This window comes from Salmo salar, chromosome 07 (genome assembly GCF_965601325.2).
Source record: "Salmo salar chromosome 07, fSalSal1, whole genome shotgun sequence".
Taxonomy (NCBI): domain Eukaryota; kingdom Metazoa; phylum Chordata; class Actinopteri; order Salmoniformes; family Salmonidae; genus Salmo; species Salmo salar.
This window is the reverse complement of record NC_138297.1, coordinates 29,913,278-29,974,225: the sequence shown is the minus strand read 5'-3', so window position 1 is coordinate 29,974,225 and position 60,948 is coordinate 29,913,278. Positions and strand designations below refer to the sequence as shown.

The following is a 60,948-nucleotide window of genomic DNA, read 5'->3' as shown; positions in this document are numbered from 1 at the left end:
ATGACCAGTGAGATATACCTGCTGGAGCGCGTGCTACGGGTGGGTGTTGTTATCGTGAACAGTGAGCGGAGATAAGACGGAGCTTTACCTAGCAAAGCCTTTTGTAGATGACCTGGAGCCAGTGGGCCTGGCGACGAGAGCATACAGGTCGCAGTGGTGGGTGGTATATGGGGCTTTGGTGACAAAACGGATGGCACTGTGATAGACTGCATCCAGTTTGCTGAGTAGAGTGTTGGAGGCTATTTTGTAAATGACATCGTCGAGGATCGGTAGGATAGTCAGTTTTACGAGGGTATGTTTGGCGGCGTGAGTGAAGGAGGCTTTGTTGCGGAATAGGAAGCCGATTCTAGATGTAATTTTGGATTGGAGATGTTTAATATGACTCTGGAAGGAGAGTTTACAGTCTAGCCAGACACCTAGGTATTTGTAGTTGTCCACATATTCTAAGTCAGAACCGTCCAGAGTAGTGATGCTTAATGCTTTTCGACCTGTCCCCAAATTAATATAATTGGTTCTGAGTTTGTTTTGATATTTCAACCTGCGTGTCGTGATCGCGTTTGGTGTGGGGGGACAAAATCAATTTGCCGATCCCTGTCCTATTAACGACAGCTTATCCAAAAGTATTGCATGGTCTACAGTGTCAAAAGCTTTAGACAAATCTATGAACAAGGCGGCACAGTATTTTCTATTATCTAGGGCATTAGTAATACAATGCTGCAACCTGCGCTGGCGCCAGTTCTACATTGTGACTTTTTCTCAGCAACAACCTCCAGGGCTTTTTTTTTGCCAATCGACTCATTCACAGGACGCCCGCTATATTCCGTGCTCCTGCCTTTCTGGTGGCCGTTTTCCTCACAGCCCTCCCGACCGGCGACACTAAAGCTGCCAGTCGAAAGCAAGACGCTTTTTCGTAGCTGTTAAGTAATAGATTCCCAAATGCCTAATAAAAACAAGTCATTTCGAAATTGTGTAGTAATGCAAATAGGAAATGTCTATTCACCAGAAGACATGTCCCAAAACTCTGCTCATCCAGTGGCGGTTCTAGCTTGAATGGCTCCCTGGGCGAACCCCCCCTTCAGCTCCCCCCACCACCACATTTTTTTTATTTAAAAAGCACCATTCTGCACTAACTAATTTTTATTCAGACAATTGGAACACAAATAAAAAATAACATTTAAAACTATATAAATTTTAAAACATACAAAAACTAATGTGTTGATTTAGCACTCGAGCTTCAATACATTACCCATCCCCCAACACTGTCAACCAAGAGTCAAGACTAAACCAATTCACCTTGGTGGTGTGCAGACTGGTTTAATATTATTCTTAACGATTTCGCACAAACCAGAAAAAAAATGCAACAATCTGTCTGAACTATATATCCACAGTATTATGAATGAATTGTGGTTTATTTGGTAGTGTGGCTGATTTTACTAATTGCATTAGTACTGTACAAAGTTAGATGTGCGCTGTTTGATAGATTCCCCCGCTCCCCCTACATCGGGCTTCCATTGGAGAGACCTGAGGTCAACCTACCACCACCCCATCTCGTACTTTTGAGTGGGAGACCTTCCCAGTCTTCCCAGCTCAAACTAGAATCAGGGCGCCCACTCCGACAAGGTTAATTGACCCACAGTCCCACACAGTGACATATCTTTGACGTGATGTGCAAATGAGTGATAGAAAACCGATTGCGCAAATGTCACCATTCCACATTTTTTTGTGCGGGCGCCCCATGCGACTGACTGTCCATGTCGCCTATACCTAAATCCGCCACTACTCAAATTACAAAATCATCAGTACTGACTTACCACTCATGTAAATTAGTGAAACAATGTATTGAGTAGAACATGTAAGGTAGTGATGAATAAGCATTTCACTACACCCGCAATAACATCTGCTAAAGTTTGTGACCAATAAAATGAGATTTTAATAGTATTTATTTCATGAGGTTGTGGCGATATACTGCCATCTGGTGGCGACTAGAAACAATTCCATAATATTAATTATTACATCGTTTTTTTAAAATGTAACCTTTATTTAACTAGGCAAGTCGGTTAAAAACAAATTCTTATTTACAATGACGGCCTAGGAACAGTGGGTTAACTGCCTTGTTAAGGGGCAGAACAACCTTGTCAGCTCGGGGATTTGATCTAGAATCCTTTTTGTTACTGGCCCAACGCTCTAACTACTAGACTTTCTGCCGCCCCATGATGGTCTGAAAATAAATATTAGTGCTTGAAAAAGTACTTAAGTACTGCCACTCTCTGTATGCACGTTTAAATCAAACAATTACTATGAACTTAAAGTACAGACTGTCGGCTTTAATTTTAGGGTATTTTCATCCATATTGGGTGAATTGTTTAGAAATTACAGCATTTCTTTGTACATAGTGCCCCATTTTAGGGGAGCAAAAGTATTGGGACAAATTCACAAGGTAAGTATTTGGTCCAACATTCATAGCACACAATGAGTACATCAAGCTGGTGACTCTACAAATTTGTTGGATGCATTTGCTGTCTGTTTTGGTTGTTTCTTAGATTATTTTGTGCCCAGTACAAATGAATGGTAAATAATGTAGTGTCATTTAAGTCACTTTTATTGTAAATAAGAATAGAATGTTTCTAAACACTTCTAGATTAATGTGGATGCTCCATGATTGCGGATAAATTTGAATAATAATGAGTGAGAAAGTTACGACACACAAATATCGTACCCCCAAGACAAGGCTAACCTCTCACCATTACAACAACAGGGGAGGTTAGCATTTTTGGGAGGGTATGATATTTGTGCGTTTTGACTTCCTCACACATTAATGATTCATTCAGGATTATTATTAGAAGTGTTTAAATACAACTAGAATGTATCTACAATAACAGTAACCCCAAAAGGGTAATATTACATTGTGTAGAAATGCAGGAAATGAGCTTTAGATGCCCCAAAAAATTCTGAGGGAGGACACCCCCCCCAGGTTATGTACCCCCCCCACTTCTAAAACCAAAGTTGTGCCCCTGTATATTTACAGTTGAAGTCAGAAGTTTACATACACCTTAGCCAAATACAATTCCTGACATTTAATCCGAGTAAAAATTCCCTGTTTTAGGTCAATTAGGATCACCACTTTATTGTCAGAATAGTAGAGTGATTTATTTCAGCTTTTATTTATTTCATCACATTCCCAGTGGGTCAAAAGTTTACATACACTCAATTAGTATTTGGTAGCATTGCCTTTAAATTGTTTAACTTGGGTCAAACGTTTCGGGTAGCCTTCCACAAGCTTCCCACAATAAGTTGGGTGAATTTTGGTCCATTCCTCCTGACAGAGCTGCTGTAACTGAGTCATGTTTGTTGGCCTCCTTGCTCGCACACGCTTTTTCAGGTCTGCCCACAAATGTTCAATAGGATTGAGGTCAGGGTGTTGTGATGGCCACTCCAATACCTTGACTTTGCCACAACTTTGGAAGTATGCTTGAGGTCATTGTCCATTTGCGACCAAGCTTTAACTTCTTGACTGATGTCTTGAGATGTTTCTTCAATATATCCACATCATTTTTCTGCCTCATGATGGCATCTATTTTGTGAAGTGCACCAGTCCCTCCTGCAGCAAAGCACCCCCACAACATGATGCTGCCACCCCTGTGCTTCACGGTTGGGATGGTGTTCTTCGGCTTGCAAGCCTCCCCGTTTTTCCTCCAAACTTAACAATGGTCATTATGGCCAAACAGTTCTATTTTTGTTTCATCAGACCAGAGGACATTTCTCCAAAAAGTACAATCTTTGTTCTTATGTGCAGTTGCAAACCGTAGTCTGGCTTTTTTATGGCAGTTTTGGAGCAGTGGCTTCTTCCTTGCTGAGCGGCCTTTCAGGTTGTGATATAGGACTTGTTTTACTGTGGATATAGATACTTTCGTACCGGTTTCCTCCAGCATCTATACAAGGTCCTTTGCTGTTGTTCTGGGATTGATTTGCACTTTTCGCACCAAAGTACGTTAATTTCAAGGAGACAGAACGCATCTCCTTCCTGAGCAGTATGACGGCTGCGTGGTCCCATGGTGTTTATACTTGCATACTATTTTTTGTACAGATGAACGTGGTACCTTCAGGCGCTTGGAAATATATCCCAAGGACGAACCAGACTTGTGGTCTACAATTTTTTTTTTCTGAAGTCTTGGCTGATTTCTTTTGATTTTCCAATGATGTCAAGCAAAGAGGCACTGAGTTTGAAGGTAGGCCTTGAAATACATCCACATGTACACCTCAATTGACTCAAATGATGTCAATTAGCCTATCAGAAGCTTCGAAAGCCATGACATCATTTTCTGGAATTTTCCAAGCTGTTTAAAGGCACAGTCAACTTAGTGTATGTAAACTTCTGACCCACTGGAATTGTGATACAGTGAATTATAAGTGAAATAATCTGTCTGTAAACAATTATTGGAAAAATGACTTGTGTCATGCACAAAGTAGATGTTCTAACCGACTTTCCAAAACTATAGTTTGTTAACAAGAAATTTGGAGTGGTTGAAAAACCGAGTTTTAATGACTCCAACCTAAGTCTATGTAAACTTCTGACTTCAACTGTACATGTGGAAATAAAAGGAATGATAAAAAACGATACTATGCTCCTTTTATAAAGAAATCAAACAAAGCGTAACTGACATCATTCATGCCCTTTCCCCTAAAATAAACTTCAAATGCTCCCCTTTCACCAACCTAGCTCATCATTCCCGCTTCAGGTGATTGATTAGGTATGGCTCCAGCTCTGTCAGGATCTCTAAGAACCGATCTTTGCCTTCGGGTCCACATCCTTTTAAGGGCCCATCAAAGAGCTCCCTCATCTTCTTCTGGTTATTTCTTTCAGCTATCACGTCACTGTAGTCATCAGCAGTGATGACTCCACTTTTCAGGAGTCTGTCCAAGATGGGATCAACCTGGCTCACTCTGTCAATCAGGGCTGTCTGGTGGAGGTCCACAAAGTGCTGGTCTGCGGCCAAGATGGGAGCCCTGTATTCAGCTATAAAGGAAACTGATACAATTAGTTTGCCTTTACTTATGACCCTTAAACACATTTCTAGGACAGGATTCAATCAAAGGCGCAGTATTGGCAAGTGCATTACAGTTGACTTCTAAATGTAGTTTACGATTGAGCCGATATCAGCAGTGTTTACCATGAATGTAAAGGAATATGCCTTTTAAAAGGTGCATTGTCTGTAGTGCAGCGTGCAACTCGCCCGAGGAATCCCAGCTTTAAACTATATTTGACATTTATGGTTACTAAGCCAATGGATCTTTTCTGACCTTCTCGTATTTCGTGGTTCCATATGGTTTGTTTACGACTTTTACAGCTTAGGTTCAGACTGAAGTCAAAATCTGCGTCTCTTATAAACACCTCAAAGAAGTTTGGTGGGTCAACATGTGCGAGCTCCAATCTCTGAGACAATAGATAGATAGTGTTAGACTAACAGACATGGAACATAGTTTCTTGAAATTAGTAATTCTTCTTGGGGGGGTTTTCTGGGAATGTGCAATGTTTTGGATTTCATTAATGTTCTATACAAGTTCAAACCGTACACGAGGGTTAACATCAGAAGGACAGGATGTTGTGAGGTAGAAATCACTAGTCAACCACTGGGACTTCTCTGGTCTTGGTTTTAGGATCCTTGTGGATCCATTACACTTCTCCTGTTTCTCCACTGCCTGTAGAATAAGCAAACATATCCATCACTGTGTATTGCACTGTATACTTCCAATTACCATTTGTTCTCAACATTGTTTGACAAGAAAAAGGAAAAACTATAACATGGGTGCTAAGTGTCATAAAAAATCCAAGTCCAGGCACATGTGTGGGTTTGAAAGTTGATAAACCTTTAAATGTGTGGGCTAAGTCATTAAAATACACCAACACATCTTGGCTAACACATTGATCAGGGTGCCTGATTGTTTTACGTTTGTCTGGAGTGTTTTGATTTTTTTTTTTTTTAAGTCAATGGAAATTGTTGCTGAGGACCATCCTGGTTGAATAAATACCGTATATGGAAGTAACAATGAGGAAGAGGAACAGAGTTAGCCTTTATAACCTGTGTTAGTGCAGGATCACATGGCATCAGATAAGCATGTAGCGTGAGGTGTGCTGTCCTGGCTCGGTAGATCTGCAAGTCACAGTGCACGGAACACCCTAATGTCTGCAGGACAACACCTCTCAAAGAGAAAGATGGATGGAGAATCTTGACGTGGAAGCGGGTGACCTTATCTACTTGTTCTATGGACACACCACTGTCTTCTACATGAAGAACTCTCACTTTCTGCTTTACAGAGGGATCATAATCTCCAACCCCTAAAATGGACAGAAACCAGAACGTTTACATTATCAGTTTGATTAAAACATTTATTTTACAATGTATTGAGAATTCCCAGGTAAATAAAACAATGTCTTGTTCAGTATAGCTGATATCCATACATGTACCAAAACAGGCAAAATGTGGCAGATGCACTTCTTTCAGTTTTCCTTCAATGATTTTGATGTCCAGTAGGGGGCCTCCTTGCCTGTACCCCATGCTTTGTAGCACTGCCCTGTGAGGATCCCAAGAGCTGAAGTGGTACAGAAGTGTGACTTTGCTCTCACATACCCAGCGCAGCCCTGATATTCTGCACTCATAGCGTCCTGCGATAGATTCAAGTCTGGAAGAAGGGAATGCAAATTACGTAACCAAAATATTAAATAAACTGAATCCTCCGTTGATCAGGATTTGTTTGTGACAGGTGCTAATTATTGAGGTAGAGGGGAAAGTAAGTCCAAGGTGTTTACCTGTAGATTGAAATATCATTTTCTGTAGACACTAACGGCTCAAGTGCAATCCAAATTTCTGCGGTCTGTTCAGGATTGAGCCAACCAAAAATGGTAAAATCTTCAGATTAATTTTTCAAAAATATTTTGCAATTATTGTAAATTATGAGCCTTGTGTAGAATAAGTAGATTCTTCATAATAATATCAACATTTTGTCCTCTCACCTTAAGATGGCTGCAATTCAAGCATTCCATCAGAGTATCTGAAGTCAAGTCACATAATAAATAATAAGTAAAGGAATTAAATAACCAGATAATGCATGTATCTATCAAGTAAGAGAGCGATTCTAGGAATGAACCCCACCATGAATAATGAATAACCCCCCCCCCCCCAAAAAAAATAAATAAATAAAATCGACCATCCAGATACTTTAAGTACATTATCATTTGATTAGCTTTATTTTCATCAAGGACCTCAGCCACCCGAGCCACGGCCTGTTCTCGCCTTCTGGATGGTAGCGGGGTGGTCAGTACAGGTGCATCAAAGTTGAAACGGGGGGACTGCCATCTTAAGCTGATAAAACAACTTCCATCTCAAAGCCATCAGACTTTCAAATAGCCACCACTAGCCGGCCTCCACCCAGTACAGCACCCTGCCTTGAACTTTAGTCACTGTCACTAGCCAGCTACCACCCCGTTACTCAACCTTGCACCTTAGAGGCCGTTGCCCTATATACAGTGCATTTGGAAAGTACTCAGACCCCTTGACTTTTTCCACATTTTGTTACGTTACAGCCTTATTCTAATTAATCTACACACGATACCCCGTAATGACAAAGCGAAAACAGGTTTTTAAAATGTTAGTAAATTTATACAAAATAAAACAGAAATACCTTATTTACATACATATTCAGACCCTTTGCTGTGAGACTCGAAATTGAGCTCAGGTGCATCCAGTTTCCATTGATCATCCTTGAGATGTTTCTACAACTTGATTGGAGTCCACCTGTGGTAAATTCAAATGATTTGACATGATTTGGAAAGGCACATACCTGTCTATATAAAAGGTCCCACATCTGTGATAGGATTGTATCGAGACACAGATCTGGGGGGGGAAGTGTACCAAAACGTTTCTGCAGCCTTGAAGGTACCCAAGAACACAGTGGCATCCATCATTCTTAAATGGAAGAAGTTTGGAAACACCAAGACTCTTAGAGCTGGCCGCACAGCCAAACTGAGAAATCAGGAGAGAAGGGCCTTGGTCAGGGAGGTGACCAAGAACCTTCCAAAAGGATAACCATCTTTGTAGCACTCCATCAATCAGGCCTTTATGGTAGAATGGCCAGACGGAAGCTACTCTTCAGTAAAAGGCACATGACAGCCCGCCTGGAGTCTGCCAAAAGGCACCTAAAGGACTCTGACCAGATGAACCCAAGATTGAACTCTTTGGTCTGAACGCCAAACGTCACATCTGGAGAAAACCTGGCACCATTCCTACAGTGAAGCATGGTGGTGGCAGCATCATGCTGTGGGGATGTTTTTCAGTGGCAGGGACTGGGAGACTAGTCAGAATCGAGGGAAAGATGAACAGAGCAAAGTACGGAGAGATCCTTGATGGAAAACCTGTTCCAGAGCGCTCAGGACCTAAGACTGGGGCAAAGGTTCACCTTCCAACAGGACAACGACCCTAAGCACACAGCCAAGACAATACATGAGGACTCTGAAAGTCCTTGAGTAGCCCAGCCGGAGCCTGGACTTGAACCTGATCTAACATCTCTGGAGAAACCTGGAAATAGCATTGCAGCGACGCTCCCCATCCAACCTGACAGAGCTTGAGAGGATCTGCAGACAAGAATAGGAGAAACTCCCCAAATACAGGTGTGCCAAGTTGGTAGTGATATACCCAAGAAGATTTGAGGCTGTAATCGCTGCCAAAGGTGCTTCAACAAAGTACTGAGTAAAGGGTCTGAATACTTATGTAAATGTGATATCAGTTTGTGTGTAGATTGATGAGGGGGGGGGGGGGGGGGGGAAACAAGTTAATCCATTTTAGAATAAGCATGTAACGTAACAGATTGTGGAAAATATCATGGGGTCTGAATACTTTCACAATGCACTGTACACAGTCATGTAACACTGGTCATTTTAATAATGTTTACATACCTTTTAGCCCACTTTATATGTATATAATGTATTCTAGTCAAGGCCTATCCCGTTTTTAACTATTGCTGTACATATACCATTCTATCCTATGTATTACACTAAATACAGTACTAGTTAAAAGTTTGGACACCTAGTCATTCCAGGGTTTTTGTTTATTTTTACTATGTTCTACATCGTAGGATAATAGTGAAGACATCAAAACTATGAAATAACACATATGGAATCATGTAGTAAACAAAAAAAAGTATTAAACAAATTCTTCAAAGTAGCCAGTCTTTGCCTTTATGACAGCTTTGCACACTCTTGGCATTCTCTCAACCAGCTTCACCTGGAATGCTGTTCCAACAGTCTTGGAGTTCCCACATATGCTGATCCCTTGTTGGCTGCTTTTCCTTCACTCTTCGGTCCAACTCATCCCAAACCATCTCAATTGGGTTGAGGTCGGGTGATTGTGGAGGCCAGGTCATCTGATGCAGCACTCCATCCCTCTGCTTCTTGGTCAAATTACCCTTACACAGCCTGGAGGTGTGTTGGGTCATTTGTTGAAAAACAAATGATATCCCACTAAGTGCAAACCAGACGGGATGGCGTATCTCTGCAGAATGCTGTGGTAGCCATGCTTGTTAAGTGTGCCTTGAATTCTAAATAAATCACAGACAGTGTCATCAGCAAAGCAAGCCCACACCATCACAGCTCCTCTTCCATGCTTCACGGTGGGAACCACACATGCAGAGATAATCCGTTCACCTACTCTGCGTCTCACAAAGATACAGAACCAAAAATCTCAAAGGACAGATTTCCACCAGTCTAATGTCCATTGCTTATGTTTCTTTTCCCAAGCAAGTCTCTTCTTCTTAGTAGTGGTTTCTTTGCAGTAATTTGACCATGAAGGCCTGATTCACACAATCTTCTCTGAACAGTTGATGTTGAGATGTGTCTGGTACATGAACTCTGAAGCATTTATTTGGGCCACAATTTCTGAGGCTGGTAACTAATGAACGTATCCTCTGCAGCTGAGGTAACTCTGGGTCTTCCTTTCCTGTGGCGGGCCTCATGAGAGTCAGTTTCATCATAGCGTTTGATGGTTTTTGTGACTGCACTTGAATAAACGTTAAAAGTTCTTGAAATTTTCCAGGTTGACTGACCTTCGTGTCTTAAAGTAATGGACTGTCGTTTCTCTTTCCTTATTTTTATTTCACCTTTATTTAACCAGGTAGGCAAGTTGAGAACAGATTCTCATTTACAACTGCGACCTGGCCAAGATAAAGCAAAAGCAGTTCGACAACACAGAGTTACACATGGAGTAAAACAAACATACAGTCAATAATACAGTAGAAAAATAAGTCTATATACAATGTGAGCAAATGAGGTGAGATAAGGGAGGTAAAGGCAAAAAGGCCATGGTGGCAAAGTAAATACAATATAGCAAGTAAAACACTGGAATGGTAGATTTGTAGTAGAAGAAAGTGCAAAGTAGAAATAATGGGGTGCAAAGGAGCTAAATAAATACAGTAGGGGAAGAGGTAGTTGTTTAGGCACAATTATAGATGGGCTATGTACAGGTGCAGTGATCTGTGAGCTGCTCTGGAAACACTTATCTCCCTCACTAGCTTTAAGCACCAGCTGTGGTGCTTAAAGCTAGTGAGGGAGATAAGTGTTTCCAGTTTCAGAGATTTTTGTAGTTCATTGGCAGCAGAGAACTGGAAGGAGAGACGGCCAAAGGAGGAATTGGCTTTGGGGGTGACCAGAGAGATATACCTGCTGGAGCGCGTGCTACAGGTGGGTGCTGCTACGGTGACCAGTGAGCGGAGATAAGGGGGGACTTTACCTAGCAGGGTCTTGTAGATGACCTGGAGCCAGTGGGTTTGGCGACGAGTATGAAGCGAGGGCCTGCCAACGAGAGCGTACAGGTCGCAGTGGTGGGTAGTATATGGGGCTTTGGTGACAAAACGGATGGCACTGTGATAGACTGCATCCAGTTTGTTGAGTAGGGTATTGGAGGCTATTTTGTAAATGACATCATCGTTTGAGCTGGCAATAACATGGACTTGGTCTTTTACCAAATAGGGCCATCTTCTGTATATAACTACCTTGTCACTACACAACTGAAATTCCACAAATTAACAAGTCACACCTGTTAATTGAAATGCATTCCAGGGGACTACCTCATGAAGTTGGTTGAGAGAATGCTAAGAATATGCAAAGCTGTCATCAAGGCAAAGGGTGGCTACTTTGAAGAATCTCAAATATAAAATATATTGATTTAACACTTTTTTGCTTACTACATGATTCCATGTGTGTTATTTCATAGTTTTGATGTCTTCACTCGTATTCTACAATGTAGAGAATAGTAAAAATGAAGAAAAACCCTGGAATGAGTAGGTGTGTCCAAACTTTTGTTTGGTATTGTATATACGAACGTATGTGGACACCCCTGCAAATTAGTCGATTTGGCTATTTCAGCCACACCCGTTGCTGACAGGTGTATACAATCAAGCACCATGCAATCTCGATAGACAAACATTGGCAGTAGAATGGCCTTACCGAAGAGCTCAGTGACTTTCAATGTGGCACCGCCATAGGATGTCGCCTTTCCAACAAGTCAGTTTGTCAAATTTCTGCCCTGCTAGAGATGCGGTCAACTGTAAGTGCTGTTATTGTGAAGTGGAAATGTCTAGGAGCAACAACGACTCAGCCGCAAAGTGGTAGGCCACACAAGCTCACAGAACGGGACCGGCAAGTGCTGAAGTGTATAGCACGCAAAAATCGTCTTTCCTCGGTTGCAACACTTCCTACCGAGTTCCAAACTGCCTCTGGAAGCAACGTTAGCACAATAACTGTTCGTTGGGAGCTTCATGAAATGGGTTTACATGGCCGAGCAGCCGCAGAAGCCTAAGATCACCATGCGCAATGCCAAGCGTCGGCTAGAGTGGTGTAAAGCTCGCTGCCATTTGACTCTGGAGCAGTGGAAACACGTTCTCTGGAGTGATGAATCACGCTTCACCATCTGGCAGTCCGACAAACGAATCTGGGTTTGGTGGATGCCAGGAGAACGCTACCTGCCCCAATGCATAGTGCCAACTGTAAAGTTCGGTAGAGGAGGAATAATGGTCTGTGGGTTGTTTTTCATGGCTCGGGCTAGGCCTCTTAATTCCAATGAAGGGAAATCTTAACGCTACAGCATTCAATGACATTCTAGACGATTCTGTGCTTCCAACTTTGTGGCAACAGTTTGGTGAAGGTCCTTTCCTGTTTCAATATGACAATGCACAAAGAGGTCCATACAGAAATGGTTTGTCGAGATCGGTGTGGAAGAACTATACTGCACAGAGCCCTGACCTCAACTCCATCGAACACCTTTGGGATGAATTGGAATGTCGAGCCACGCCTAATCGCCCAACATTAGTGCCTGACCTCACTAATGTTCGTGGCTGAATGGAAGCAAGTCCCCGCAGCAATGTTCCAACATCTAGTGGAAAGCCTTCCCAAAACAGTGGAGGCTGTTATAGCAACAAAGGGGGGACCAACTCCATATTAATGCCCATGGTTTTGGATAGAGATGTTCGATGAGCAGGATACACTACATTACTCCTGCTCGTCAACCATCTCATTCCAAACTCACGGGCATTCATATTGAGTTGGTCCCCACCTTTATGGGTGCTTCTGAGCGTTTCAGCACTCGGCGGTCCCGTTCTGTGAGCTTGTGTGGCCTACCACTTCGTGGCTGAGCCGTTGTTGCTCCTATCATGTAGTTTTATTGAAGAAGCCAACAGTGCCTTAGCCAGCGTGTATATCTATATCCCATGCGTTGTACAATTGACATCCGGTCTATATAACCTATATAACAGTTTAGCACCATACCAGCAGGTGGCATCCAAGCCTTACACATAATATCTCCTTTCCTTTCAATGTTTAAATTTTGAACCACAACAGATAACAAATGGACCCAACATCCTCGCCTTCAATGCTGAACAGAAAATATATTTTTTCTTTCTTTTACACAATGCAATAAAACTTGATACTTCAACAATAGTAAAACTGTGTGTGTGGCTTTAGGTCAGTGAAATCTGTCACTTATAGATTGAGTCTTTTGGATGGTCGTGACAGAAGGCCACCACACAGAAGCACAGCGGCTATTTCAGTGTCTAGTTGTGGTGCTGATGCCTGTGTGTTATATGGCTCACCCATATGCTCCTCCCCACAGTCCTTCAGCTTCTCAGCCTCATTCCCAGACTTTTTAGTTCCCACTGCCCTGTCTGGGTCTGGCTGACCACGCTCCAATTTCTCATGCTGTGGCATTGAATGAGTTTCATCTCTGTGCCTCAGAGTGGCAGAACAGGCTGCACAAAGGTCCACTCTGTTGCGTCTGTAGAGTGTTCCGTCGACGTCCACAACCGGGGAGCAACCCTCTTTAGACAGGGACTGAGCCGCCACCGTCCTATGCGGTCACCTGGTAATGGTCGCATTCTGATCTCCAATGTTCAAGTCAGGCAGGTCTCTGGTGGCCACGTCATAGTGTGATTTAGCAATCCTCCTTTTCTGTCTTAGTTTCTCAGCGACACCCACAACCACATAGGGCTGCAGCAGGCTGGGTGCCGCCAGCAGCGATGACTTGAGTCTGCGTGACATGAGACGCTGTATGGGGCTACTGTTCATGCCCTCAAGTGGGTGTGTTGCTCCATTGCACTATAGCTGAGCATACGTCCGTAACGTCTAGCTAGCTTTTCCCTTTTTCATAAGCCTTTCACTAACTTGACTGCTAACTCTGCCTTTCCATTGGCTTGTGGATGGTGAGGGGACGAGGTGATATGAGTGAATCCCCACAAATGGTATGAATCTAGCCGAATCATAGCACCCCCCATTGTCTGTGATTACACAATCTGGTTTCCCATGAATGGCGGGCAAACTGGACTTTGCAGCATGTGACGACCGTGTCAGCTGATACGTCTGGCAGTGGCTCCACCTCCCAGTAATCTGAGTAATGATCAACCATGATCAGGAAGTCTTTCCCTGCATAGGAAAAAAGGTCAATGCTCACTGTTTGCCATGGGCGCTCTGGGATGTCATGTGACATCATTGATTCCTTTTGCTGTGCTCGTGCATATTAATTTCAGTTTGAGCAGTTGGTAATAATAATGGCTCCGGAGGAGATGTCTGCTGTTTTACGGGCTCCTAAACAGTTGTGCGTGTTTTTCGCATTATTTGTAACTTATTTTGTCCATACCGTTTCTGCTACCGTCTCTTATGATCGAAAAGAGCTTCTGGATATCAGGACAGCGATTACTCACCTCGTACTGGACAAAGCAAACAGGAAAACGCTCATCCAGAGGCGGCGCTCCTAGTGGCCGGGGACTTTAATGCAGGGAAACTTAAATCCCTTTTACCTAATTTCTACCAACATGTTAAGTATGTAACCAGAGGAGGAAAAAATAATAATAACTCTAGACCACCTTTACTCCACACACAGAGACAGACGCATACAAAGCTCTCCCTCGCCCTCCATTTGGCAAATCTGACCATAATTATATCCTCCTGACTCCTGCTTACAAGCAAAAACTAAAGCAGGAAGCACCAGTGACTCGCACAATACGGAAGTGGTCAGATGACATAGATGCTAAGCTACAGGACTGTTTTGCTAGCACAGACTGGAATACGTTACGGGATTCTTCCGATGCCATTGAGGAGTACAACACATTAGTCACTGGCTTCATCAATAAGTGCATCGATGACGTCATCCCCACAGTGACTGTACTTACATACCCCAACCAGAAGCCATGGATTACTGGCAACATCCGCACTGAGCTAAAGGGTAGAGCTTCCGCTTTCAAGGAGTGGGACTCTAACCCAGACGCTTATAAGAAATCCCACTATGCCCTCCGACAAACCATCAAACAAGCAAAGCATCAATACAGGTCTAAGATTGAATCGTACTACACTGGCTCCAACACTCGTCAGATGTGGCAGGGCTTGCAAACTATTACAGACTACAAAGAGAAGCACAGTCGCGAGCTGCCTAGTGGTGACACAAGCCTACCAGACGAGCTAAATTACTTCTATGCTCGTTTCGAGGCAAGCAACACTGAAGCATGCATGGGAGCGTCAGCTGTTCAGGACGACTGTGTGATCATGCTCTCCGTAGCCGATGTGAGTAAGACATTTAAACAGGTCAACATTCACAAGGCTGCAGGGCCAGACAGATTACCAGGAGGTGTACTCCGAGCATGCGCTGACCAACTGGCAACTGTCTTCACTGACATTTTCAACCCGTCCCTGATTGAGTCTGTAATACCAACATGTTTCAAGCAGACCACCATAGTCCCTGTGCCCAAGAACACTAAGGTAACCTGCCTAAATTACTTCCGACCCGTTGCACTCACATCTGTAGCTAGTGCTGGGCGATATGGCCGAAATCTCATATTCTGATATAGGTCATTTCATATCCCGACAACGATACATATCACGATATACACATTCTGTAAATTCAATGAATAAAAAGTTATATAAAATGACCACATGTAAAGGCCCATTTCTTATTACATTTTGAATTATACTCAACAAATAAAAGGTATTTGCATTTGGTACCTTGGGTCGAGTGTTAGCACCAACTCACAAAACCCACGTTTCTCGACCGTGTAGATTTGGGCCATGTCTTTGCAGATGTAAGTTGTAACGGAACCTGTTATCTCCTTTCATCTTCATGATTCTTTGCCATATGGTGTGCCGTGGGAAAAAAAACTTTTGCAATGCCTGAGTCGGGGGTTTGTTTTGAGCACTCGACTGTACTTTTTTGGGTCTCATCCGTAGACTCTCTCCGTACTGTTTCACATGATTCTTGTGTAGGTGGTAAAAGAGGTTAGTGGTGTTTGAGCCCGTTGTCGGGACCAGCCTGTGGCATATTTTGCAGAGGACGGTTTTCTTCTCTGTGTCAGACTTTTCATACCAGAACCATGTCCATGCGACCGAAGTAGCCCATCTTTTAGGTACGGTCTCCATGCTCTGTGTCGCGTTCATTCTCCTCCGTGTTTGTTTGTGTTTCAAATTTCCTTTCACACGGCACGTTGCCATAAAGAGTGTGATTTGCGACACAACGAAATAAACGATAGAGCATAATATGAAACAAGACGTTTTTCTATCGTCACACAATATATATTGTCATATCACCCAGCCCTATCTGTAGCCATAAAGTTCTTTGAAAGGCTGGTCATGGCTCACATCAAAACCATTATCCCAGAAACCCTAGACCCACTCCAATTTGCATACCGCCCCAACAGATCCACAGATGATGCAATCTCTATTGCACTCCACACTGCCCTATCCCACCTGGACAAAAGGAACACCTACAAGAACGCTATTCATCGACTACAGCTCAGCGTTCAACACCATAGTGCCCTCAAAGCTCATCTCTAAGCTAAGGACCCTGGGACTAAACACCTCCCTCTGCAACTGGATCCTGGACTTCCTGACGGCCTCCCCCAGGTGGTAAGTGTAGGTAACAACATCTGCCACGCTGATCCTCAACATGGGGGCCCCTCAGGGGTGCGTACTCAATCCCCTCCTGTACTCCCTGTTCACCTATGACTGCATGGCTAGGAACGACTCCAACACCATCATTAAGTTTGCCGACAACACAACAGTGGTAGGCCTGATCACCGAAAACGATGAGACAGCCTACAGGGAGGAGGTCAGACCTGGAAGTGTGGTGCCAGGATAACAAGCTCTCCCTCAACGTAATCAAAGACAAAGGAGATGATTGTGGACTACAGGAAAAGGAGGACCAAGCACGCCTCCATTCTCATCGACAGGGCTGAAGTGGATTAGGTTGAGAGCTTCAGGTTCCTTGGCGTCTACATCACCAACAAACTATCATGGTCCAAACACACCAAGACAGTCGTGAAGAGGGCACGACAAAACCTATTCCCCCCTCAGGAGACTGAAAAGATTTGGCATGGGTCCTTAGATCCTCAAAAAGTTCTACAGCTGCACCATTGAGAGCATCCTGACGGGTTGCATCACTGCCTGGTATGGCAACTGTTCGGCCTCCAACTGCAAGGCACTACAAAGGGTAGTGCGTATGGCCCAGTACATCACTGGGGTCAAGCTTCCTGCCATCCAGGGCCTCTATACCAGGCGGTGTCAGAAGAAGGCCCTAATAATTGTCAAAGACTCCAGCCACCCTAATCAGACTGTTCTCTCTGCTACCACATGGCAAGCGGTACCGGAGCGCCAAGTCTCGGTCCAATAGGCTTCTTAACAACTTCTACCCGCAAGCCATAAGACTCCTGAACAGCTAATCAAATGGCTACCCGGACTCTTTGCATTGCCCCCCCTCCCTTTTACGCTGCTGCTACTCTGTTTATAATCTATGCATAGTCACTTTAACTCTATCTACATGTACATATTACCGCAATTACCTCGACTGACCGGTGCCCCCGCACATTAACTCTGTAATGGTACCCCCTGTATATAGCCTCGCTGCTGTAATTTTACTGCTATTCTTTAATTATTTGTTATTTTTCTTTTTTTTTTTTTACTTATTCATTTTTTTACTTAACTTTTTAGTGACAGGGGGCAGGATTCGGAAATTCAGATGAATGACGTGCCCAAATTAAACTGCCTGCTACTCGGGCCCAGAAGGTAGGATATGCATATTAGTAGAGTTGGATAGAAAACACTCTGAAGTTTCTAAAACTGCTTGAATGATGTCTGTGAGTATAACAAAACTCATATGGCAGGCAAAAACCTGAGAAAAATCCAACCAGGAAGTGGGAAATCTGAAGTTTGTAGTTTTTCAAGTGATTCCCTATCCAGTATACAGTGACTTACGGTTAATTTTGCACTTCCTAAGGCTTCCACTAGATGTCAACAGTCTTTAGAACGTTGTTTCATGCTTCTACTGTGAATGGGGTGAGAATAAGAGCTCCTGGAAGTAGATGAGTGAGAAAATGACATGAGCTCAGTGGCGCGCGCTCCCGTGAGAGTTAGCTGTGTTTCTTTTCTTTTTTGAAGACAAAGGAATCGTCCGGTTGGAATATTATGGAAGATTTATGATAAAACATCCTAAAGATTGATTCTATACATCGTTTGACATTCTATACATCGTCTGTAATATAACTTTTTTGACTTTGTCTGAACTTAACTGTGCGAGCACAGTGCATTTGGAGTACTCTACCGAACGCGTGAACAAAAAGGAGGTATTTGGACATATATATGGACTTTATCGAAACAAATGAACATTTATTGGGGAACTGGGAATCCTGGGAGTGCATTCCGACGAAGATCATCAAAGGTAAGTGAATATTTAAAATGTTATTTCTGAGTTTTGTTGACTCCACAAAATGGCGGGTTTGGTTTGGTCTCTGAGCGCTGTACTCAGATTATTGCAAAGTGTGCTTTCGCTGTAAAGTTTTTTTGAAGTCTGACACAGCGGTTGCATTAAGGAGAAGTGTATCTATAATTCTCTGAATAACAGTTTAATATTTTATCAACGTTAATGAAATCTGACACAGTTTAATATTTTATCAACGTTAATGAAATCTGACACAGTGGCTGGATTAACAAGAAGTTAACCTGTTAGGGCTAGGGGGCAGTATTTACACGGCCGGATAAAAAACGTACCCAATTTAATCTGGTTATTACTCCTGCCCAGAAACTAGAATATGCATATAATTGTTTGATTTGGATAGAAAACACCCTAAAGTTTCTAAAACTGTTTGAATGGTGTCTGTGAGTATAACAGAACTCATATGGCAGGCCAAAACCTGAGAAGATTGCATACAGGAAGTGCCCTCTCTTGACCATTTTTTGGCCTTCTATAGCCTCTTTATCGAATACAGAGGATCTTTGCTGTAACGTGACATTTTCTAAGACTCCCATAGGCTCTCAGAAGGCACCAGAATGGGGAATGATGACTCTGCAGTCCCTGGCTGAAAAACAGTAGCGCATTTGGATAGTGGTCGATCTGAGAACAATGAAACGGGCGCGCGCGTGCACGTGAAGAGTCCATTTTACATTTTCAGTCTTTGAACGAAAACGACGTCTCCTGGTCGGAATATTATCGCTATTTTACGAGAAAAATCACATAAAAATTGATTTTAAACAGCATTTCACATGCTTCGAAGTACGGTAATGGAATATTTTGAATTTTTTTGTGACGATACGCGCCGGCGCGTCACCCTTCGGATAGTGTCTTGAACGCACGAACAAAACGCCTCTATTTGGATATAACTATGGATTATTTGGAACAAAAACAACATTGGTGTGGAAGTAGAAGTCCTGGGAGTGCATTCTGACGAAGAACAGCAAAGGTAATCCAATTTTTCTTATAGTAAATCTGAGTTTGGTGAGTGCCAAACTTGGTGGGTGTGAAAATAGCTAGCCTGTGATGGACAGGCTATCTACTCAGAATATTGCAAAATATGCTTTCACCGAAAAGCTATTTTAAAAATCGGACACCGCGATTGCATAAAGGAGTTCTGTATCTATAATTCTTAAAATAATTGTTATGTTTTTTGTGAACGTTTATCGTGAGTAATTTAGTAAATTCACCGGAAGTGTTCGGTGGGTATGCTAGTTCTGAACGTCACATGCTAATGTAAAAAGCTGGTTTTTGATATAAATATGAACTTGATTGAACAAAACATGCATGTATTGTATAACATAATGTCCTAGGAGTGTCATCTGATGAAGATCATCAAAGGTTAGTGCTGCATTTAGCTGTGGTTTTGGTTTTTGTGACATTATATGCTAGCTTGAAAAATGGGTGTGTGATTATTTCTGGCTGGGTACTCTCCTGACTCTCCTGTTTGTTTTCGTTGTAAAGTCTTTTTGAAATCGGACAATGTGGTTAGATAAAGGAGAGTCTTGTCTTTAAAATGGTGTAAAATAGTCATATGTTTGAAAAATGGAACTTTTTGGATTTTTGAGGAATTTGTAATTCGCGCCACGCCCTATCATTGGATATTGGAGCGGTAGCGGAACATCTAGATGTAAGAGGAAGAAGTCAACAGTGCAGTCGCCAGCGTGTATCAACTTCCATATCTCGCGCGTAGAACAATGGTATCCGGTCTATAACCGGACAGTTAAGCACCATACCAGCAGGTGGCATCCAAGCCTTACACATAACAGTTTCTACTTCACAGTAACAGCACTTACAGTTGACCGGGGCAGCTCTAGCAGGGCAGAAATTTGACAAACTGACTTGTTGGAAAGGTGGCATTCTATGACAGTGCAAAGTTGAAAGTCACTGAGCCCTTCAGCAAAGCCATTCTACTGCCAATGTTTGTCTATGGAGATTGCATTGCTGTGTGCTTGATTTTATACACCTGTCAGCAACAGGTGTGGCTGAAATAGCCGAATCCACTCATTTCAAGGGGTGTTCACTTACTTATATATATATCACACACACACACTCCGGACTCCTGACATTGCTCATCTAAATATTTCTTTCTTTCTTAATTCAAACATGTATATGTGACCAATAAAATGTGATTTCATTTATCTTCACATTAGCTTTAGATACACTTACTTCTGGGAAGTCAATCACCTTTGTGGAAATTAATGTTTGTACTCAGTTCTTTACTTGCTTTAATAGTACATCAAATGTACTTTATAAAAGCCATTTTTACATCAGCTGTTGGCATAAAGTTATTTTCAAATTGGGTAGCCTATCTAAAACTCCAAAGAGCAAGCAATGCTGGTGAAGAAGTACTTGGCTACGAAAAACTCCCTTCAAGGCAGGAACAAGGAAGAAAGTAAGGCTCTTCTTATGCGCACACTTTTTATAGCACATACAGTCGCCCTACAATGAAATAGCAAGAGTAGGCCTACCTCACAGAAGGGTATCGGCATAACACTCACCTTGTTGTTTTAACGTGGCCATTTTCGGGCAGATACAGTTTAAATGGATAAGACGTCAGCTGCCTGCTTCTGTCTGGTTCAACTGTAATTCACAACAGGACGTCGAGTGCTAGTTTACTTTCTCCAAATGCAGCCTTATTTTGACCTATCTCAACCTGTGTTATTTTCTCCCTGTAACATCCACTAAATGCATATATAATAACAAATAACCCTCTCAGAAAAATAAGATAATGAAAAATAGAAGACTCTTTCCTGGATGTGAGAAAGTACGTACCTAGTGAGAAGGCTGGAACGCCCTACCGATGTGAACTGAGCCACAATAGCGATTAACCAGTGGAATCAACGGTTGGCCTTCAAGATAAAAGTTCCGCATTGAAACTAATGCAAACCAATACAAATAGCGGAATCACGTCATTTGGAGTAGATAATGCTACATATGGTTGGAATGTTGTTATATCAATTCAACAAAAGACAATAATGATCTAATTTGACCAAAAGAAAGCTACATTGCACTGTGGATGTTTTAAGACTTCAGAATTGCATTGGGGGCATACTTATATGCACCCGACAGTCTTACCTATGAATTGTGCACACATGATATGGGGTATCAGCCTACTCAGTGACACCCACAGAACACAATTCTGAAGAGTTTATACAAATATTAGCATCATAGCTCTTATTGCGAGACTTGACTGTGAGAAATCACCTCCCCAGTCAGCCTATTATCCGTATTGACATTCTTATTGCACTGTAGCCCTACAACCTCACCTATGAATTGTGCACCCATGAAATGGTGTATCACCCTACACAGTGACACCCACACAGAGGCATCCTGCCCATAGGGGGCATGCCTCTGGTGCAGCTTGTATTTGCCTCTGGTGCAGCTTGTATTTGCCTCTGGTGCAGCTTGTATTTGCCTCTGGTGCAGCTTGCATTCAGAGGTCCCATTTAGAGCTCCCTCATCTGGTGTTGTCTGGGGCTTTCGGCCAGCACTGTAGCCCTCGTCAGTGACAGCTCTCTTCGCCAGAAGTTTCTCCAAGATGGGCTTGGCACACTCTCTGGATCAGGGCCACAAAGTGCCAGTCTGAAGTAAAAGTGGGACAGTGCACAAGCCTAACTACTTTTTCATGTGACAATTAAATAATTTTATTGACTAAACATATATACACTCCCGGACAGTTTATTAGGTACAGCACCCCATTCTCAAAAATGGATCGCTCCTACAAGACAGTGAGTCACGTGGCCATGACTTGCTATATAAAGCAGGGCGACAAGCATCGATGCATTCGGTTACTGTTCGATTGAACGTTAGAGTCGGCAAAACGAGTGACCTACACGACTATGAGCGTGGTATGATCGTCGGTGCCAGGTGCGCCAGATCCAATATGAAACGGCTGCCCTCCTGGGCTTTACACACAAGGCAGTGTCTATGGTTTACTGAGAATGGTGTGACACAAAAAACATCCAGTCAGTGGCAGTCCTGTGGGCGAAAACAACTCGTTGATGAGAGAGGTCGAAGGAGAATGGCAAGAATCGTGCAAGCTAACAGGCTGGCCACAAACAGACAAATAATGGCGCAGTACAACAGTGGTGTGCAGAACGGCATCTCAGAACGCACAACTTGCCGATCCTTGTCACGGATGGGCTATTGCAGCAGACAACCCCACCGTGTTCCACTCCTATCGGCTAAAAACAAGAAGAAGCTGCTCCAGTGGGCACGCGATCATCGACACTGAACAATTGAGAAGTGGAAAAAAAATTGCCTGGAACATGACAGCAAGTTCAGTTTACTTGAGTGGGCTCTGCAGTCCCCAGACCTCAATCCAATAGATAATTTTTGGGATGAGATGGAACGAGCTGTTCACAGCATGAATATTCCACCGTTCCAATCTGCAGCAACTGCGTGATGCCATACCATCATGGACCAACACCTCTGTGGAACGTTTCTGACACCTTGTAGAAAGCCCTGAAGAATTCAGGCTGTTCTGGAGGTAAACAGGGGGTCCAACCCGGTACTAGATGGTTGCACCTAATTGTGCTGCTAAAGTTTGGATGCAGGATAACTATAACAACAATATGAACTAGGCTAATGTATATTATTCTAAGCTCAACATAACCCCACATGATTTCACATGTAACATTTCCACATGTTTTGCATATGTGAAATCATGTGAAACCATGTGTTTATGGAACACTTCACATGTGATGTGGACTTTCAAATGTGAAATCATGTGTTTTTGGAACTCTTCACATGATGATATTTCACATGAAGTTTCACAAGTGGATTTTCACAAGTGAAGTCATGTAAAACCATGTGTTTTTAGAACACTTTACATGTGATGATAGTGCTGAAGGCCCTATTTTGCTAAGTGCAGAGATGTATTCTAGGTAATAAATGTTTAGGTGAATGCTACAAATTTGGTGGCGCAGCAGAAAGATCAGCGTACCTCAAATCCAGAGGTTGTGCAGTTCAAATCCCAGGTGGGGGTCATATTTTAGCTGAACAGCAATAACACATGGAATTGCATATTTGAAAACATGTAATCACATGTGAAATATTTCAAAAACACATTTTCACATGTGAAATGTCACATATGAAGTGTTCCAAAAACACGTGGGAAATCATGTGATCTTGTGAGATGGTGCACTAGTGATGAGGAAGGGAATATTCTCCTGATGAATGGACTCCACAGTAAGTGTGAGTGGTGTGGTGATGGTTCCAGATCCTAGTGGTTGATCAAGGGCTTGGACCGGAAATGGAGAGGAGAGTGGGTATGAGGTTATATTAAGAGGAGGCAAGGGTCTGGTCAATAAAGTTCCCCGCGGCACCGGAATCCACTAACGCTGTAGGAACAGTACCTGAGGGACAGCCAGCTAGTGTGATCGACACTAAAAAGGGTCTGGCAGAAAATGATGAAGATAGGATACTCACACCTGCCCCAGTGGATGATCGAAGATACCTCTGAACAGAGCCATGAACCCCTCATACGAATCCAGCTCCTCTTCTCGTTGACAGCCGTAGCCCACTCCAATGCCGCCCAGTCAGCAGAGAAATAACCGTGGCAACCTTGGACTTCTCAGTGGTGGGAGCTCCCATTTGGTGTGCAGAATAGAGGGAGCACTGGTGTAGGAAGCCATGGCATTTAGATGGGGTTCCATCATATTTATTCGGGAGGGACAGATTGTCACAGTTATTTCTCTGCTGACTGGGCGGGCATTGGAGTGGGCTACGGCTGTCTGGAAGAGAGGAGAAGAGGAGCTGGATTCGTATGAGGGGTTTATGGCTCTGTTCAGAGGTATCTTCGATCATCCACTGGAGGGCAGAGAGGGGGATGAGCGCTTATTCCGACTATGTCAGGATGACCAGCATCACTGACCTGAGTGGACTGGTGTGCTGGGTCACTGGATTGACTGGTGGCAGAGTATCCTCCACTAGATGAAGACAATTCCTCTCGGGCATGTTCGAGATGTTGAAGACTGCGAAGAACCTCTCCCACAGCCCTCCCCAGTTGCGCCAGCTGGTCGTGGTGTTGACGAAGTAGCTATCCCTGTTCATCAACCATCTGGGAGATGTCCTGATTACCTGCTGCTTCCATTTGTTGAGGCAGTATTCTGTAACGTATACGCTGGGTGTCAGTGTTCTGTAACGTATACGCTGGGAGTCAGTGTTCTGTAACGTATACGCTGGGAGTCAGTGTTCTGTAACGTATACGCTGGGAGTCAGTGTTCTGTAACGTATACGCTGGGAGTCAGTGTTCTGTAACGTATACGCTGGGAGTCAGTGTTCTGTAACGTATACGCTGGGAGTCAGTGTTCTGTAACGTATACGCTGGGAGTCAGTGTTCTGTAACGTATACGCTGGGAGTCAGTGTTCTGTAACGTATACGCTGGGAGTCAGTGTTCTGTAACGTATACGCTGGGAATCAGTGTTCTGTAACGTATACGCTGGGAGTCAGTGTTCTGTAACGTATACGCTGGGAGTCAGTGTTCTGTAACGTATACGCTGGGAGTCAGTGTTCTGTAATGTATACGCTGGGAGTCAGAAAGCAAGTGCAGGTGGTGAGTTTAATACTAAACGGACCATAGACCAATACAAGACCTACAAGTAGCGTATAGGCATGAAGCACATAGTCAATACTGCCTGGGGAATGGAACAAAGGAAGTGACAGATATAGGGGAGAAAATCAGTGAAATTATGGAGTCCAGGTGTGTGGTGCGCGTAATGATGGGTGCCAGGTGAGTTTAACGATGGTTGCCAGGGCCAGCGGTAAGTAAACCGTTGACGTCGGGGAGGAGCGGGAATAGACGTGACAGTGGCAGGCTGGTTAACACTGGGATAAACTGATTAAAGTTAATGGTAGAACCAACACAATAACATGCTTATGAAAGCACTTATCTAAGCGAGAGGTATATTATATGTTTCTACATAAGCTATTTACGCTACCTTTTATATTCTTGATCCTAGTGATATAGGCCTAGGTGTAAAACAACTTAGGTGATTGAGTAACCACCCTGGAATAAAAACAAAATGTGTGTGGGTGGAGACAGGGTTGGTTTTACAGGTTTACTCTCTCTGGATTGTCAGTACTGCATGCGTTCTTGGCTATCGTGCCATGGCTGTGTCAGAGTCTATTGTAAGTTAAACTTAGGTATTCCTTTATGGGTAGTGTGATGCCTAAGACACATTTTTTACTGGCAGTCATTTGTGGCCGTTAAAATCTATGTTCCTTTTTCCTTCTTCCTTTTTTGTCGGAATAAAAGAGGATATTATGAGGACTACATGAAATATGTCTTAAATGTAATGGACATAAAGATCTAGTCTTGCGAGATTATATATATATATATATATATATATATATATACACTGCTCAAAAAAATAAAGGGAACACTTAAACAACTGAATGTAACTCCAAGTCAATCACACTTCTGTGAAATCAAACTGTCCACTTAGGAAGCAACACTGATTGACAATACATTTCACATGCTGTTGTGCAAATGGAATAGACAACAGGTGGAAATTATAGGCAATTAGCAAGACACCCCCAATAAAGGAGTGGTTCGGCAGGTGGTGACCACAGACCACTTCTCAGTTCTTATGCTTCCTGGCTGATGTTTTGGTCACTTTTGAATGCTGGCGGTGCTTTCACTCTAGTGGTAGCATGAGACGGCGTCTACAACCCACACAAGTGGCTCAGGTAGTGCAGCTCATCCAGGATGGCACATCAATGCGAGCTGTGGCAAGAAGGTTTGCTGTGTCTGTCAGCGTAGTGTCGAGAGCATGGAGGCGCTACCAGGAGACATGCCAGTACATCAGGAGACGTGGAGGAGTCCGTAGGAGGGCAACAATCCAGCAGCAGGACCGCTACCTCCGCCTTTGTGCAAGGAGGAGCAGGAGGAGCACTGCCAGAGCCCTGCAAAATGACCTCCAGCAGGCCACAAATGTGCATGTGTCTGCTCAAACGGTCAGAAACAGACTCCATGAGGGTGGTATGAGGGCCCGACGTCCACAGGTGGGGGTTGTGCTTACAGCCCAACACCGTGCAGGACGTTTGGCATTTGCCAGAGAACACCAAGATTGGCAAATTCACCACTGGCGCCCTGTGCTCTTCACAGATGAAGCAGGTTCACACTGAGCACATGTGACAGACGTGACAGAGTCTGGAGACGCCGTGGAGAACGTTCTGCTGCCTGCAACATCCTCCAGCATGACCGGTTTGGCGGTGGGTCAGTCATGGTGTGGGGTGGAATTTCTTTGGGGGGCCGCACAGCCCTCCATGTGCTCGCCAGAGGTAGCCTGACTGCCATTAGGTACCGAGATGAGATCCTCAGACCCCTTGTGAGACCATATGCTGGTGCGGTTGGCCCTGGGTTCCTCCTAATGCAAGACAATGCTAGACCTCATGTGGCTGGAGTGTGTCAGCAGTTCCTGCAAGAGGAAGGCATTGATGCTATGGACTGGCCCGCCCGTTCCCCAGACCTGAATCCAATTGAGCACATCTGGGACATCATGTCTCGCTCCATCCACCAACGCCACGTTGCACCACAGACTGTCCAGGAGTTGGCGGATGCTTTAGTCCAGGTCTGGGAGGAGATCCCTCAGGACACCATCCGCCACCTCATCAGGAGCATGCCTAGGCGTTGTAGGGAGGTCATACAGGCACGTGGAGGCCACACACACTACTGAGCCTCATTTTGACTTGTTTTAAGGACATTACATCAAAGTTGGATCAGCCTGTAGTGTGGTTTCCCACTTTAATTTTGAGTGTGACTCCAAATCCAGACCTCCATGGGTTGATAAATTGGATTTCCATTGATTTATTTTTGTGTGATTTTGTTGTCAGCACATTCAACTATGTAAAGAAAAAAGTATTTAATAAGATTATTTCATTCACTCAGATCTAGGATGTGTTGTTTAAGTGTTCCCTTTATTTTTTTGAGCAGGATATATATATATGTAGTTTTCTCTTCATTTTTAAAACATTTTTCAAAATATTGGATCCAATGAACTGAGCAGGTTGGGCTGATATGCTCATAGCCTTGCTAGGACTTTCTAAATATGAGCATGCATTTATAAGATTGTGCTGTTATTATTTCTATTAATATGATCTATTATTGTTATTTTTTTCCTCTGTTTTCCATGTTATTTGGTTAGTTCTCTTAAAAAGCACCCTCAAAGATATGCAATAGACCTACGGGGCTTTGAATGTGGCAGATGACAGTATTGAATTGTGTAATCATGGGACTGCCCATATTTCCAGTCCATTTAAAAAACAGGAGGCCTCTTACACGTCAATGTTGTGATGCAAAAATCCTGGCAAAATGCATAGCACATAGAACCAAAAAGGTTTTACCAGATATTATTCATCCTGATCAGACAGGTTTTCTACATGGATTGTATATTGGAGATAATATACGACAATTACTTGAAACAATTGAACATTATGAAACATAAAAGATACCAGGCCTGGTGTTCATAGCAGATTTTGAAAAGGCGTTTGATAAAGTACGACTAGAATTTATCTATAAATGCCTGGATTACTTTAATTTCGGTGAATCTCTTATAAAGTGGGTTAAAGTTATGTACAGCAACCCCAGATGTAAAATAGTAAATAATGGTTACTTCTCAGAAAGTATTACGCTTTTAATAGGAGTTAAACAAGGCTGTCCGTTGTCTCCATTTCTATTTATTATGGCCATTGAAATGCTAGATATTAAAATTAAATCCAACAAAAACATCAACGGGTTAGAAATCCATGGGATAAAAACAAGTGTCAATGTATGCCGATGACTCAAGTTTTTTTCTTAAGTCTGCAATCTGGATCCCTGCACAATCTCATTGAAGATCTTGATCACTTTTCTAGCCTCTCTGGACTAAAACCTAATTATGACAAGTGTACCATGTTACGTATCAGATCGTTAAAAGACACAGTGTTTGTACTACATTGTAGTTGACCAATAAAATGGGTAAAGTACACATACTTGGTATTCACATTTCAAAAAATATTAATTAACTTATCACAATCAATTTCAATGGAAAGTTTTCAAAAATACTGTAGATATGATTCTACTACCATGGAGATGTAAATACTTGTCTATTTATAGGAAAAGCACATTAATTAACTCTTTGGTCCTATCACAGTTTACTTACTAATGGCATTACCTACTCCAGACAACTATTTTTTTTAATCACATGAGCAAAAAAGATTTCATTTTATTTGGAATGCTAAGCCAGACAAAATTAAATGTGTCTATTTATATAATGAATATGAGTTTGGGGGGCTTAAATTATTATATATTAAAGCTTTAAACCTCTCACTAAAAGCTTCTCTCATACATAAGTTATACTTAAACCCAAAATGGTTCCCCAGTAGATTATTAAAAAAGCCTTTGTTCAAAATGGCCTTTTTGCCTTTATATAGATACTTTATAAAATTGCCTTTTTGCCTTTATTACGTCTCATTTCCGACTAATTGAAAATGTTATTTTTTTTTAAGCATCACCCTTTCTTAAACAAGCCATAGTTACAATTTCAGATTTATCCTCCAGAAAAGATAGAACAAATATTACAACAAATGTTATGGTTAAAACTCAAATATGCTGATTAATTAAAAAAACATTCTTTATGGAAAAAATGTACTTTTTAAATTATATTTATTAATGATATTATGAATAGAAACTGAGGAGTTATGTCACATATGCACCTATTGAAAATATATGGGAATGTCTGCTCAATCCAAACTTACAACCAACTGATTGCAGCATTACCACAGAAATGGAGGAGGCAAGTAGAAAAGGGTGAAGGTAGGGAACTTGTTTGCTTGACATATATTAAAGATACAAATTGGCTGAAAGGATTTGGCATAAATAGAAAAATCTACCAATTTCATTTGAGGACAAAAATGTTAACAAGCTGCTGAAATATATAAATATATTTTTCATGTTTAAAAAAGACAAACTGTTTTAGTGGGGAAAACAACCAGGTTCTATTTTGTACAGGTTGCAAAATAAATGGGAAGAGATTTTTGATGTACTGAATCCATGGCACATGGTTTATGACTGGAACAAAAAACAACACTTGATTCAACACTTTGAGTTTTTCAATTTAAATTCTTATACAAAATTCTTGCCACCAACAGAATGCTATATATATGGGGCATACAACAAGCTCAGCTCTGTAGATTTTGCTGCGAAGAGACACAATCCCTCGATCATTTATTCTGGTATTGCTTGTAGCTTGTTTCTGGTCACAAGTTCAGGAATGGTTAAAAAAATCACAACATTCACTTAAAATGTACCTTACAAATAGCAGTGTTGGGCAATTTGGAAAGTCATAGTCAGTCAATAAATAATATAATAATACTCGTAGGAAAGGTTTTAATCTTTAGCTCACAATCTGAGGACCACCCTCGTTTGGTTTGCATGCGCCATATATGATTAGAAAGTTTCAAAATGTAAAACATCACAGCACAATTGAAAAATATATGGCACATGCAAACCAAACGAGGGTGGTCCATGGTGATAGGTGGGATGGGCTGAGAGTGGCTGAGGGGTGGGATTAAAGAGTTTATGTTTGGTAATGTATTATTGTTATGTAACTGCTTTATATAAAAGTACCATGTATGCTAAATGTGTATGTAAAATGTATTGTGGCAGACCAGGGGGTTTGGTCAAGACGTTTACACAGATCAGACACGGACAGAGTATGATTAGCTCGGTTTCAAGGGTGTTTATTAAATAATAAATCAAAAGGAAAGGATAGGTCTCCCCCATGAGACCCTCTCCGGGATACCGTATTCTGGGCTCCGAGTCTTGCTGTATCCTGTCGGGCACACAAACTCAAACTCCCTCGTCTTAGCTCGGGCACCGTCTCCAACTACACGGAAGTCACCTTACTTCCCCCAGTCCTCTCCTGTGTTCTGGCAGCATTATGGGGCTTGTACAGCTGGTGAGCAATCAGCCCTTGATTACTCATCAACTCCCCAATCAGCCCCAATTAGTCCTGGGCGTAGAGCCCATCGAGACCTGCCACGTCCAGCAGATGGAGCCATCACCTCGTGATGTATACTCCGTCTGTCACCAGGCCTCGATGAGTCTCCCCCTGGTGGCTGACCTGCTGTACGCCCGCCCCCCCTCTGTCGGGGAGGGGACTGTCGTTAGTGCGACGTATGTCTCCCTTCTCGATAGGGCATCCGCGTTTCCATGCATCGCCCCTGACCTGTGCACAACTGAAAAAGAGAAGCGTTGAAGGGACAAAAACCACCTGGTAACCCGATCGTTTGTGTCCTTTCCCCTGGCCATCCAGACCAGGGGAGCATGGTCCATGACCAGGGTGGAGTGGGTACCTAACAGGTAATACTTGAGAGTGTTTAGCGCCCACTTCACCGCTAGACACTCTTTCTCAACAATAGAGTACTTTTTTTCTCAAGGAACCAGCTTTCTGCTGATGTACATGATGGGGTGCTCCTCCCCATCGTGTATCTGGGACAGAACGGCGCCTAGTCCCGTATCACACGCATCCGTCTGGACAACCATCGGCACCTGGAAATCAGACGTTACGAGAATCGGATGGGAGCACAGCGCTTCCATCAAACGGCTGAACGCCGCTTCTGTCTCGTTCGTCCATTTCACTGTTTTTGGGAGGTGGGCCCTGGTTAGATCGGTGAGGGGGGAAGCTATAGCCGCAAAGTTGGGGATAAATCGGCTATAGTATCCTGCCAGTCCCAGGAAGGACTTGACCTGTGTCTTGGTGCGTGAAACGGCCAGTCACGTACCGCGTGAACCTTCCTCTCCTGGGGCTTGACGTTCCCCTGTCTGATCAAATACCCCAGGTACTCCACCTCCTCGAAACCTAGTTTGCACTTCTTGGGGTTTGCAGTCAACCAGGCTTGTCTGAGTGCGTCCAGCACCGCCTGGAGGCGCGTCAAGTGCTCTTCCCAACCTTGGCTGTGGCTGACGATGTCCTGCTCGATGACCTTCCGCAGCATCTGTTTGAGCGTTTTATTAAAGCGCTCGACGTGCCCATCTGTCTGCGGGTGAAAAACGGAGGTCCAGATCTGCTTGATCTGCAGGAGGGCACACAACTCTTTCATGAGGTGGGACATAAACTCCGTACCTTGATCTGTCAAGATCTCGTTTGGGATGCCCACCCGGCTAAAGAGGTGGAACAGCTCCCGGGCGATTCATTTGGATACCGCCGCCCGTAGGGGAATGGCCTTGGTATACCGGGTGGCATAATCTACTATCACCAGGATGTACCGGTGTCCTCGTGCTGTTTTTACCAGGGGTCCCACTATGTCCATGGCGATGCGTTCCAAGGGCACCCCGATGATCGGTAGGGGGACCAATGGGTTTCGGAAGTGGGCTTTCGGGGCCGTGAGTTGCCACTCTGGGCAGCTGCGACAGTAGTCTTCCACGGCCCTCCTCATGCCGGGCCAGTGGAACCGGGTGGCGATCCGTTCCTGGGTCTTCTCCATTCCCAGGTGCTCTCCCAACAGGTGGGTGTGGGCCAGCTGAAGAATGGTTCCCACGTACCATCGGGGCAGCAACAATATCTCTCGAAGTTCCCTCTGTTGGCGTGACACCTGATACAAAAGGTTATTCTTGATTTGGAAATGGGGGTATCACCAGTCACTCACCCCTGGAAGTAGCTGTCCATCCACCGCTATCACTTGGGCTGCGGCGGCTTTCAAGTTCAGATCCTCCCACTGGGCCATCCCAAATTGTCCCCTCCAGTTGGCCCCCAGTGGGGGTCTCGACTGGCCCCTCAAAATCGAGGAAGGGGAGGCTGGGCTCCTCTTCCAGGGGTTCCCCAGGGGGTTCGGGTTCCGGCACCCCCTCCGACTCCGGAGCCGTAGACACATGATGGTTAACCGGTTGCTTCCGGGCCACACAGGCTATTGGTCGTCCTCGCTCTCTTCTTCGGCCGGCTCGTACCTTCTTCCTCAACTCGTGCTCCCACTCAGCAGGGCCTGCGTGTTATGATGCGTCGCCACTGCTTCCAGGAGGCCCTCCAAGGTCTGGGGCGCACATAGACTCGCTGCCCTCTTCATGTCGTGGGGTAGTGCCTGTAAGAAGCGATCCAGGACCACTTTGTATAATATATAATAAATAAAACACACAAATGACTAGAGGGAGTGCGACCGCAGTTGATTTGATTGTGCTGGGCCTGGCTCAGACTTGCTGTGCTGTGTAAAAAAAAACAGCGAGTGACTGTGTGACCAGCACCCATCTCTCTCTCCTCCCTGCTGCAGCGACCACCACAGAACATCAAGTGTGTATTGCGCTGTCCGTGTTGCTGAAGCTGCAACATAATTACAGCCATTTCTGGATGAAAAGTTATATTACTGAAATCCCTCATTTGTTTAGGAAAAACATTCCCTATTCCCACAACCCTTCCTCTCTTTACATGACACGTATGCATTGCATGCACTTGACCAATAGGGCCTGACCTATAGCATATCATAATCACAACAATAAATTGGTTATAACAAACTCTGGACACCGTTACATGTGGCAGCAAAATGGATGCAGAGGACGTGACAAATAAACTCGAAACTGGGGAATGTTTACCGGTTGTTCAGGAGGTAAAGGGGAAGTCAGGTGACAGAATACATTTGACTAGTTGTGGAAAATACTGGAGATCAAGAAAAATAAGGTGAGGTGCAAGCGCTGAATGTATATTATGTGTGCCAAAAAGTTGCTGTTAGATTACAATATACGTTCTCTGATCGTTTGGTGTCACGTCCTGACCAGTATAAGGGGTTATTGGTTATTGTAGTTTGGTCAGGACGTGGCAGGGGGTATTTGTTTTATGTGGTTTGGGGTTTAATGGGATATGTATTTATGTAAGAGTGGTGTTTGATTTATGTGTTCCGGGGTTTTTGGGTAATGTTCTTGTTTTGTATTTCTATGGTTTTCTATGTTGTGTATTTCTTTGTGTTGGCCTGGTATGGCTCTCAGTCAGGAACAGCTGTACATCGTTGTTGCTGATTGAGAGTCATACTTAGGTAGCCCTGTTTCCTGTCCCTTTGTGGGAAGTTGTTGTTTGCATAGCTGTGTGTGTAGCCTGCAATCCTGTTCGTTCGATCGTTTTCTTGTTTTGTTTAATTTTGTGTTCAATAAAAGTCACTATGAGCACTCAACCCGCTGCGCCTTGGTCCACTACGTACGACAACCGTTACAGTTTGGAACAATATAAACAACACTAAATCAATTATAAGCGTACCAGAGAGTCTGTTGTAATGCTTTTTTGTAACGCCTTTATTACAGCAAAGACTAAAAACAGTCGCATTCATTCATTGTCACGCCCTGACCATAGAGAGCCATTGTTTCTCTATGGTGAAGTAGGTCAGGGCGTGACTGGGGGGTATTCTAGTTTATTATTTCTATGTGGGGCACGAATCAGACGTCTTGTACATCATGATTTTTATTTAGTGTCTACTAGTTATGTGGGTTATTGTAAAATTCACCAACTTAATGTTGCTGACCCATTACACTCACTGACCTGATGGTCTGGTAGGAAAGTGTATCGCTTTTTGGCATCATATGCACTTTTGTCAGCATTTAACAAGGCTGCAGAACTGACAGTTCAGTTTACTCAGCATCGTTGGCAGCAATTACAGCCTGAGTCTTCTTGGGTATGACGCTACAAGCAAGGCAAACCTGTATTTGGGGAGTTTCTCCAAATCTTCTCTGCATATCCTCTCAAGGTCTGTCAGGTTGGATGGGGAGCGTTGCTGCACCGCTACTTTCAGGTTTCTCCAGAGATGTTTGATCGGGTTCAAGTCCATTTTCTGGCACTCAAGGAGACTTGAGTCCCGAAAGCCTCTCCTGCATTGTCTTGGCTGTGTGCTTAGGGTTGTTATCGTGTTGGAAGATGAACCTTTGCCCCAGTTTTAGGTAGTGAGAGCTCTGGAGCAGGTTTGAGCTCTGGAGCTCCGTTCATCTTTGCCTCGATCCTGACTAGTCTCCCAGTCTCTGCCGCTGAAAAACATCCCCACAGCATGATGGCTGGCACCACCATGCTTCACTGTAGGGATGGTGCCAGGTTTCCTCCAGACGTGACGCTTGGCATTCAGGCCAAAGAGTTAAATCTTGGTTTTATCAGACCAGAGAATCTTCTTTCTCATGGTCTAAGAGTCTTTAGGTGCCTTTTGGCAAACTCCAAGTGGGCTGTCATGTGCCTTTTACTGAGAAGTGGCTTCCGTCTGGCCATGCTACCATAAAGGCCTGATTGGTAGAGTGCTGCTGAGATGGTTGTCCTTATGGAAGGTTCTCCAATCTCCACAGAGGAAATCTAGAGCTCTGTCAGAGTGACCATCGGGTTCTTGGTCACCTCCCTGACCAAGGCCCTTCTCCCCCGATGACTCAGTTTGGCTGGGGGTCAGCTCTAGGAAGAGTCTTGGTGCATCAGTTTAAGAATGATGGAGGCAACTGTGTTCATGGGGACCTTAAATGCTGCAGAAATGTTTTGTTACCCTTCCCCAGATCTGTGCTTCAACACAATCCTGTCTTGGAGCTATACGGACAATTCCTTCGACCTCAAGGCTTTGTTTTTGCTCTGACGTGTCAACTGTGGGACCTTATGTAGACAGGTGTGTATCCTTTCCAAATCATGTCCAATCAATTGAATTCACCACAAATGGACTCCAATCAAGTTGTAGAAACATCTCAAGGGTGATCAATGGAAACAGGATGAACTTCAGCTCAATTTCGAGTCTCATAGCAAAGGGTCTGAATACTTATGTAAATAAGGTAGTCCTGTTTTTTATGTTTAATACAGTTGTAAAAATTTCTAAAAACGCGTTTTTGCTTCGTCATTATGGGGTATTGTGTGTAGATTGCTGAGTATTTTTATTTATTTTATCCATTTTAAAATAAGGCTGTCATGTCACAAAATGTGGAATAAGTCAAGGGGTCTGAATACTTTCCGAAGGCACTGTAAAGGCCAATTATTTAATTGTAAGACCGCATTCTGTCCTCTATCAACACTTTTTAAAACTTTTGGTGCCAGCGAGAATAACATAAGAAAGTTGTCAAGACAACTAGCTTGATTGAGCCTTATAATCTTTGGATGGAGTATCAGTACACCCAGTCACTACAAAGACACATGTGTCCTTCCTAATTCAGTTGCCGGAGAGGAAGGAAACTGCTCAGGAATTTCACAGTTAGAGTTTAATGGCTGTGATAGGAGAACACTTAGGATAGATCAACAACATTGTAGTTACTCCACAATAATAACCTAAATGACAGAGTGAAAAGAAGGAAGCCTGTACAGAATAAAAATATTCCAAAACATCCATCATGTTTGCAATAAGGTGCTAAAGTAAAACTGCAAAAAATGTGGCAAAGAAATTAACTTCATGTCCTGAATACAAACGGTTGTGTTTTGGGCAAAACCAACACATCACTGAGTACCACTCTTCATATTTTCTGCAGCTGTGTATCTGTGTATGCTGTAATTAATAACAGGAAGTCAAATGCAAGTCTTCATTCTCTTTCTCCAAATGGATATTTCTATAAATAATGGGGCCAATGTGTGACATTGGGATACAAATAAAAAAAACATTTGAAAGAAAAATGTATTTTTTTTAATGCAGTTCCACATGTGTACTTAGAGGAATATATGCAAGTTGGCCCAACTGTACTTACAACAATATAGGCCTAGTACTATACATCCTTTAAGCACAGTTGATACAGGAAGACATTGGCAAGTCAAATTCAAGGCCTTTCAGGGACTTTTTCAAGCACTACCTCAATTTTATACATTTGTGCAGCAGGTAGCCAGGCGATTAAGAGAATTGTTTGAATCCCCGAGTCGACTAGGTGAAAGATCTGTCTGTGCCCTTGAGCAAGGCACTTAACCCTAATTGCTCCTGTAAATTGCTCTGGATAAGAGCGTCTGCTAAATGACTAAATGTAATAATTTATATTTATGTAGTGCATACAGGGCTAAATATAGAACCCCCCCAAAAAACAGCATGCAAAAAGTGTCAAAAACGTTACCACTTACCACTTCAATAATAATTATACTTTTTGGGGGCCTTGCAAATGCACTGATTTTCGAATTATTATTATATTATAGAATATGTGAGAATAATCTGACTAAATAAATTGGATGCATTCATGCCAATTTTTATGTAGTGTCATGACGTTGCCCTCTCTCTGGGTACAGAGAACACAGTTGAACCCCTCCCTCTGCACCAGGCCTTTTCTATGCACCATCCCCCAACCTCTATACTTCTGACACTGCTGTGGTGAGAGGGGTCGTAAAATTCCAAAGGAGAATGTCCTGCCTCATGGCCCAGTTTTGAGACAGAGAGGGGTTTCATAGAGAGACAAAGGAATTCTTCCAACTCACAGAATTGGGGAACCGAACGACATTTATGTTCTGGAGAAGGTATAAAAGATCGGTGAAGAATCCAGCTACGAACTGGTCCGCTTGGTACAATTTTGTGATACTCATTAGAGACAATATTGCCATATTACCATAATAATGTTTATATAATAGCCTCAGCTATGAGACTTACATATAAATGGCTGTATACAATGATTTAATAAGGTTAAAGCTATTTGGAATATGTTGAGAGGCTATGTACTGATGTTAACGTGATAGAATTGTATTTCTGTATAAAGCTTAACCTCCCTGGGCAAGGGAGGTTGAGGCTTGCGTCCCACCTAGTCAACAGCCAGTGGAATCACGTGGCGCGAAATACAAATACCTCATAAATGCTATAACTTCAATTTCTCAAACATATGACTATTTCACACCATTTTAAAGACAAGACTCTCCTTAATCTAACCACACTGTCCAATTTCAAAAAGGCTTTACAGCGAAAGCAAAACATTAGATTATTTCAGGAGAGTACCCTGCCAAAAATAATCACACAGCCATTTTCAAAGCAAGCATATATGTCACAAAAACCAAAACCACAGCTAAATGCAGCACTAACCTTTGATGATCTTCATCAGATGACACTCCTAGGACATTATGTTATACAATACATGCATGTTTTGTTCAATCAAGTTCATATTTATATAAAAAACCAGCTTGTGATGTTCAGAACTAGCATACCCACCGCAAACTTCCGGTGGGTATGCAATCGCGGTGTCAGATTTTAAAATAGCTTTTCGGTGAAAGCACATTTTGCAATATTCTGAGTAGAATGCCCGGCCATCACGGCTAGCTAATTTGACACCCACCAAGTTTGGCCCTCACCAAACTCAGATTTACTATAAGAAAAATTGGATTACCTTTGCTGTTCTTCATCAGAATGCACTCCCAGGACTTCTACTTTAACAACAAATGTTGTTTTGGTTCGAAAGAATCCATAGTTATATCCAAATACCTCCGTTTTGTTTGTGCGTTCAGGTCAGTATCCGAAGGGTGACGCATTTTGTGACAAAAAAATTCCAAATATTCCATTACCGTACTTCGGAGCATGTCAAACACTGTTTAAAATCAATTTTTATGCGATTTTTCTCGTAAAATAGCGATAATATTCCAACCGGGCGAATTCACATGAACGCACATCTCCAGTGTCACTGTTCTCAGCCTGACCACTCACAAAATCTCCTGCTGTTTTTCGCCCAGAGACTGGAGAGACGTCATTCCACTTTCTGGCGCCTTCTGAGAGCCAGCAGAGATGCTGTATTTTCGATAGAGATGCCGCAGAAGGAGAACAAATTGTCAGACAGGGCACTTCCGGTATGGAATCTTCTCAGGTTTTGGCCTGCCATATGAGTTCTGTTATACTCACAGACACCATTCAAACAGTTTTAGAAACTTTAGAGTGTTTTCTATCCAAATCTACTAATTATATGCATATTCTAGTTTCTGGGCAAGAGTAGTAACCAGTTTAAATCGGGTACGTTTTTTATCCGGCCGTGCAAATACTGCCCCCTAGCCCCAACAGGTTAACTCAGTCATCGGCACGCCCCCAGGGACACAGACAGGACAAGGCGTCATGAGACAGCCTTTTTCTGTCATTCCGAATAAAACCCCCACCCAGGGTTTCTTTCACCAGACCAGCTTACCTCAGAAGAGAGAGCCAAGGTTTGACCATGCATTCCTCTACTGAAGTTTAACCATACCACGTGGTTAAACTTTTAGACTATCGATACCGACAGAATAATAACAAGTCTTTGATATTAATTAATAGTCTGCAGTTAGAAATTAGATATCATCGAACGCGAAGACCGACGAAACATCCATTCTATAACGACATTAATGGATGTCGCTTTGAAAGATCCATTCTAACTGAGAGAGAGAGAGAGAACGCGGACAAAAACTCTCCAACAGGACAAAAACTCTCCAACAAGGATCCCGACGACACACTGAGCGTAAATATACATTGATTGCAGTTGTTCCCGAATGAGTGAGCGTTCATGTGCAAAGGATTAGCATATCAATTGTTAATATTTATCAACTCTGTGTGCCTTCTCCGCTGCCCCCAACCACTTGTTTGTTTAACAGGCCGCCATGCCGGTTTAGCCCACTAGGGCACATTACTCTACCAATTCTTTGTGACGATAACTACTGTTTGTATGCTTTCTGTGAATTACTTTGTTTAGTAAATAAATTATTTTAAGACAGTTGATGTATGGATGACTTATACAACAATTTACGACGTTTGGAATGAGACTGGACGAGGTAAAGAATACACTATTTAAACCAGAAGATAATCGGTCAGATACTATAATATAATATATAATGTTATAATATAGGAAAGTTATATTAGGAAAATTATAACTTTGTAATCTGAATATTTTCCTTGGTGCCCCGATCTCCTAGTTAATTACAGTTAAACGATTAATCAGTTTAATCGCGTAATAATAATTACAGGGAGTTATTTGATAAATTTGTCTTCAGTTTAATGGTGCCCAAAGACACGACAGTAGCCTATGTGTCCAACGCAGGCACACACAATAAAGACATGAAAAGCGGTAGCATTAACCACACCATCTCTGTTTTTATAACAAGAAAGCGACCAAAACCAGGTGGCTTTTGTAATGAAGGATTTGTATGGAAAGCCAAGTTGAAGCCAGCATTAGATGTTGTCTTCCTCATAATAACCGCACATGGTTTTACTGCAACAGATTAGCCAACAACACCAGTCAATTGAAGTGGCGGGAAACAAACGAGAAAGTGGCGACATCTCTCACAAAAATCACGGAAAATTGCTGGTTGATAATATCTGGTTGAAAGTTACTGAGGTATTAATCTGTATTGAATGCTTGAAAATCTAGCCAATTGACCCGGAAAGAAAAGATCACTCAAGACAAATCAGTAGGTTAGCAAATATATTTTAATATATAATATAATATTTATAATAATTTTAGCACAATGACAAAATGGCATCATTTCAGTTTAGTCTCATGTAAATCAGGACAAAAGCCACATCTGTTGGTCGGTATTTATTTTAATACATGTTGTAATACCTTATATTTTAATGATTTATTTATTTGTTGCTGTCATTGCAAAATAAATCCTTTTTTTTTTTTCAAGGTCCTGTAAAATAAGAATTCTAATAAAATCTAACAGCATATAGCCTATGGCATCCAGTGGGAGATATGATAACAATGCAAGGTGTTGATGTAGTTGTAATAGGTTGCTTTCCAGGCCGAGTACATTGCAGGCATTGAATTGTATCAACCAATGGTTCTGTGCTACGTCATCAAGTACGCAGTAGGGTATTAAATTGCTATCATATGATGTGGTTAGTTAATTGTTAAACACCTATCCAGTCGTGAGATCTGGAAGGTGTCTGCTATCCAGTCAGCTTGGAATGCGGCCATCCTCTTTACCACATGGTGAGAACAGAGCTTCAAGACAAGCCACTCCTTCAGACTGATGCAACATCCTGTCATTTTGGTAAGATTGAGACCATTTCATTGGCTAATCAGAGGAAACCTGACCTTTGACCTGCATTTATCAAACGTTTTGTTACCACGGAGATGTTGTGGTTCCGTTATGCTTATGAGTACAACAGTATGCAAGGTACCGCAGGTTGACTAATACCTTTTAACTTACTCACTAAGAACATAGGGGCCTATTGTGTTGTGGCTCAGTGAAGTCAGTCTCAGTCTGTGATGTCATATTTAAACAGGATCATAAATGCAACACTTTCCAACACCCAAATATAATATGCAGTGATCCATTAAGAAATACCTTCTCTTACTTGTCTTCACCTCTGAGGGTCAAAATGTTGAATAGGGGGAAATGATCATGATCATATATTTGGATAGGCTACTTCTTGCCTGCTTTACACAGCTGGTGGAATTCCGCTGGAAATCCCAAAGTTCCTTCATGTTAAAATCAAACGGTTAGATGCCTATATCTAGGCTACATCCTAATTACCTATCCTTCCACCCAAAGTGTGCACTTGTACACTTCCCTTTGCTTATTTGAAAGGAAATAGCTGTTATACGAAATATGGTGGAAACTCCCTCTAGCTAGCCCATACCTAGCTACATGCAATGACCAGTGTACACTTCAGAAGAAAGGAGATATTATTAGGACATAGACCCTAGTCTATCCTAACCAAGCACAGGAATGTCATGACTCATGACCTTACGATGATGACCTCTACTCACGTTGACGGGACCACACCACTGCAGTTACGATGATTAACACTGTCCAGTGCCATATATTTAAGAGTTCAGCCAACCGTTAGAACGCATAGTGCTTTCAAGTATTCCATTTATCCATTCATGATGAGTGTTTGGATTGTAATTGTAATTCTAGATGTTCAGTTAGATATAGCATTGTTTAAAATGTCAGAAATTCAATGAACTCAATATTGCAAATGTAATAATGGGGAGCTAACATGGCTGCCATATGGAAGTGCATTATAGAAACACAATGTCCAAACTCTCTAAATATATGGCCCCGACACCGACCTGAGGGGAGTTCAACAATGTTAGAATACCTAGTAATAATCTCAGTTGAACAATAAACATTCAAAACTGTTAGTGAAGCCGCAAATAGCAATTTTTTCAAGTTTAGACCCAAAACAGACTCTTATGTTTCCTGCACACTACCTTTTTAGACTGTTAGCTAGCTAATGTTAGCAAACGTTTGCAGCTAACACAAACCAAATGGACCGTGTTAGCTTCTGTTAGCAAACATTCGCATACGGTTCGCCTTGTTGAACTCACCTCTCGCAGAGCACCTCAAAACACGGCACAACAAATGTTGCTAGCTAGTCTCTACTGCAAAAACACACACTTTTAAAATGGCTTCTTACAGCCGCCAAAAACGGCCTTCAACTTCCGTCTAAAAGAAAAGAGGCTCTGTCCCGATATCCACACTAGCATACATACTACTGCATTCTAAATAGTACGCCAGTGTGGATTTCGGAACGTAGCCTCTGAGAGATTGTTCAGTACACATACTGTACAATTTGTTTTATTCTGTTAACAGCACATACAAGCATCAGGATTTGTCAAGTCTCCCATCTGCCTCCCTAGCAGTTTTGCAACTAAACTATAAAGTTGGCACTTTTACTATATGGTGTGAAAGCTTGCTTCTTGTGCATATTAATGTAAATGTTTATTTGAAAATTGTCACGTCACATTTTGCTATTTAGTCCTAGAAGGTTGAATAGTCATGCTTTAAAAATGCATGGGCACAATTTAAATTGATTTTTGCTCTTTCACTCTTTTCCCCACGCAATGAACAGTGACAGATGCAAAATCTATGTTTGTCAATGTTGTTCTGCTGTACAAATATCTTCCAAATTCAGACATTCAACATCCCCAACCTCACTAACTTCTTGCCAAGCACACAAAACTCCACATAGAAATACTCAACACAACCTCTCTAGCCTACTGTACAGCATCATGTATGAGTCCTGAAACAATCAACACCTTAAAGGAGAAGTTTGTCATTTTACTACTTAATGTTGGATGGTTCCTTACCCTGAACGTAGTCTATGAGCCAGGATCAATTCTAATGGATAAGGAACCATCAAACATTAAGTTGTAAAATAATTAACTTATTCTTTAAGACCTTTGTAATTTATAGTTCACCAGCCACTTCAAATCCAACTCAGGCCCCAAATTCAATCTACCTTAGATAAAGGAAATCACAATGCAGGTTCACATACTATGTTAACACTGTTGGAATTGTGACCGGCTAACCAGTTGAAACCTGTTAAAACCGATAAACCTAGCAAGTTGTTAGTCTCAGGGAAATTATTTGATTTGCAACTGGTTTAATTTGGGCCTGGGTTTTCATCTACTGCTACACTGCACTGACTCCAAATTCACCCCTCCTCTACCTCTCTATCCATGGGGTCACAACCGCAAATCAACACTTTCTTCTACAGCTAGAAAAAAATGAAAAGAAAAAGAACAGAAATGGAACAAACTCTTCTGAGTGAGACTTTTCTACCCAGCGGCCTGCCTTCAGATAGTTACATTTCACGGCACAACAAACAAAAGCATCTCTATCAAAAACAATGACAATAATCCAATAAAAACAACCACAATGAAAAACAACAACAATGACGTGAAGAGATAATCACAATGGATATCCTGTTGCAATTTAGCAACTGTCTGGATAATAGTTTGTGTATTTTGCGTGTGTATTGTAAAATACATCCGATGATAAGAAGACAAATGAAATACAATAATAGAATACAATCTGTTTTTTTTTAAGGAAGGATGGTTATATCTCCTAACTTAATAAAAACAACGTAACCCCTAACTCCATATTTAAAGATAAAAACGTGGATAGAGATACAGAGATTAAAATCTAAATTGAAGTGTGGTCTCTGTAATATCAACCCTTACTTAATATCAGATAAGTGACACGTTTTTACCCCATTTAGTGAACATATCAGGATACTTAAAAAATACAAAAACAAACAATATATTGGCATAAAATAAATTAATCCATTACGAAACCAACATATTGATATAAATTCATCATATATATGTACAACCTAATCAAAACAATTTCGAAAAGTAAACATAGGAAAATGAACTACTGTAAAATCCCTTCAATCATAACTTAAGTGTATTGAATGTAAACGAAGGGATAAAGGGAAAAGTCAAACTCCTGTAGTTTGAATAGTATGAATTTGAATTGTAGTTTGGTGAGCTCTCTGTAACGGTTAGCTTTGTCGTACGTCTTAAAATGATCATTATAATTTTATGTCTATGTATGTCTTGGTTATATTGTTATATATATTTGTCATATAGGCTATATTTATTTTTATTTATATTTTATTATTTTTTAATACACATTTTTTGCAGCATTCTTTTGTAACTTGATATGTAATTGGTACACGGAATTCCAAATTGACATCATTTGTGAGTGATATGTTGTTATTATTTATGCCAATGGCCGCATAAAAAGCAAAGCGATGACATACACGTGATTTCTAACCAATAAGAAAGATATAAAATCCACACCGAGCGCCATGGGTTGGACCCTATTGTGAGATTTTACCATAGATATAGAACACTTGATAGATAGACTGATTCATGGGGGGGGGGGGGGGGTCCTGAGGAAGACAAAGGGTAAAAGAGGGGGAAGAGAGAAAAAGGGAATGGTGAAATGAAAAGGGATCTTCACTCCACCTATTCACAGGAATGAAAAGGGGTTTGCATTCTTAGTAACGAATATGGTAACTTCCTCATCGCTTGAATTCTTTTTCTGGGTGTGAGCTGAAATATAGAAATATGTATATACAGTAGCTACAACCAAACAAACATGGATAACCAAATACATATGCATTTAGATATGAGAAGAATTTGAATGTTGTAAAGTGAAGGTTGATCCTTATTGGTATCGGGCCATTGATTTGTATTATTATTTAGTTAATCGGTGCATTATGAGTGTTTGTGTGTGTATGTGTCTAAGGTTTATCCATTTCTCTACTGATATCCTACCACACAATTGCTAACATGACACAGTCCATGACCTATAATGGAATTCTGACATGAAAAAATGGTCACTTGTTCACAAACACCGAGATTCACAATTCCCTACATACTGTAAGCATGAAAAAACATGCAAAACAAAAACAAGACAAAAACAAACAAGAAAACACCTCCCTTGCGATCCTCATAAGAATCTACACCAAAGAATTGATAAAAAAAAAACATTCCCCCCCCCCCCCCCAAAAGTTTTACAGTAAGGACAATTCCTATGTTTATCTCCAGAACTCTGTAAGTGGTCAGTGCGATAGTAGGCCTAAGAGGATCTACAATGGTCGTCTGACACAAACTCCCCAGCAAGACGAGCACCTACCTACCTACCTACCTACCTACCTACCTACCCTGTCGACCAGCACCCACAGATCATAGCGGTTAAGTACAACTGAGTGCCGTTGCCTGCAATACTGTACTCCTTCTCCCTAGCAACAGATCCAGGATCAGGTTAACCTAACCCTGATTATAACCATACTTTAATGCTGCCCCTAGCAACATATCTCGGATCAAATAACACATTTCAGCACAGGCTTTGTTAGCAGCAGCCACCGCTTCACTATAAAGGGGTGCTGGCTTTGAAAGGGTGACTTGCTTGGCTGTCCACCTTAATAGAAATGGTCTGAACATATTTACAATACTCTTTTTGACTTAGTTCGGTATGCATAAAGAGTCTTTGACTTGGAGTGCTGATCTAGGATCAGTTTTACCTTTTAGATCATAATGAATACAATTATATAGACGGGGGGGGGGGGGGCCTGATCTTAGATCAGGGCTCCTTTTCTGAGACGCTTTGTGAATACAGACCCTGGTCTACATAATGAGGATAATACATGTGGAGGTGTATATAACAAATAAAGTTAGATACAAATCAGTTCCAACACTCTACGATAAACAGCGAGCAATACAAAAACAGATCACAAAATCTGCGATCGAAATAAAAGGCTTGGTCATTGGCACTGGGGGTAGGGAAAGAGGGGATGGGGTAGGGGTTATAGGAGAGAAAAGGTTGTTTCTTTTTCAGAGAAAGTGGTGTGCATTGTGGTGTGACTATACAATTATAGAAAGGTCTATGTGTAAGTCTTTCTGAGCTCTTAGGACATCAGAAAAGGTTTCACTAGACCCTTTAGTTTAGCAGACATCTATACGGACCACTCGCGAAGCGCTCAGCAAACTTACAATATAGTCCCCTTCTTTACGAGCGAGACTGAACTTGATGTGTGCGGCAGTGGCGGTTGCTGAGGGGAGGATGGCTCATAATAATATCTGGAATGGAGTATAATGGAGTCAACGTGTTTGATGCCATTCCATTTACTCCAATCTGGCCATTATTATGAGTCGTCCTCCCCTCAGCAGTCTCCACTGGTGTGCGGGTGCAACCACATGGGCACACATACATTTTCACATTTGACACATTAGTTGTCACATACACAAATTCTGCTAAGGCTTCTTCATAGGGATGAAACACAGTGTAATATACGTACATGAGTAATTATTTCATTTGAATCAACAGTCTTGTTTTTTTATTGATGTATAGTGGCTGAGACAGCTCAAAATGTGTTAGGGATTAGGGATGAGATTAGTTGACTCTTGTGTGTTTATTGATGACTCATGCAGTACTTGGGCGTTTCACAAACGAGATTATGAACAATTGACGTATATCATTGATTTATATATTGTACTTTGTTTTCATGATATTGAGCCTGTTTTTTTTCTTTCTACCATTTTGTTCTTTCCTTACATTTCCTTTCAGAAGCAGTAGTCCCGCCCCCTTCCCTGCTCTATGATTGGTCAGTTGTTTTACGTACTGAAAAACTATTCGGCTGGAATTCGAGTGGCGTTGTCTGAGCAGAAAGACAAACGTTTATATATTTTGAAGATGGGACGGTAAACCGAAAATTACCCACATCGACTCTGCCTTCCTCTTACCGAAGCATTTTACTTACGTCGGTAATTTTCCTACACAACATTCATGTAGATTGTTCTAAAACTATTATTGTGTCATCTGTAATAGCCTATACATTGTTGATTCCTACTTATGAAAGTATTTGCCTGTCCCTGTTTCGTTGTCGGCTGCTGACTCACTCCATCTCCCACTGTTTTGCGCACAGAGGAAGAAATGCATTCTGAGAAGCCCAAGCATATGACTGTTGCTCAAAAGGCTATTGCGAGAAAAACAACCAACTACTGTTATTTTCGTTACAGAGGGGAGAGTCACAGCTTTCTGTCAGTATATCATGTACCTCTTAATATTGAGTTCACGGCCCTACCTTACAACCGCAGTAGGCTGTAGTTAGTATCGTTTTGATGCACCCGCTTAGCGGAGCCGAGCGCGCCATTTGCAGTGAATAGCCCAACATCAAGTAGCCTAGTCTAGGGCTGGAAAGTTTTTGTAGAACATTAGCCTGCATTTACTGATAGATTAATCAATTAGCCTCCATGGCTAAGTGTTTTGACTTCCCACTTCCTCAGATGGTGAATAATAGCTTATGCGCCAAGATGTCGGCAAATTCTCCGAAGAGCCAATAATCTATCTGATAATTCTGGATCCTATTTTGACAGGTTGCACATCAAAATAGCCATCCTGCATTTCCTTGATATGTTAGATGAAATATCTTACGTTTTTAATCATAGGCTACCATCTCAGGTGTCTTACTTGGCACTGGCGAAAATTGTCTAGAGCCCTGCCACTAAAGTAAAGTAACTGTCCATTAAACATTTTTGTTGCTGTTGTTATCGAGTAAAATAGTTAAGTTTATAGGTACACCTTATTGTAAAAGCGTATGATAAAACATATACAAAAATATTATATTGATCAACACCACATGAAGCACTATATTAACTATGTAAAAAAAACATTCAAATATATTTTATAAATATATAAAATATATTGTCGACTTTTTTTTCATATCATATAGTTCATATACTGCTTCATATAGTTTTTAAGTTGATCAATATAATAATTTTGTATACGTTTTTATAATACGCTTTCACAATAAGGTGTTTTTTTATAATAAGATTTCATAGTAAAGGAGCATTGAATCTCTGTGTAAAATCACAATGAGGGTAAATAAGTGTGACTATTTAAGCAATATTCGGTTGAATTACCGAATAAATAAACTTAATATCATAACATTTTCTTCTTCGATAATTCCGTGCTATGGCTGGTCTAAAGGCAAATATTGGCTTTTTCTACGACTATCTAACAAAATACTTTTTAAAATCCAATGATCTGATGATGTCATCCGAGTTTTGAATAAAGGGAATATGACACCTGTATTATAGGTGTCTTCTTGCTCAACTGATAAAGCAATGCATAATGCTAAGTTAAGTGGAATTCTAACTTCCACTTAAGTCACATTTTCACTTAGTATCCCAATGCATGACTAAGTGAACATTGGACTGAAGTTAGGATTTGCCCCTTAGTGATATATTGACTGAATAATATGGTTGCACATCTACAGTATGTAACTAATGACAACAGGTTCATCCTAATGACCTAACACAGGAGATGTAACTACTGGATCTGATATAATGGTGCTTTTCCTGCAACATCTAGGTTGAACTGGAACGCCCCCCCACACACACACAAGTTTTCTCAAAACAGTGTTACAGGTACACAAACTAACCCACACATCTTTTAACAAAGAGGGATTGGATTTTAGCTTTGGCTCTGTCTTTCTTTCTTTCTCTTTTTTGTTCTCTCCATCTTTCTCTCATCTTGAGCTCTTCCTCTCTTCCTCCTTTAGTCAGGGAAGAGGCGATCGCGGCAGACGTGGCAGCGAAGCATCGTGGCGATCTGATTGGTTAATTGGAGAAGGGCTGCTAGTCTCTATGTCATGTGGTGAATGTTAGTGGAACGGGGCTGAGGCGGGGCGAAGGGGGGGGGGGGTCGAGATGGTTGGAGTGCCAGGGGTCAAAGTGCAAAGGTCAGGGGTGATGACCTCACACTTTTTTAGGGGGAGGAGCCAACTTTATGATCTCGTCTTCAGAGGGTTGGCGAATGATATCTGAGGAGAGAGAAAGAGAAAGAAAAAAGAGTAAAGTCTCAGTAAAAGTTGAATGTTTTTTTTGGCAGAGGGAATGCGTGTGAGCTTGGTGTCACACACACACACACACACACCTTTGTATTTCTTGGCAGAGGGGATGCGTGTGAGCTTGGTGTCGATCTCGTCGTCCTCAGAGATCTTGAGTACGGTGGTGCGATACTCAATGACCCGGGTCAGCAGGTCTGGTCGTCGTGAGATCTCAAAGATGTGCTCGATGTATGACAGGTTATCTATAAGAAGGGCAACATAGCGTGACATTTTTGAGGTGCAAAACAGCAAAGATCTGTGCAAGAATACTAATTATAATATGAAAGTGATTTAATTTGAAACGTTTCTTAAACGTGCGTTACAAGATATTCGCTCGTTTGCGCCATGAAACAACCCTCCATCCCTCCCTCTCCTCCGTCCCCTTCCTCCTCTCTCTCCTCTCTCCACTCCTAGAGCCCTATAAAATCTGTGTTGCGGAGAACATTGACGGAATACCATTTAAACGGAATTCAACAATGTTCTAAAATGTATTGACCTTAATAGGAAATTAACTACATGTATTGAACTTTTTGAAAATGTGAAAATGTATGAATTTACCCAAGTAAATCATAAGACATGAACAAAATGCATCAGTGGTTCGTACGTTCCTGCAACTTCCTGAAACGGCACAGGAACGCCGAAGACTGTGTTTATGTGTGCGGTGCACGCAAAAACGTTGTGTAGCCGTTAGCGATGATGATGCTAATGATAACATCTTCTGGTAGAGATGAAAAGGTTCGCCAAAAACCTTCTCAATTAAACTACAATTTAGCCTATGCCTATCTGGCAGAATGATATCATGATATCATGATTATTTGCATCAATCCTGTGGCCATTTTGTTTTGCAAACTCTGCAATCATGTGAACTCTACAGAAACATCACTAACAAAACAACGGTCTCTGGCTGGTGTGCACATGAATTAAAGGGTAGCTACACCCCAAAATCGGAATTCCTTCGATTTTTACCAGACCTCAAAAGTGGTCTCCTGATGTGGTTTAAGCATTGTTGTGGAGTTAGGGAAAATTTGGGAAAAAAACGAAATGGAATCAAGCAAAAAATACAACAGATTTTATAGGGCCCTATACTCCCCTCCATCTCTCCCTCCCTACCTCCCTTCCTCCTCCTCCCTTCCCTTCCCAAATGTTGATCTGGGAAACCTGGAAAATTCTCCCTCTCTCACCCAGTGCCAGCTTTTCGTTTTTCTCCAGGTAGTTGAACCACTCCTTGGAGGAGGTGATTGTGTTGCTCTGGTCCTCTGTGATGTCCTCCTTGCAGGCTGACTTGAGTTGGTCCAAGTCCTCGTTGGTGATGTTCTCAGACAGGTCACTGAGCAAAGAACTGTACTCCGACATGGTCTGAGGGAGGGAGGAGAAGGGAGGGCAGGAAGGGAAAGAGAGAAGAGAGAGAGCTGTTAGCTAATTTTGAAACAGTGACCCTTAAACACATACTTTGCATCAAAGTACGAGCGTGTGGCCACATTTCTTTAGTGTGTCAGTTTTCTCTTCTCTAGACATTACCCCTAACCACTGTCCTACAGTCAGTTGTATTTCCAACTCCCTAATGGTTAAGGTTTGGGTTGTGTAATCTGACCCTATATCTGTGGTTAGGGGAAACATCTCTCTAGAGAGGAAGAGAGAAAAAGAGAGAGCGGCGAGAGAGAGAGAAAGAGAGCGAGATAGATAGAGAGCGAGATAGATAAATAGAGAGAGAGAGAGAGAGAGAGAAGTAGAAAGATGAGAGAGAATGGGAGATAGAGAATAGAAGAGTAAGATAGAATGGGGAGCACAGAAGCAGTCCTTCTATTCTATTGGATCTCTCCGGTAAAGTCAGGCAACTCTGCAGATGGGAGGCTGGAACGTGGCTATACTTACTACTGCCAGTAAGCCACACAAACATCAATACACTGTATGCGTCCGTGACTGTTAATATGACAATATTTAGCTGTTGAGTGACACTGTGGTGCCGATGTGACAATGCACCTGATAAGATTAGCTTCTGTGAAAGAGTGTATTTGATGTAGGTGATTGAGTTTTGAGTAACTGTGACAGTAACTGAGTGTTTTTCAAGTGTTGTGTGTGTGTGTGTGTGTGTGTGTGTGTGTGTGTGTGTGTGTGTGTGTGTGTGTGTGCTCTTGGGAAATGGCATCTACCTAAAATAAAAGATGAACGCACACGGCACACACATACAGCTGTCTTGCCTTGAAAAGGAGAAGAAGAATTCTTGGTGGATCTCTCCGAATGCGACTTGTGTGTGTGTATATATATATGTATATATAATATATATATATATATATATATATATATATATGTATATGTGTGTGTGTATCAGAGGAGGCTGGTGTGAGGAGCTATAGGAGGACGGGCTCATTGTAATGGCTGGACTGGAATAAATGGAACGGTATCAAACACATCAAACATATGGAAACCAGATGTTTGACTCCGTTTCATCAATTCCATTCCAGCCATTACAATGAGCCCTTCCTCCTATAGCTCCTCCCACCAGCTCCACTGATGTGTATGTATGATTGACAGGGCTCAGGGATGACCTAAATACAAGAAGTGTCATACTCTCTTCTACCAGGAGAGGGCAGTGATCCATATACAGACCCAATGGTACACCTAAACGTACGCCCAATGGTGTCTGTGTGTGTGTGTGTGTGTGTGTGTGTGAGTCAATGGACGTGTCTTCTCCCTCCCCCTGTCATCTTTCTCATGACAGACACTGTTATACGGTCAGTTTGTGTCATTTTCCCTTAAATGGTGAAGGTTATGATAGGGTGTGGGTAAAATGAACCTAGATCTGTGACTCAGGGAGAGCAATATAATAACAGTGTGTTTTACTGGCCCTGCCGCCCCCCACCCCTCCAGCCACACATGGTCATTACCTTAAATGTTACATTCATCTCCTCTCAATTCAAAGCAGTTTTTAGTCAATAAAGAGAGAGTGTTACGTGGGAGAATACACTCCTAGCCCCGGGTGAATGGAAAATGGAATGCAGTGCAGGTGTGTGTCTATTTGTTTAGATGAGTGTGAGTGCGTGCGTCAATGTGTCTGTCTGTCTGTCTGTCTGTCTGTGTGCCCCCTTTCCCTGTAACCCTAAAGGGTCTCTCTATTGATCTATTCTATTACTTTCTAGTCTTTTTCTCTCCCCCTTATCTCTCTCTTTTTCTCCCCATCTCACTCGCTCTCTCTGGTCTACATCTCTCTCTCTCTCTTCATGCCTCCTACCTCCCTCTCCCTCTTTCTTAACCCCCCGTTCTCTAGGACGAGGCTGACACTGCTTCCACACATAGTAGGGCCACTGTCTCCATCACATTCTCATGAACACAAACATGCTTTTGTCTGCTGCTCTCCTCTGTCTCTCTCCCTCTCCCTCCACCCCTCCCTCCCTCTATCCTAGTGTGTGGAGGGTGAAGGGGGGAGAGAACGTCTGCTGGTCTCTTCTGTCTCTCTACCTCTCTCTCTCTCTCTCTCTCTCTCACTCCCTCCACCCCTCCATCCCAGTGTAAGGAGGGTGGAGAGGGGGGACAAGGACGCCAGCCTAGCCCAGGCAGCCCCTCTCCCCCGTGAGTAAACTCCTAAATCTACCCCCTGGCAGCCATCTGGCCTAGCCCCAAGCAAAACAGGTTCCAACAGTATTCAAAGTAATTTCAAACACTTTATCTGTGCTTCATTGAGCTTAACTGGCTTCATGGACCAAGAGAATAGTTTCAAATCTGTAATCCCCGCCCATCTGACACTAGACAGTCTAGAGCAAAGTTATTGGAGTTTTGGAAAAGATTCTACATAGTATTTTAACTCAGTTCTGGCTGTTCTAGAGCCTAGCACACCATATAGACTGTTCCTTTGACTAGAGAGCAATGCCACTGTGCTATTATCCACCTCGCAAACAAGACCTACTGTTCTCACTCATACAGTTGAAGTCAGAAGTTTACATACACCTTAGCCAAATACATTTAAACTCAGTTTTTCACAATTCCTGACATTTAATCCTAGTAACAATTCCCTGTCTTTGGTCAGTTAGGATCACCACTTTATTTTAAGAATGTGAAATGTCAGAATAATAGTAGAGAGGATGATTTATTTCAGCTTTTATTTATTTCATCACATTCCCAGTGGGTCAGAAGTTTAAATACACTCAATTAGTATTTGGTAGCATTGCCTTTAAATTGTTTAACTTGGGTCAAATGTTTTGGGTAGCCTTCCACAAGCTTCCCACATTAAGTTGGGTGAATTCAGGGCCATTTCTCCTGACAGAGCTGGTGTAACTGTGTAAGGTTTGTCGGCATCCTTGCTCGCACACGCTTTTTCAGTTCTGACCACAAGTTTTCTATAGGATTGAGGTCAGGGCTTTGTGATGGCCACTCTAATACCTTGACTTTGTTGTCCTTAAGCCATTTTGCCACAATTTTGGAAGTATGTTGGGGTGTTGTCCATTTGGAAGACCCATTTGCGACCAAGCTTTAACTTCCTGACTGATTCCTTGAGATGTTGCTTCAATATATCCACATAATTTTCCTGCCTCATGATGGCATCTATTTTGTGAAGTGCACCAGTGTAACGGCCGTCGTTGAAGAGAGTAGACCAAGGCGCAGCGTGGATAGTGCTCATCTTGAATTTATTACAGATAGAACACTTTAACCAAAAAAAACAAGAAACCGACAGCAAACCAGTTCTGTCAGGTGCAAACCACTAAACAGAAATTAACTACCCACAAACCCCAAAGGAAAACAGGCTGCCTAAGTATGACTCCCAATCAGCGACAACGATGTACAGCTGTCCCTGATTGAGAGCCATACCAGGCCAAAACAAAGAAATACAAAGCATAGAAAAACGGACATAGAATGCCCACCCAAATCACACCCTGACCAAACCTAAATAGAGACATAAAAAAGGCTCTCTCAGGTCAGGGCGTGACAACCAGTCCCTTCTGCAGCAAAGCACCCCCACAACATGATGCTGCCACCCCCGTGCTTCACGGTTGGGATGGTGTTCTTCGGCTTGCAAGCCTCCCCCTTTTCCTCCAAACATAACAATGGTCATTATGGCCAAACAGTTCTATTTTTGTTTCATCAGACCAGAGGACATTTCTACAAAAAGTACGATCTTTGTCCCCATGTGCAGTTGCAAACCGTAGTCTGGCTTTTTTATGGCGGTTTTGGAGCAGTGGCTTCTTCCTTGCTGAGCGGCCTTTCAGGTTATGTCGATATAGGACTCGTTTTACTGTGGATATAGATACGTTTGTACCGGTTTCCTCCAGAATCTTCACAAGGTCCTTTGCTGTTGTTTTGGGATTGATTTGCACATTTCACACCAAAGTGCGTTCATCTCTAGGAGACAGAACGCGTCTCCTTCTTGAGCGGTTTGATGGCTGCGTGGTCTCATGGTGTTTATACTTGTGTACTATTGTTTGTACAGCTGAACGTGGTACCTTCAGGCGTTTGGAAATTGCTCCCAAGGATGAACCAGACTTGTGGAGGTCTACATTTCTTTTTCTGAGGTCTTGGCTGATTTTCTTTAATTTTCCCATCATGTCAAGCAAAGCGGCACTGAGTTTGAAGGTAGGCCTTGAAATACATCCACAGGCACACCTCCAATTGACTCAAATGATTAGCCTATCAGAAGCTTCTAAAGCCATGACATCATTTTCTGGAATTTTCCAAGCTGTTTAAAGGCACAATCAACTTAGTGTATGTAAACTTCTGACCCACTGGAATTGTGAAATAATCTGTCTGTAAACAATTGTTGGAAAAATTACTTGTGTCATGCACAAAGTAGATGTCCTAACCGACTTGCCAAAACTAAAGTTTGTTAACAAGAAATTTGTGGTGGTTGAAAAATGAGTTTTAATGACTCCAACCTAAGTGTATGTAAACTTCTGACTTCAACTGTACATGTGTACACGCACACAGGCAGGCATGCAGACACACGCTGTCAAGCACGCATGCACATACACACACACATACAATTGTCATTGAGCTAAAGGAAACAGCGGGCAAACTATGAGGGTAAAAACATGCCTCACACACCTGTTGAGCCATATTTCTCACTGTAAGCCATGCAAGAGGGGGCAAAGTGAGAGCGATTGAGTATTCTCCTCTCTCTCCCTCTCTCTCTCGCGGTCCCCCTTTCTCTTTCTATCTGACTCCCCCTCCCTCTCTCGCACTCTCTTTCCCTTTCTTTCGCTCTCTCTCTCTCTCTCTCTCTCTAGCGCCATCACTCTATTGCAATAGCTACTCGACCTTTGGATGCCTATTCTCTATTGCTGGGTGAGTGAGGGGTGTGCTCGTCAAATAGAGCTAAGGGAACTGTATGGTCCATTTGTGTGTGTGAGTTTGTGTGTGAGTCTGAGTGGGGGGCCCGTCACTGTCTGGCTAAACAGGCGGCACCATACACACCGACACAGACACTACACTGTTGTAAGAATAATCACCAACCTCCCCTTTACTGCCCCCCCCCCCCCCACATACACACACACACACACCACTACTACTACCACCACTACCCAAACTCCATTCACTCTTCACACTGCTGAAGTTGCCATGGAGACCAGGCCCTGCTTTGTCTTTCAGCCCGGAGACTGTTACCTAGCGACCAGGGAAAGTTCCACTCTACCCCAGAAGCTCCTGGTGCGAGAGAGAGAGAGAGAAGGAAAGAGAGAGTGAGAAAGGGATAGCGGGATAGTGAGACAGAAGGAGAGGGAGAGAAAGAGTAGAGAGTAGAGTGTTGAGCTTTTGAATGTGACAACATGGTGCCAATGTGACTATGGTGACAACGTCTGACTAATGTCAACACAGACACACAGACACACACTAACACACAGGCTCACTGTTCAACAGGTCCATGACGAATATATTTTTAAGTTAGACCCCTCCATTAAACTATCTCTGCTTTAACCATGGTGTGTGTGTGTGTGTGTGTGTGTGTGTGTGTGTGTGTGTGTGTGTGTGTGTGTGTGTGTGTGTGGGGGGGGGGGGGGGGGCTTTTGAACCATGTGCCTCAAAGCTTGACCAGGCTAAAATGGCAAAAACGCGATCTTTACATGTAACCATGACAACCACGTTACTGTGAGCTGCAAAAATCACTCTGACCGGGATTTAGGAAGGGAATAAAATACCTCAATTTCTCTCTCTCGCTCTCTCTATCGCTATCCCTCCCTCTCAGTCGACCTGTGTTATCTCCTTTTCTCTAATCTGCCTCTCTCTCTCACGCTCTCTTTACCCCTACTTCCTCTGTTATGTGTTGCTCTCTCCCTGCCTATCTCTCTCCCCCTCTCACTATTTTGCCCCTGTTTTGTTTCACAGGGCATGATGACATGGCTCCCTCCCTCCCTCCTCCCCTCTCACTTTCAGTATCTCTATGCCTGCTTTGTTGTCTCTCTATCAGTCGTTCTCTCGAATCTCTCACTCACTATTACAAACCTCACTTCTCCGATATCTTTTCTAAACTCAATCCCTCCATTCCAGCCCCACTTTTCCTCTCGACTACAGTATTACAGTCACCTCGTAAAAATGATTGGCACCCTTGATAAAGATGAGTAAAAAAAATACTGTCTCAAATAGATAATATAAATTCTGAGCTATATTGTATGGTCAAAAAACCAGGACAGTTATATTATTTTATACTAATAAAATTGTTTAGAGAAAGAGATTTTATTGAACAAGTAATCCTTTTTATCTCAAAATGATAGGTTGGCACCCCTGTTTTCAATACTTTGTGCAACCTCCCTTTGCGAGGATAATGACACTTAGCCTTTTTACAGTATATAATGTTTTTGAGATTGGAGAACACATTGGGAGGAATCTTAGACCATTCCGCCATACAGAATATTTCCAGATCCTTGATATCCTTAAGTCTGCGCATACGGACTGCCCTCTTCAATTCAAACCACATGTTTTCAATGGGGTTCAAATCCGGAGACTGGTATGGCCATTTTCAAAATGTTGATTTTGTTGTCAAATAACCATTTCTTTGTGGATTTTGATGTGTACTTGGGGTCATTGTCTTGCTGGAAGATCCACTTGAGGCCAAGAATCAGCCTCCAAGCAGAAGCAACCAGGTTTTCGGCTAAAATATCCTGGTAATGGGTAAAGTTCATGATGCCATTGACCTTAACAAGTTAACAAGTGCCCCAGGACCAATGCAAGCAAAACAGCCCCATAACATCAATGATTCATCACCATATCTTATAGTAGTTATGAGGTCCTTTTCTGCATATGCATCGTTCTTTTAATGCCAAACCCACCGCTGGTTTGCGTAGCCATAGAGCCCTATTTTTGTCTCATCTGACCATAGCACCGGTTCCAATCCAAGTGCCAATGGCGTTTAGCAAACTCCAGGTGTTTACATATGTTGTTGCGCTTAAAGGCTTTTTTCCCTAGCAACTCTTCCAAAGAGCCTATTGGCATGGGGGTGGCGTCTAACTGTAGTTTTGGAATCTTGGTGACCCCAAGATGCCACCAAGTTCTGTTATTCTCCAACTGTGGCCCGAACCATCTTCCTCAGTATATGTGGGACAAGATACAAATGCGTCCTTTACCAGGCAAGTTTACCACTGATCCAGTGGTTTTAAACATCTTAATTACTGCCCTAATAGCGGTATCTTTTTTGTTGTTGCTGTTTAAACATTTTTTTTACCCATTGCCTGATTTATGAAAATCCACAACCATATGTCTCTTTTCATTTGTGAATTCCTTGCCTTTCACAATGGTGACGGATGACAAATGGATTTCACATGCGTATTACCTCTTTTATATCCCAATGAAACAGGAAGCCATGGAAGGCCACAATACAGTTCCTTAAAGCGGCAATCAGCAGTAGAAACAATAATTAAGCATTGTTTCAGTAAAAAGCTGAGAAATGGGGCTGGAGAAATGTAACCACTCTCAAATATATTTTACAGAGCTATGGGTGCAAGGACTGACCATCCATTATATTACAATTATAGGTTTAACCATGTTTTGAGGCTATATATATATATATATATATATATATATATATATATATATTACACTTACTTTGTTTACAAACATTTGAGTAAAACAAGCTTATACAGTGCATTTGGAAAGTATTCAGACCACTTTAATTTTTCCACATTTTGTTACGTTACAGACTTATTCTAAAATTGATTAAATAGTTTTTTTCTCCTCAATCTACACACAATACCCCAGAATGACAAAGCAAAAATAGTTGACATTTTGGCACATTTATTAAATATAAAAAACAGAAATACTTTATTTACAGACCCTTTGCTATGAGACTCAAAATTGAGCTGAGGTGCATCCTGTTTCTATTGATCATCCTTGAGATGTTTCTACAATTTTTTTTGCAAATGTATAATAAAATTTAAATGGAAATATCACATTTACATAAGTATTCAGATCCTTTACTCAGTCTTCTTGGATATGACGCTACAAGCATGGCATACCAAGCTCTGTAGATCCTCTGCCAGGTTAGATCGGGATCGTCGCTGCACAGCTATTTTTAGGTCTCTCCTGAGATGTTCAAGTACGGGCTCTGGCTGGGCCACTCAAGGTCATTCAGAGACTTGTCCCGAAGCCACTCCTGCGTTGTCTTGGATGTGTGCTTAGGGTCGTTGTCCTGTTGGAAGGTCAAGCACTCTGGAGCAGGTTTTCATCAAGAATCCCTCTGTACTTTGCTCCGTTCATCTTTACCTTCATCCTGACTACTCTCTCATCCCCAAAGCATGATGCTGCCACCACCATGCTTCACCGTAGGTATGGTATTAGCCAAGTGATGAGCGGCGCCTGGTTTCCTCCAGACGTGATGCTTGGCATTCAGGCCAAAGAGTTCAATCTTGGTTTCATCAGACCAGAAAATCTTGTGGTCTGAGAATCCTTTAGGTGCCTTTAGGTGCCTTTTGGCAAACTCCAAGCGGGCTGCCAAGCGGACTGTTAGGTGCCTTTTACTGAGGAGTGGCTTCCGTCAGGCCACTCTACCATAAAGGCCTGATTGGTGGAGTGCTGCAGAGATGGTTGTCTTCTGGAAGGTTCTACCACCTCCACAGAGAAACACTTGAGCTCTGTCAGAGTGATCATCAGGTTCTTGGTCGCCTCCCTGACCAAGGCCCTTCTCCCCCGATTGCTCAGTTTGGCTGTGCGGCCAGCTCTAGGAAGAGTCTTGGTGGTTCCAAATGTCTTCCATTTAAGAATGATGGAGGCCACTGTGTTCTTGGGGACCTTCAATGCTGCAGAAATGTTTTGGTACCCTTCCCCAGATCTGTGCCTAGACACAATCCTATCTCGGAGCTCTACGGACAATTCCTTCAACCTCATGGCTTGGTTTTTGCTCTGACATGCACTGCCAACTGGGGGACCTTATATAGACAGGTGTGTGCCTTTCCAAATCATGTCCAATCAATTGAATTTACCACAGGTGGACTCCAATCAAGTTGTAGAAACATCTCAAGGATGATCAATGGGAACAGGATGCACCTGAGTTCAATTTCGAGTCTACTAAAATCCTGTTTTCATTTTGTCATTATTCAGGTATTGTGTATAGATTGATGAGGAAAAACATGTATTTCATCAATTTTAGAATAAGGCTGTAAGGTATCAAAATGTGGAAAAATGAAGGGCTGAATACTTTCCGAATGCGCTGTATTTTGGGTTCTGATGGGGTACGGCAGTTGAACTAAGCTCATGAGGCATTTATAAGTTGTGTTCTTCAAGAATCAATGGGTGCATATCATCAATTTATACGTCCAAAAATCGATGTAGCAACTGCTGATTGCCCCTTTAAGATGAGATTAAAAACTTAAACCTTTATGCAGATTGAATTTTGTTTGATTTTATCGATAAGAATCTTTAGAGGTGCCAATCATTTTGACACCTATCTTTTTTAGATACAAAATGATTACTTGTTAAACAAAATCTCTTTCTCTGGCCAATTACATTTGTATAAAATTATATAATTTTCTATATTTTCTGAGCATACAATATAGCTCAGTATTGTATTATTTATTTTATACAGTCTTGTTTGCTGATCTTTATCAAGGGTGTCAATCATTTTGGAGGTGACTGTAAACTGTCCCATCTTGTGACGCTACCCAAAACAAACATAAACAAACACCCACCTCAAAACAATGACAGGACACAGGAAACGACAGGGGACATCAGCCTCTCTGCATGGTGTCACAGCACAACTCTGTTCTCTGTTGATACACCCTGGTGATCCCTGCTGGGCTAACGTCTAAACACAGACCTACTCCGTCCAAACTGCTGTGCACAGGACTGGTGGTCAGCTTAAATGAAAATAAGACTATTATTTGGTTATACTACTGTATATTTACATTATTATGACATGGTGTTGTCTGTAAAATCTGATGAATGATTCTTGATTTATGAGTAATTCCTAATTTAGGCTCTGTTCTAATTCAAATTCATCAGCAGTTTGAGTTGACTTGGGAATCAATGTTCAGGGATTCATCGGATAACATTGAGGAGTTTACCACATCAGTCACCGGCTTCATTAATAAGTGCATCGATGATGTTGTCCCCACAGTGACCGTACGTACATATCCCAACCAGAAGCCATGGATTGCAACATCTGAGCTAAAGGGTAGAACTGCCGCTTTCAAGGAGTGGGACACTAATCTGGACGCTTATAAGAAATCCCACTACGCCCTCCGATGAGCCATCCAACAGTCAAAACGTCAATACAGGACTAAGATTGAATCGTACTACGCTGCCGCTGATGCTGGTTGGATGTGGCAGGGCTTGCAAACTATAACGGATTACAAAGAGAAACCCAGCTGCGAGCTGCCCAGTGACTTGAGCCTACAGTGGTTCCTTCTTTAAAAGTCGTGTCATACTGCGGCACACCTTGCGTGCTGCCGCAGCATTCTGTGGCACGTCATTTAATTATCAGCCATGTTTTTCTGTTACTGCAAGTTATTGCTAGTTTGACCACCAGAGGACATCTTTGAGAAGCATTTGATAGTATTCCGTATTGGCATTACCAGAGAATTTAAAACCTTTTTTGTAATAACATAGTATATGGGAGTGATTTTAAGACATTTGGCTTAATTAATTTGATTAATATTATGGTGTTTCTATTCAGAGAAAAACGAAACCCTCTGGGTTTCTATTAGGATGGAATGGAAAATATGTCGCTGTACAACTTGACGGTCGGGAGTAGGCTACAGGATTGGAGGATTCTAAATTGTTTGCTTCATTAGACAACTTTGTTCCAATATTTCTGTAAATCAGTGATATGTATTCCTATAGTAATTCGTTATGGATCCATAACTATAATCAACATCTGCATTTTTAGTATTTTTTATCATTATTTTATTAATGAAATGTGTTTATTTGTTTATTAGGCTACTGTGCAGTCTACAGTACATACTGTAGAAAAAAATGGGAAAGTGCCTAATTCCTTACATTAGGGAGAGCAGGCAATGTCTGTACTACAGAATGCAGGGCATGCGGGAGACCAGTGTTATTTCATAGTTGTGATGTCTTCACTATTATTCTACAATGTAGAAAATAGTAAAAATAAATAAAAATCCTAGAATGAGTAGGTGTGTCCAAACTTTTGACTGGTACTTGCTTAATTAATTAGATTAATATTGTGTTTTTTTCTATTCCAAGAAAAACGAAAACCCT

At 42.2% G+C, this 60,948-nt stretch overlaps 2 protein-coding genes across 2 annotated transcripts in view; both read right to left on the bottom strand.

The window, feature by feature from the left end:
• Positions 1–2,303: 2,303 nt before the first annotated feature.
• LOC106608975 (NACHT, LRR and PYD domains-containing protein 1 homolog) lies at positions 2,304–21,093 on the bottom strand. Its single transcript, XM_082977542.1, has 10 exons — positions 21,078–21,093; positions 20,804–20,885; positions 10,776–10,837; positions 7,010–7,047; positions 6,806–6,870; positions 6,458–6,678; positions 6,078–6,334; positions 5,572–5,697; positions 5,299–5,431; positions 2,304–5,014 (listed from the first exon to the last, which is right to left on the bottom strand). Exons 4-10 carry the CDS (start codon positions 7,037–7,039, stop codon positions 4,722–4,724), a joined length of 1,125 nt encoding a protein of 374 aa, XP_082833668.1. The 5' UTR covers positions 7,040–7,047; positions 10,776–10,837; positions 20,804–20,885; positions 21,078–21,093; the 3' UTR covers positions 2,304–4,721.
• Positions 21,094–47,943: 26,850 nt separating this feature from the next.
• pea15 (proliferation and apoptosis adaptor protein 15) overlaps positions 47,944–60,948 on the bottom strand; it is a 62,992-nt gene continuing 49,987 nt past the window's right edge. The window contains 3 exon segments of the mRNA NM_001146575.2: positions 47,944–48,252; positions 48,366–48,521; positions 49,500–49,674. Coding sequence (NP_001140047.1) covers positions 48,188–48,252; positions 48,366–48,521; positions 49,500–49,671 — 393 coding nt within the window. The 5' untranslated portion in view covers positions 49,672–49,674 and the 3' untranslated portion in view covers positions 47,944–48,187.

Bases quoted from the DNA above. Each gene is read 5' to 3' on its own strand.
- LOC106608975 (XM_082977542.1), bottom strand. From the start codon at position 7,039: ATGGAATGCTTGAATTGCAGCCATCTTAAG. The intron at 6,679-6,805 runs GTAAACACCTTG...CCCTTCTTCCAG, and splicing joins AATGATATTTCAATCTACAG to ACTTGAATCTATCGCAGGAC. The intron at 5,432-5,571 runs GTACGGTTTGAA...CTATTGTCTCAG, and splicing joins CTTCTGATGTTAACCCTCGT to AGATTGGAGCTCGCACATGT.